At 41.8% G+C, this 72,089-nt stretch overlaps 2 protein-coding genes and 2 pseudogenes across 2 annotated transcripts in view; 2 read left to right on the top strand and 2 right to left on the bottom strand.

Moving 5' to 3' along the window:
• Positions 1 to 4,201: 4,201 nt before the first annotated feature.
• Positions 4,202 to 12,457, bottom strand: LOC121444468 (annotated as a pseudogene).
• Positions 12,458 to 14,777: 2,320 nt separating this feature from the next.
• On the bottom strand, positions 14,778 to 55,301 carry LOC121444467 (annotated as a pseudogene).
• Positions 55,302 to 55,562: 261 nt separating this feature from the next.
• LOC121444466 (spindlin-2-like) lies at positions 55,563 to 56,375 on the top strand. The gene has a single exon (XM_041646276.1). The coding sequence runs from the start codon at positions 55,563 to 55,565 to the stop codon at positions 56,373 to 56,375; it is 813 nt and encodes a 270-aa protein (XP_041502210.1).
• A 13,557-nt stretch (positions 56,376 to 69,932) lies between these two features.
• The window catches only part of LOC121444465 (spindlin-2-like), a 12,544-nt gene continuing 10,387 nt past the window's right edge, over positions 69,933 to 72,089 (top strand). Inside the window, exon 1 of the mRNA XM_041646275.1 lies at positions 69,933 to 70,134. Coding sequence (XP_041502209.1) covers positions 69,933 to 70,134 — 202 coding nt within the window. The remainder of the gene's footprint in view (positions 70,135 to 72,089) is intronic.

Raw genomic sequence — 72,089 nt, 5'->3', positions numbered from 1 at the left:
TCTCCAGGCTGATGTTAAGGAAAAATTCATTACTATGGAAGAGGGAACAGCTGATTTGGATCGTAAGCTTCAGTCCCTTTCTGTAGGAACTGAAACATTAGTGGCTGATATTAAGGAGAAATTCATTACTATGGAAGAGGGAACAGCTGATTTGGATCGTAAGCTTCAGTCCCTTTCTGTAGGAACTGAAACATTAGTGGCTGATATTAAGGAGAAATTCATTACTATGGAAGAGGGAACAGCTGATTTGGATCGTAAGCTTCAGTCCCTTTCTGTAGGAAATGAAACATTAACTGAGAGAATCAAAACTGCTGAATGTGACAATCGGATTTTGTCTAAAGCTTATGACAGATTGGTGGAAAGATTGTCAATAAAAGAAGGCACGGTTTATGCCATAAATATTATGTCCAAAGATGAGATGTTATCTCTAATGGACAAACTTCATACTTTAGAATCCTCAATGAAGGCTTTGGAATATAATTCTGGACAGGAGATTCAGACATTGCAGAAGGCAATGGTGAATAGAATTGAAAAGATTGAGGAATTTCTAAATTCTGATGAAGAAGAGCAAAGGGTAGAAAGGCAAATTTTAACTACATCTGTGGGTAAATCTCTCTTGGACAATTTCCACAAAGCTCTACCTGCCTTTCCAGTAATAACAACAGAGACGGTGATTGGTTCCAGAAACCCTAGGGTCATCAAGGAGGATACATGGGAGCCTGTCCGTATGAATGACTTCAAGGAAATTAAACAGGCTGTCATGACTTTTGGGATGCAAGGCTCTTTTGTTAAAGACATGCTAAGATCTTGGGCCACGACAAGCAGAACAACCCCTCAGACTGGCTCCAGCTGAGCTCTGCGGTACTTGAGACTGGACCGCAATTGAAATGGAAATGCTTATTCAGGCAAGAGGCTAGACTTTTAAAACAGCAGGAAAAAGCGAAGGGAATTGACATTCCCCTAGATAAAATTCTAGGTAAAGGGCTCTTTTCCGACCCTCAGGAACAAGCTAATTTGGATGAAAACACAGTCTCCATGTGTAATACAGCAGCCTTAAGGGCTTGGGACAGGGTACAAGACCCAGGACAGAGAATGGAATCATTTGTCAGAGTTAAACAGGGTCAGAGAGAACCCTTTAGTGACTTTTTACAAAGATTAACTAAGGCTGTACAAATAGGGATATCTGACCCAGAAACAAGACATATAATGATTGAGTCTTTGGCTTATGAAAATGCAAATGTGGAATGCAAAAGGATTTTGGGTCCTTTAAAGCTCAGATCAGCGCCCTTGGACGAATGGGTGTTGCATACACTCAATGTTGATACATTTGATTATGGCACTGAAGCATGGGTAGAAGAAGCAATTTCCAATGGTAAAATGAGACACCAGAATACCAAATGTTTTAATTATGGCAAAATGGGTCATATGAAAAGGAATTGTAGACAACGGATTTTCAGAAATAATAATAATAATAATAATAATAATAATAATAATGCATCTTTCAGAAATAATAATAATAATAATACATCTTCTAGAAATAACAGAAATAGGAGGACTCAGCCTTCAGGTTTATGTAGAAGATGCGGAAAAGGCAGACATTGGACTAATGAAGGCAGGTCTACAAGAGATAGTCAAGGCAACCTGATACAGTCGGGAAAAGTGAGAGGGGGGGGCCTCACAGGCCCCCATGGCAAACATGGTTCAGTCATTTCCAGTTTCTGCAGAGAATGTGCCTCGTCAGGACAATTAGGAAGCCCCATGCCTACTGTTACAAGCAATAATGATCAGAAAGATAAGTTACGTGTGTTTTGGCAAACTTCTATAAATGATCAAAGACCTAAACTGAGAGTGTGTGTAAATGGCATTTTTATTACTGGCCTGTGGGACACAGGTGCTGATGTAAGTATCATTACCCCAGAATCTTGGCATCCATATTGGCCTCTTCAGAATGTAAATGTTCAGCTCCTGGGAATTGGAACCTTATCTCGAGTAAGGCAGAGCACGAGATGGGTTGAATGTATAGGGCCAGAGGGACAAATAGGAAAATTAAGGCCATATGTAGCCAATATCGCAATGAATTTATGGGGTTGTGACCTATTACAACAATGGAATACCGAAATTAACATTCCTGCTACTTCTAGAGCCTATATTTCTGAGAATAATATTAAGAGATATTGCAAATGGAGAAAACCGGCCATTCGGGCTGTACAAGAACAAGCAATTGATGTCCCTTCAGAGATACCAACAGCCTTGCCTCTAAAATAGTTGACTGAGAAACCAATATGGACAAAGCAATGGCCTTTAGCTGAGGAAAAGTTACAGGCTTTAGAACAGCTGGTACAAGAACAATTAGATGCTGGACATATAGAAGAATCTACCAGCTCTTGAAATTCTCCTGTATTTGTGGTTAAGAAAAAATCAGGTAAATGGAGAATGGTGACAGATCTCAGGGCCATCAATACGGTTATTCCACCTATGGGCCCTCTGCAATCTGGAATTCCTTTGCCCTCTTTATTACCAATAGGATGGCCTCTCATAGTTATTGATTTAAAAGATTGTTTTTTCACTATACCTTTGCAAAAAGAAGATAGAGAAAAATTTGCCTTCACAGTGCCTACTTATAACAATTCTCAACCTTTGAGGAGGTACCACTGGGCCGTCCTCCCCCAGGGTATGTTAAATAGCCCCTCCCTTTGCCAATAATTTGTGAACCAACCATTGCAAATAATATGCAAGAAATTTCCCAAATCTATAGTATACCATTACATGGATGACATTTTGTTATCAGATTCAAACATGGATACCTTAAACAGGCTGTTTGAAGAAATAAAGATACTTTTACCTAAATGGGAATTGCAAATCGCTCCTGAAAAGATTCAGAAGGGAGATTCTGTTAATTATTTAGATTATAAAATAGGTTTGCAAAAAATAAGGCACAAAAAGCACAAATTAGGAGAAGTCACCTACGGACTCTTAATTAGTTTCAAAGACTGTTAGGAGACATTTCCAGTCTACGACCAGCTATTGGAATAACACCTGATCTAATAATTCATTTGAACAAAACCTTGGATGGTGATAAAGATTTAAACAGTCCCAGAGAATTAACAGCTGAAGCAGAAAAGGAACTGACAATGATTGAGGAAAAATTACAACAGGCACATGTGGACAGGGTGAATCCAGAGCTCGATTGTATTCTCGTCATACTACCATCAAAAATTTCTCCTACAGGAATTATAATGCAGAGAGATGATATTATTCTGGAATGGATCTTTTTACCACATAAACCAAGTAAGAAACTGAAAACTTATGTGGAAAAAGTCTCTGAGTTAATTATAAAAGGCAAGCTGAGACTTCGTCAACTAGCAGGCATAGACCCAGCAGAAATTATAGTGCCTTTCACTGCTGATGAACTAAAGAAATTATGGGAAGATAATGAACCATGGCAAAGAGCTTGTGCTAATTTTTGGGAGACATTAATAACAACTATCCAAAAAGCAAGAGGCTTAACTTCATAAAGAGAACTTCTTGGATTCTTCCTTGAATCGTCCGTGATGCTCCAATAACTGGAGCCCGTACATTCTATACTGATGCCAATGAATCAGGGAAGGCAGGTTACAAATCAGAAGACTTGGGTAAGGTGGAACAAAGTCCTTATAATTCTGTTCAGAAGGCGGAATTATATGCCATTCTTATGGTGCTAAGGGATTTTAAAGAACCTATTAAGATAGTCACTGATTTACAATACACAGAAAGAGTTATTTTACATATTGAAACTGCTGAATTTATACCTGATGATACAGAACTAACCTCGTTGTTTCTCCAGGTTCAAGATTTGATCAGGAACAGGCTTTGCCCTATGTACATAACACACATCTGATCCCATACGGGTCTGCCAGGTCCTCTAGCACAAGGTAATGCAGAAATTGATCAATTATTGATTGGTAGTGTGCTACAAGCCTCTGAATTTCATAAAAAACATCATGTTAATAGCAAAGGTTTGAAGAAAGAGTTTTCAATTACATGGCAAGAAGCTAAGGAGATTGTTAAGAAATGCCCTACTTGCTCTTTCTATAACCAAACGCCACTGCCTGCAGGGGCTAATCCAAAGGGCACCCAAAGCAATGAAATTTGGCAGATGGATGTGTTCCACTTTGCAGAATTTGGCAAATTAAAATATGTTCATCACACCATTGACACTTATTCAGGCTTTCAGTTGGCAACTGGTTTAAGTTCAGAAAAAGCTGATTCAGTAATCACTCATTTATTAGAAGTCATGGCTATCATGGGTATACCTACACAAATAAAGACGGATAATGGTCCTGCTTATGTCTGTAGGAAAAATGAAACGGTTTTTTGATTATTATAATATAAAGCATGTTACAGGTATACCATACAATCCTACAGGTCAAGCAGTCATAGAAAGATCAAATCGAACTATAAAGGATATGTTGAACAAACAGAAAGGGGTGTTAAGTCCTTAAGTTAGATAGATATTGAGAATTATATAGATTAATAGTCATCTAAGTTTGTCATTTATAATTAGACTAATCAGGTTCCTTAGATATATAGAGATTATACTCAGTATAGATAGATAATCTTCAACCTCTTTAAAGAGCTGTAGAAAATGGCCTTTAATCTAACTCAGAGTTTTGTGGTAGTGAGACACAATTGCTCCTGGCAACACTGCTCTATTCCCGAGAGAATGTTGAGCACCAAAGACACTCCACCTGGAGCCTTTCTTTTTGGCAGAACTGGCCTTGGGGCAAAGAAATGCCCATACCTCAACCACTGACAGAGATACAGAGCGTGCATCAATGGATAAAACAGGACTGTCATATCCTGCCAAGACAGGGTAAGATAGTTTTGAAAAGTTGCTTGCCTTTGACAATGGTATGTCAGTTATGTTAGGCCTTAGCCAAAGTTGTTTGCTTCAACGCTGCTAACGTGACTTTGGGTGATTGCCCAGGTAGCTAGTTGTCTCTGTGATTGGTTGCATGTTTTGGAAGTTGTTTTACTGAACTTCCTAAATACCCAGGTAACATTATTTCCCTTCTCAGATCTTTGATGGGGTTGAAGACTATATAAATGTAGTTACTTTTCTCTCATGACTTGGCCAAGTTATTTATTATACAAGACCTAAGCTAGTTAGAATAGGATATTTGTACTTATTGTATATAATTTCGTAGTAGGTTTAGAACTCTCTTACTTAAATAAAAGTGGGAGGTGTTGCGGGAGGTCCTTCTGCTCCTCCAGCCTATAGCCACTGAGATACCAGCCCATTGGGGCGTGGTCTCTCTCCCTTTAAAAAAGAGGCCACTTCCCTCTCCTCTCTCTCTTCATTTCCTGCTCCGCTTCCGCCTACTAGACTCCCTTCCTGTTTTTGCAGAGGGCTGTTGCCTGGGACAGTGATCTGTAAGTTTTTTCCCCTTTAAATAAATACCACCCTATTAATCATAATTCCAAACTGGTGTGGCATTGTTTGTGACTTACGCCTTCACAGGTATGTTCCACCATGTCATATTAGTTATCTCTGGTTTCCCGTCAGGATGGTTGCAGTTTACTAAAAGCTGAGATGACTCCCATCACCTGACTTTGAACTGCCTCGAACCATCAGTGGGACACTGAGAAGTGGCTTCCCAGGACCTAACCTTCCTCCCTGCCTTCCCTGCCTCCTCACCGTGTACTTGTCCCATTTTTTCTCTGGGTCATAGGGCTCCCAGCGACTGGCAGGAAAGATGTGCTTGTTCTTCTCATACCAGCTCCTCAGCACCACTTTGCCTGCATGTGACTGGGGAATGAAGGCTGTGATTCAGGGCCATCCTACCTGACCTTGCCTTCCTGTGACTTCTCCCAAGGATAACCCCAATGTCAGGCTCAGGGTGTCTTTGCCTGCCCAGTACCCTGGCACTATCATACCTCATCCTTCTCCACAGTGGCATCACTGAGCAGTCGTACATCATCATGAACATCGAAGTTGAAGAGTGGCCCTGGAGGGGAGAAGCAGTAATCCCAAGGCCATACTACTGCCTTTCCCAACATATTAGAACAAGTTAAGCTAGAATCACTCACCACTCTTTCCTCGTGCTTTGATGATGATGAAATCGTAGAAGCTGCATTGCTAGGAGCAGAGGGTGGGAAAGGCAAGTTTGATGATCCTTCTAGGTCTCTATCACCTACTACTCCCCACACTCCTACTTGCAGGGTGGGAGCAGGCACCACTGTGCCTACTAGCCCTGGAAGAGTGCACAACAGTATAGTGACTCTCCTATGAAACAGTGTGCATGACTCAGGGTTGAAGGGACTCACGTGGGGGATGATTAGGTCCTCCTTGATATACATGAGCTGCTTCACCCCTGCTGACATGAGAGAGATCGGAGCAGATGAATACCTGAAAGTCAATGAGTTGGCACAATACTTTAAGCCTTAATGATTAAGGGAAGCTGTGTAGTTTAGTGAACATGGGATAGAAATCCCAGTGTCCTACACTTCTGGACCATATCACCAAAGCAGGGCTCTCTCACCTAAGCTTTCTACAGCAGGAAGTTAAGAAAAAAGAGCACAACTCTCCTCTTTGAGGAGCACAGTGCTCAGCACAACATCTTCCCAGCAGTGGAGCAGTCAGCATGGTTGTCTGATATGCTGGCTAGGGAAGCAGGCTCTTCAGGTGCATAACAAAGACACACACAATGCATAGCTTGCTCACCTGAGCTCACTCAAGTCTTTGCGCAAGATCTTGAGTGCTTTCTGCAGGAACTGCTGCATGGTGTTGCCCCTTTTCATCTGCAGAAGCAGGTATATCAGTGAGTTGAAAAGGAAAGACATTAGCCCAAAGAAATACCTCCAAGAAGACAAAGATCCACCCTGCTATCCACAGCGGTTTACTGTAGTAATAAAGGCGGCGGGGCTGCGTCCCCAGCACCCCGGCTGCCTGCTCGGCTAGCTTATGCCCTGAAATAACAACACACAAACTGTATTCATTTAATCACTGCTTGGCCCATTCTCTTCTAGGCTAATTTTCACATATCAATTTAGCCCATTTCTAATCATCTGTGTGTAGCACCCCAAGGTGCGCTTACTGGGAAGATTCTAGCCTATGTCCATCCTGGGTCGGAGCTTCATCCCGGGAGCAGGGCATGGCATCTCTCTCAGGCGTCTGCTCCCGAGAGAAGAGCTGCTGAGTCTCTGAGCTCACTTCCTCTTCTTCCCGGCATTCTGTTCTGTTTACTCCACCTACCTACGTCCTAACCAATAAAATGGGCCAAGGCAGTTCCTTTATTAGCCAATGACCTTCCTCCATCAGTTTCCCAAGCCAAGACTGTCAGCTGCTTTCTATTGAACTCAAGACAAAGGAACCCTTCCATTGCCTACCTTAACTGTGCGCCAGTGTACAGAGCCATTCCAGTAACTAAAGGTGATTTCAATCTCTTCACCTACAAAGAAGAGTTGCCTCTTGGTCTAGAGAGAGACCCAAGTGCCCAGAGTTCCCTTGTTCTACATACCCAAGGTTAATATTTGCAAGAGAACTTCTTGGATCTTAGCCCTGCTTTTTCACTGCCCCAACTCTGGATCACACATGTTCAGCTCTACTAGAACTTATTGTTTTTGTGTCTGTTTTGTTTTTGACTTTTTGAGATTGGGTCTCATGTAGCCAAGGCTGGCTTCAAACTAGCTATGTAGCTAAAGATGACCTTAAACTTCAGATCCTCTTGCCTTAAGCTCTTGAGTGTTAAGATAACAGGCCTAAGAAACTGTATCATCCAGCTATATAGTACTCACTCTTGATTTTCTTCTGCTTGGCTTCCGATTCGTGACGCAGCTCTTCTCGAAGCCGATTTTCCTCCTCCTGAGAGGAAATAGACAAAGAATGAGGTTCAGGTCTGCTTCCTGGGAAATAGTCTCCACCAAGGTCAACTTCATGATCAATAAATACCAAAGTCAACACCAGATCCAGGCAGTTTTTACCTCCCTGTCCCGGTCAGGCAAGAAGCTCGTGTCTACATCAGGGTTCTTCCCCAATTTCCTTTGCTTTGTGGTGATCTCTAGAGCAATGAGACAAACAATATCTCACCATTTTTCAGAAAACGATTCTGTGGTTTTTTTTTTAGACAGTCACATTTATGTAACCCTGAGTGACCTGGAACTCTCTTATGTAGACCAGACTGGGCTCAAACTCAGAGATCTACCTACTTCTGTCTCCTGAGTGCTGGGATTAAAGGCATGTGGCACTATGACTGTACTAAAAATGGTTTTGATCTCCATGGACCTGTCTGTATGGTCTCTCGGGCCACTGGAACATGTTTTAAGAACTACTGACTTAGCCAGCCTTGGTGGCACACACCTTTAATCCCAGCACTCTCAAGAGGAAAAGCACGTGGATCAGAGTTTAAGCCCAGCTTGGTGTGCACAGTGAGCGCCAGACATACCACAACTACAGTTAAACCTTGTCTTAAAAACAATCATTAATGTGATGGTGGCAAACACCTTTATTCCCAGCACTCGGGAGGCAAAGGCAGGCAGATATTTGGGAGTTTGACGCCAGCCTGGTCTACAAAGCAAGTTCTAGAGCTGCTAGGGCTATTACACAGAAAAACCTTGTTTCCAAAACCCCTAAAATAAATAAAATAAAAAATAAAGGGAAAAACAGAACTACTAACCAAAATACATAACAAACATAAACTAAAAAAAATAATCATCGATGCCAGGGAGCTGGGTGTCTAGTTCCTATTGCTAAGACCTCAAAATGATGGCAAGGGAAAACTCACCACCAGTGCTTTTCAAAAGTCCCAGTGAACTCGGAGTAGTGGCACACACCTGTATGTAATCCTAGCACTCAGAAGGCTGAGGCAACAGCACTGAAATTTAGAGCCCATCCTAGGATATACAGTAAGACTATCTGAAAGAAAAAGATCCCACTAATACACAGTGAGCTTGAGAACCTTTCCACTAGCCTGTGCAATCTAGAATTGCTCTTAAGGTAGAAGCAAGACGACTATCAAGGCCAGACTGAGCTATGTAAGACCCTGTCTCAAATCAACACTACTTGCCACCTAGAGCCCTGAGTACTACTGAATGTATATCTAGCTCAACAAGCTATTTAATGATATTATTTCAGATACAGTTGGGTTAAATGTACTGCTAAATTAAAGTGGAAGGGCCCAGTGTGGTAGTACACACTTATATTAATCTTAGCATTGAGGAAAATCAAAAGGATTGGAAGTTCAAGGCCAACCTTAGCTACATGAGACCCTGTCTCAATAAAAAAAAGAAAATTAAAAATTACAATGACAGGAAACAACCACAGGAAGGGGGGCCTACATGAATAAGATAACAGCTATTACCTAACTTATTCCAAGTCCTCAAATGCGTCCTTTGCCCTGTTATTTCTGTCCAACTGTTTCACTTCATTATCTAATCGTCCTGCCTCCTCCCATCTCTGCAACTAATGAAATACTCATCCTTCATTCCCGACACAACTATTCCCCATATGACTCTTTCTCTCACATGGATCTAGTAATTTCCCCTGGGCTCTAAGGAAAGCAGCATTCCTGAATATCCGGAGTCCATACTGACTGTGTAGCCTGGCCAGGCACAGAACAGATATGCATACATAGGGCTGTACATTAGAGGCACTGGATTTCAGAAGGTATAAGATCAAATTCACCAATCACTACCAGTGCCCAGTGGCCACCTGTGGTGAGCAGTTACAATATCTGGCAGTGGCCAGGCATGGCACACACTTTAATGCCAGTACTCCAGGAGGCAGAGGCAGGTGGATTGCTGTGAGTTCAAGGCCAGTCTTCTCTAGAAAGTCAGTTCCAGACAGCCAGGACTATTACACAGATAAAATCTATTTTGGCAAAACCAAAACCATACCAAACCAACCAAACAAAAAGAAACCTCAAAATACCTGACAGAGTAGTCACAAACATTCCCATTATTTCAGAAATTTTTAGCAGGCTATCCACTCCCCTCAGTTTATCCTGTGTGCCCCAAAGGACAGCTTCTGGATCCCTTTAGACCAGGCACTAGTCCTCTGGTAACTTCCCACACTGGTGGCTCCTGTACAGGACCTCTGGCCTAGCTCTGACTCAGTCTCCTGTTGCCAGTACCTCTGTACTTTAGCTTTAAAACAACGGTGCTGCCTCTGTTCCATTTTTCCTTAAACTGTGTGAAACTGGGGACCAAAAGCCCAGTAGGTAACCAGGGCTAAAGAATGAGTGTGCTTCTTCCTTTGCCGGCCCAAATGTTAGCCCAAATGCCAGGACAGAGCTCTGGCTGGCAGTGCCCTAACATTCCCTCTCCAGTTCCTCCTCATACATGGCCACCTCTTCCTCCTCTTCACCTCCCTCCTCTTCTTCCTCCAAGGTGAAGGACAGGCAAGAGATCTTCCGCTTGGCCTCCTTCTTGAGCTCCTTCTCTCACAGCTTCTCTAGCTTCTTACCAAGGCATGGACCAGTGAAGGAGTAGCTCCTGGGTCTGGAAGAAGGTGGTACAAGTGTCTTGTTTACTCACAGAACTGGACTTGAGCTCTGCTTCCACAGCGTCATCTTGGGTAGAAAACTTATCCATGTTGGATTTCATTATATTCTCCTGAAGGGGAGGGGCATATCAGTGCAGGCCATCCACTACTCACTCCATTGTGGCAGTGAAAGACTGGCTGTGGGTCCTAGATTGGTACCCAGACACACTATGATATAATCTTAGAAAACACACACACACACACACACACACACACACACACACACACACACACACACACACCATGTTCCTGCCCTGAAGTCCCTTCTCTTACCTAGAGCCACTGTGTTCCTAACAAGGGGTCCACATTGCACAGGCTGGATTTCCCCAGCACCCAAGAGGGATTCTATTTGCCCTAGTTTACTTCAAGTTCAAGGACATGGCTCTGATTATGACACACCAGACATAAAGGACACAGGGATCATGGGACAGAGAGGAATGGGGACAATGCAGGCTGTTCAGGCACCCAGTAAAAAGAAAGGGCTCAGAAAGGACTCACCATCTTTACAAAGGAACAGAACGAAAGATAAACCTGGAAAGTGAGAACCAGTTTGGAGCTCAATAGATACCACATCTGCTTCCAAAGCAGAAAATGGGGTCTCCCTGTGGAATGGGGATGGGGACAGCCTTACCCATCCCAGGAATTCCTAAGCACTAGCTGTACTATATAGGGAGGACGGCTTAGAGAGGATGGGGGACCCACATCTCTAACTCCTTTAACTGTTCCTTTTTTGCTAGCTGCTTCTCTCTCTCCTTCACCAGTGCCTCCTGTTTGGCCTTCATGTCATTCAGGGTCACGAGACCTGTGAGGCAAGGAGATAGGGGAGGAAAGGCTGGTCATCCAGGGCCAGTGAAGGAGTAGCTCCTGGCTCTGGAAGAAGGTGGTACAAGTGTCTTGTTTACCCACGGTGCTGGACTTGAGCTCTGCTTCCACAGCGTCATAGTGGGTGGAAAACTTCTTATCAATGTTGGGTTTCATTATATTCTCCTGAAGGGGAGGGACATATCAGTGAAGGCCATCCACCACTCCACTGTGGAAGTGAAAGACTGGCTGTAGATCCCAGATCGGTACCCAGACACACTGTGATATAATCTTAGAAAACACAGACACACACCCTTCCTTTTCTGGGTGGAAGGGTCCATGAAGCTAGGAAGGCTAAAGTAGCCAAAGGTCAGAACTAGAGAACTATGTGTCAATTCAAGCATGACTGAGGGCTGATGATACCTCCATCTGATGGCTGGTTCTTGGGTTTGGCTTCTCACTTCCCTAGATATGGCCTGTTCTCACCTGGAGAGCTGAGGCCCTGCTCTTGTCAGGAGTCTTGCCCAAAGAATTAAGCCAAGGTCTGCTCAATATCATGTCCCTAAATCCAGCAGCCACTCACTGAAGAAGCCCTGAGGGACGCACTAGTACTCTGGGATGCTAAAGGCTCTGGAGTGAGCTTCAGGGGCATACTTCTGTGCCTCTCCACAGGAAATGAGCTCTTCCCTGTATGTATTGGAAGGCTGGGAACATGAATTAGGAAACTCTGTGCTCAAGACTCACCCAACAACAATGCCACCACTGTGGATCCCTCCTGCTGAAGTTTTCACAAGCTAGTGGTCTCAGTCTCTGACAGGGCCCAACACTGAGCCCACTTTACCGATTACACTGTCTCAGCTGGCTTCCAATACCAGTCAGAGATGCACAAGCAAGTCCCGCCCTAGGTGTGGGGCCCGCCCTCTGGGCTCTCCTAGCCCACCTAAGGGTTTCCCAGAGCCAAGCGGCATGAAACTGCCAGGACCCACACGAAGCATATGCTCTGAGGCGCCCCGGCCTGGTCCACACCTCTGCGATCCTATGCTTCATGTGCTCCATGTGCTCACGCTGTTTCTCCCTTTTCTTCATGAGGTGCATGGCGCGGCCTGCCTCGCTTGTGGCGCCCTTATACTGAGCCATAGTGGCTATGGCTATGGCGGCAGTAGCTGTGGCGATGAGCATTGACGACGACCGTGGTGGTGGAGACTTCTGCTTCAAGGAGTCCTGGCAACGGGGGTTTAGTCAGCTGACTATGATGCCACACACCAGGGAACGTATGGACACTGGCCCTGCCTTATGCCCCAGTGACTCTGGCACGTGATCACACCTTGCCCTGCCCCACAGTAGGCTGAGCTCCTTCACTCACTGTGTTTTGATAAACTACAAGTTCTGTTGGCTCTTTTGTGACAGAGCTGTGTCCCCTAGTTTCTTGCACATTCTCAAAGTTAACTGCTGTCTTAAGCTAGACCTACAGTCCCCTTACAGTCTCCTGTTGGCCCCAAGACTGAGTGCAATCCTCCTCTGAGTTGTTTCTTAAGAACTCTTTGAGTTATGTCTCATGGTCAGGTGTCCTCATAACTCTGAGACTATTTCCCCTACTTATTTGGCTGCTTAGATTTTTTTTTCCTGAAACAAAATTTCTCTGTGTAACCTTAGCTGTCCTGGAACTTACTCTATAGACCAGGCTGGCCTCAGATTCACAGAGCTCTGCCTGCAAATGCTGGCAATAAAGGCGTGAACCACCACATCTTGATGGCTTGGATTTTTTGTTATCATCCAAGACTAAGTATAGGTCCCTTTGCTTCCCTAGGACTGAAGCTGGCTCCTAATTCCCTCTTGAAAATTTGTGTGTGAGACTGAAGAGATGGCTCAGGCAGTAATGGCTACTAGAGGAGAGGTACCTCCAGAGGACCCAGGTTCAATTCCCAGCAACCACATAGTAGCTCACAACAGATTGTAACTCCAGTTCTTGGATATCCAACTCCCTCTACTGGCCTTTGTAGACAGCAGACATGCAAGTGGTGCACATTTGTCTAAGTAAAACACCAATACACATAAAATGTTAAATTTGTATATGTGTGTGTGTGTGTGTGTGTGCATGTGTGTGTGTGTGTGTGTGTGTAAGTCATGGAACGTGTGCAGAGGTCATATTATGGAGCTGGGCTCCAAAGATCAAGTTCAAGGTTGCCTGGAAAGGGCCTTTATCCATTGAGTCATCTCACCTGTGCTTCCCTGCCTCAGAGAGCCCAAAGTCTTCACACCTAGATGCCTTCTCTATGACTTAAAAACCACTACTGCAGCTGGGCAGTGGTGGCGCACACCTTTAATCCGGGTACTCAGAAGGCAGAGGTAGGCAGAGTTCAAGGCCAACCTGGTTTACATAGTGAGTTCCAGGACAGCCAGAGCTCTTATACAGAGAAAACCTGTCTCAAAATATCAAAAAGATAAAAATGAAGCCACAAGTGCAAAGATGACACAACACTAGTTGCTGATTGACCTACTTCACCCTTGAGGATACAGTTCTAATTCCAGAAGCTAAACTGCTGCATTCCTGCAAAACAACCCAACAAACTTTGAGCAAAGAACCTAAAGATCCAGATTCAGGTTTCAACAGTTTTATTGGGAGGTTTTTGTTTTCTGTGAAGTACACTAGTGATTGAGGAAGGGGACGCATTCACTTTGCAAGATAAGGGTTTCCCACCACTAAGGGAAAAGACATGGGGCAGGGCATACTGGGGTTTGGATCCACTTTCCCACCTCCTTCTGCTTTGTTCACATATGCTTTTTATCAGAGAACACAACACAAAGACAAGAAATTAAAAATAGATCAACCCCAAGAGGAGCCACACCTAAACTTTCACCCAGCCCAGACTTTGCCAGAACTGGGAGAGGCCAGGGAAGCTCACTCTGCAGCCCCAGGCTGCACAGAAAGGCTGAGGGACAGAGGGGTAGGCTATAGTTAATAAATTAGAATAAATTATAAGGGGGAGAAGGAATAAAATTTTGTGCTGGGAGGGGTCCCTTCTCTCCAACACATAAGAGTTGGGGGAGGAGACAAAGGCCACTACATTGGGAGTAAGAACATTTGGGGAAGAGTCAGTTTTTCCTCTACTCCTTCCCAATCAGCAGAATGAGGGTGTACACGTACACATACACACACACACACACACACACACACACACACACACACACACACACACACACACAGAGGAATCCTCTTTTCCTAGAACAAGGATAGGCCAAGAAAGAGGATACTATCCAACCCCCATCTCCCAAACTATCACTAAGTTAAGGATTTGGTTGGTGAATCAAATCAATGAGGTGGGTAATCGGAATGTGGTGGGGGAAGCAGAAGATGCTGGAAACAGGGATGTGCCCAGCCATACCATCTTCCCTGCCCCAGAGAAGGACATAGAGGTTAGGGAGAGGGTAGTATGGGCTGGAGGAGGGGAGTAAGAAATCACTGATCAGCCTCTCCAAAGACATCATTCTGTTTGTGCTTCATGCTCTCAAAATCAAAGGCAGACCCAGCCTTGCATTTGTAGATATCTTTGATGTCATTTCAGGTGGTCTCAAAGTGTGTGGTGGTATCATAGGAGCAGGAACAAAACACCTGTAAATAGGCAAATACCCAGGGCTCAGAGAAGTCAGACAGAGGATCTTGCGTGAGCATCAAGAGGCAGGGCTGACTGAGACAGGTTTCTTACCTGACTCTCGGAACCATCATCAATGGGTTCTTACGAATCACTTATAGCCACAAACCTTAAATGCAAATAGAAGACAGAGGTAGATTAAAGTTTCACAATAGGCCTTGTCCATTCCTGGTCTTCAACCCAGCCTTCCCAGTTTGGCTCAGCCCCTCACTTCTGGTCAGTGTGTTCCAAGAGCTCCAATGCAGGCTCAACCTCCTTTTCCGGTTCTGCAGTCTCCATGGTGGTGTTGGCAATGCCAATGTACTTGCCCTGTGCTGCCACGTTGTGGGCATAGGAGATCATGCACACATATATGTCTGACCACAGGAAGCACACAGTTAACATATGCCGGGGGAAATGACCACACAAAAAGGTAGTTCTTAGGAAATGGACAGGAATCTGGCCCAACTGGCCCTCCCCAGCCCAACATACAGACAGCATTCAAACTGTTGCTCTCATAAAGAAGGGAAGGCCTTTCAAACCCAGGTATATTGCATAACAAAATGTCACACAAATCCCCAAGACTTCTGGTGAGAATAGAGGCATAGCAACAGAAGGTAGTCCCTCATGGCTTGGCCTACATGACTTCCTGTTGACCTGGGTCTGAGGGATGATAATTTGACAGGAATTGGAATCACTGATGTTCTTGATGGGGTGGCTGAGGATAACGATGATGCGAATAAGGTGGCCAGCCTTCTGTACATGGTCTGGGATGTTGCTAGGATCACAGATCAGCTGCTTGCAGTGGGTCACCTGTGAAGGCACCAGAAGACTTTATGCCTGTCAGATTACACCTTGCCTTGTGTAGTAGTAAGCCAAGTCAAAAGTCAAGCCAGGCAGCTGAGTTGTCATCACCACCCCTCCTATGCATATAACCCCTTTCTTGAAGCTCATAGAGGTGAGCCCTCACATACAGGGCTAGGTGGTGACCCTACTACTGAAACACAATGATCACAAATACCTTTTTTTGCTGTTAATGGGGTTTTATTTGAGTCTATCTGGCCTATACTCGTCTCAAACTCAGGATCTTCCTCCCTTACCCATCTCAGTGCTCATGCACTACCGTATCAGGCTGAAGGATGCTTTTTTGGACAGGGGCATATGTCTCAGTTGGTAGAATGCTTGCCTATCATGCATAATGTCTAGGTTAGATTTCTAGCACTGCATAAACCAGGAATGTTGAAACACACCTGTTATCCCAGAATGAAGAAGGTGGAAGTGCAAGGATTAAGAGTTCATCCTCAGCTATATAGACTATTTGAAGTCAGCCTGGGATACATGATACCTTTTCCAAAAGAATACCTTCAGGACAACAGACACAGCATGTGGCTTCTGAAGATTACGTCTTGATTTAAATCCATCTGACTCTGCCTCCCTAGTACTGGAATTACAGGCATGTACCACCTTACCTAGCAATTTGAAGGATACTTTCTGCCAACAGGAATAGCTTTGAAGACTTTTATTGATCTCCCAGTTCCTAGCTATAAGTCTCTCAGGGTTAACCAACAGCAAACTTATCAGCAATAAGGCTCCCTATGAACATAGCCCTAAAAAAGACTAAACCTTAACTGAGCCACAGTAACAAATGCACATGGCATAATTACCTCTCCCTCAGATTTCACACCCACCACCTTGCCATTTTCCATGATGATGTTATCCACAGGTTTGTTCAGCATATATGTTCCCCCATAGATGGCACTCAATCTGTAGTAAGGAAAATGATGGGGAAGTCTTCTCAGAAGAATTGGGACCAAATCTACTATACTATTCCAACCCTACCAGTGAGATAGAGAAAACTGCCCAGGTAGGCAATAGTTAACTCCAACGACTTCAGGTGTCCTTCCTATGAACTTGGGGCCCATCTTGGCATACTCCTTCCTCTCCGGAGTTTCCATCCAGAATATTCTATTTTGCAAAGGGCCAGTTAGCATAACTTAAAGGAGTAGCTCCACAAAGAAAGGGCCCAGAAATTCAGAATATAGAACTCTCCAGAAAAGAGGCAGCTTGCAAGAATGCAGAACCTCAAGGTTCTGGGGTCCTAGAATTAGTACTCGTGCTACCAGAAACTGGGGCAACTATGTTAATGGTGATCGTCTCCTGTACTTTGTATTTCATTTACTTTTTAAATATTTTTATATTCACTATTTTATGTGTATGTAATTTATTTGCTCATGTCTGTATACCACATGAATTCTTGTTACCTGTAGAATTCAGATGAGGGTGTTGGATTCTCTAAAACTGTAGCTATGGACAGTTGTGAGCTACCATGTGGGTGTCGGAATTGAACCTGGGCCCTCTGTAAAAATAAGTGCTTTTGCCAAGTGGTGGTGGCCCACGCCTTTAATCCCAGCACTTGGGAGGAGAGACAGGCGGACCTCTGTGAGTTTGAGGTCAGCCTGTTCTACAGAGTGAGTTCCAGGACAAGCTCTAAAGCTACAGAGAAGCCCAGTCTTGAAAAATCAAAAACAAAATAAGTGCTCTTATCTGCTGAGCCAAGTCTCCATACTTTTGAAAGCATTATTCATAAAATCCAAAAAGTGGCAACACCTCTAATATTCACCAATGAATAAATAGTGCATAAAATATGTCCTATATATAAAGTGGGTTATTTAGCCACAAAATCTGAATGACATATTGATACATACTAAAAGATATATTCACCTGCCCATTGAAGGCTAGGTGTAAGATCACAATGAAGAAAGCATGTAGAATTGCACTGATACGACATATTCAAAACCCGACATGTACAAAGAATCAGAAGAGACAAGTACTTGCTAAGGGCTAGTAGGAGAGAAATAAGGATTAACTTCTTGATAGGTTAGAGTCTCTTTTTGAGATGATGAGAAAGTTCTAGGATTAGACAGTACTGATGGCCACACAATACTGTGAACGTGCCTCATAATACTAAATTATATGCTCTAAAATGATTCATGTTTAAACTTATGCTTTGTAATATTACCTCAATTAGAAAAACTATAGAAAACTAGGGAAATTGTAAGTATGCAGTGGAGGTGAATTGGAAGAAGGCTATTACTGAGAAATTTGCTACCTGAGCTGAGCCTGCAAGATATGTCCTCCAAAGACATGTTCTCCTTTCAAACACCCTACCCTTTGAATGGAGACTTGTTCAGCAGCTTCAGAAGAAAATAAGGAGGCAGTGTGCATGGAAATGAGTGAAGATAGGGCTATGGGAAGATATGGCAGCCTTTGTCTACCTCATCTGTTAATTTGGTGGTTGTTTTCTATAGTTGATTCAAATGATTGACCTACCTACCAAGACTGACAGTGGTGACGCACAGGCTGTGGTGAGGAAAATAAATGCAGATGTTTCCTATACTCCTGAAGCCCAATAATTGGTTCATAGGTTACCCTTTTCTCTTTTGCTTAGAGGATTCCTTTAAATGATGTGGCCCTTCGGGACTCAATGAAATGGGATATATTTTCTATTTATTTTAGTGAAATAATATTTTAATAAGTTTCTACAGTATAATAAAATTTAGGAACAAGCATACTGATAAAAGTGTATTTTGAGAAAGATCATAACCAACTTTCTGATTCATTTTTCTAAAGAAACATTTATATGGCAACAATGATAGATTTTTGAAGCATGATTCTGATTCTTTTCAATGAAGGAATTCTGAGTAGCCATCTACTGGTGTCTTCGTAGGTAAATTCTTAAACATGAAATGGACTTAGGGTCATTGTTCTCCATACAGAAGTGAAAATGAAATGAAGCAGTTGGTAGAAAGGGAAGAAAGGTGGTGCTAGAACAGAAGCATGGATTTAAGACCACAGATGCACTTGCCATATGGGTAAGTTTGGCCAAGGTACTTCCCCCTCAGAGCTGCAGGTTGTTGACATTACCTCACCTCCTAGTTCACAGGCCCCCATCACTCAGCAATGTGACTATACTTTTAAAAGTACAATTTGCTTATATAAAAAACAAGTATTACTATTATTCTTCAATGATAACAACTGTTGTTAAATCTAAAACCCACTCTCCTTTCTCAATATGAAACCAATGTGATTTTGTTCATATTTATACAATTTTCCTGTTTTCTTAGGCATTGTGTCTTTGTCACTGAGTGAAACTCTGCAAACCAGAAAAGTCTGGCCAGACGTGGTAGAATGTATGTGTAAATAATGCAAGTAAGGTTGTTTTTGTTGCTGTTGTTTGTTTTCTTTTATTTTGGTTTGCAGTTGTGGACATATGGTCTCACTATGTACCTTAGGCTGGCCTGGAACTCACTGTTTTTTCTGCCTTAACCACATGGGTACTTGCTAATAGGCATGTAAAACCATACCTGGTACTACCTGTACTGTCAAGAACTTTTATCCGTTAATCATTTGCAGTGCCTAGGATTGCTTTTAGATAGTAGAAGATTAAGACTTTGAATGCTTATGTGTTTGAAAATTGTGGAGGAAGCTAATAAAATCATGTGGAAGTTAAGGTGATATCATATGTTGCTTCTTTAATAGACACTGCAAGGAAGCATACAGTAAGACTACAGCAGATCTAAGAAGCCACAAGTATTGGCATCTTGGGCATGAGAGTGCACTCTAATTGTAGGGATAGAGAGGAAAGTTTCAGCAGTCTAATATCTGTTTTTTCTTGCCATCATTTTTGTTGATGAAGTTTTGAATATTCCTCTAAGTATACTAGTCATTTTCATGGACATGTAAGCAAGCTACAGGAGGTCACCAATTAGCCAGAGCCCTGAAAACAGCTTTTTTGTCTTACATTGAAAGTAATGATTAAATGGTCCTAGCGTTTATTTCATTAAAGATATCTTAACCGCTGCTCTAAATTCAGTTCCAGATATATAAAATTGGTGAACTATTTCTTCTCTAATCAAAGAACATGATTTAAAAAAACAGTTAAAATTTCAATATGCTATCTCTTTATACTACTATGACAAATACCTTAAAAACTGTCAACCTAAAGATTTATATTGGCTTGCTGTTTCAGAAGTCTCATTCTTTGGTCCACTGGTTCTAATACTTCTGGGACTCAAGTGAAATAGAGCTTCATGGCAGAAGGGCATAGTGAAACAAAGTTTCTTTATTATTTTTAATGCTGTAGTTAGAAGTGTAAAGGTAATGGGAAGGTTCCAAGGACACAAAGTATCTTTTCAGGACTTGCCCCCAGTGATGTGATTCTTGCTGAGCCGTTACTATGTTCTAGAAATCCTGCTAAGCTCTTGCATATGTTGGGCTTAGTTGCCACCAACAGTACTGTTTGTACAGTATCAAATACAGGTGAAAATAGGAAAGCTATGTATCACATTAAACCCAGCCCAATGCAGCTGGCTCACTCAACTTATAAGCCCAAGAATAGTTAAATAGTAGATACGTGGGTATGTCCTGATGGTAGTGCTTTCATTTGTTTGCTTGCTTGGGAATTTTTAATTTTGCTTTGACCCCAAAAAACACTCAGTTAGATAAGGCTTATTATCAATATTTAGCTTACTGAGACATGAGAAATATAGATCAGCCACAATAAGCGATGATTGCCTACAAGTATTCAGGAGACTATATATATGGACACAAGACAAGGCAAATACAGTAAACACTCTTAGCTGCAGTGGCTGCTGAATTCTCCTTTGAAAGAATTTCATTTTCCAATTTTGAATGGGAGGAGGTTGTTACTCAAAAAATTAGGAAAGTATAGCACTGGTTTCTAGGGAGTGTTTAAGCACCCTCCCCCACATACACAGGCTTTTTCCCCTTTAGCTTCTCTGCTCTCGTTCCCTTTCTCCTATTTTCTTCTCTTTCCCCCTCCACTTCTTTCTCTCTTTATTTCTCATTATCTTTTACTTTCTGTATCCCTTTCCTCTGTTCCTTAACTATCTACCAATCTATAACCACATACATGTATTTGATCTTCTTTCTGTAAACCTTGTCAGATATTTCTTGATTTTTACCCTTTTGATTATACATATTAGTAGTATTAGGTGCGGTGGGGCTGCGTCCCCAGCACCCCGGCTGCCCACATGGCTAGCTTATGCCCTGAAATAACAACACACAAACTGTATTCATTTAAACACTGCTTGGCCCTTTAGCTCTAGCCCTTACTGGCTAATTCTGATATCTGGATCAACCCATCTCTAATAATCTGTGAGCACCGGTCTTACCTGGAAAGATTCAGCATGTCTAACCTGGCCGCTTGCTTCATCGCATGCATCTTCCCAGGAGCCGGGAGCATGGCGTCTCCCTGAGGCGTCTGCCCCCGAGAGGAGAGCTGTCGAGTCTGAGCTCACTTCCTCTTCCTCCCAGTATTCTGTTCTGTTACTCCACCTACCTATGTTCTAACCAATAAAATGGGCCAAGGCAGTTCCTTTATTAGCCAATGACCTTCCTCCATCATTTATGGTTATTATTTTTGAATGTTTTATGAGTACCAATGATATCGGTAGTAGATAAAGCTGCTTATTTATTTTCCCCATGATTTTTATCTCGTGTATAAAATTAAATATTAATATTGTCATCAATTACTCCCTAAAAGATGTTGGAAACTATTTGTTAGTAACATATTGATAAAAACTATGTAAATAGATATTTTCCTGCTATTCTGACTCCCACATCTTCATTCACAAAAGAACATTTTATTTGTATCATCAAGTAAGAGGGTAAAAATTTAAGTGAGACATATTATTTATTACTTGCTTTGCTTTCCAAAGCAAATCCTAGGAGCTTCATTTTTGACTGTGTCTAGTATCAATTTTAAATTTATGTTTTCAAATATGCTGAAAAAGAAAGAGGTATCTATTACTTATCTACTTACAATAAATTGTTCATTTCATTCTGTATTAACCTGAAATGACCCTATCCGAGAGCAATACTGACGAATATCTTGCATATCATCATAGAACCTTCATCTGGTGATGGATGGAGACAGAGACAGAGACCCACACTGGAGCACTGGACTGAGCTCCCAAGGTCCCAATGAGGAGCAGAAGGAGGGAGAACATGAGCAAAGAAGTCGGGACCACGAGGCGTGCACCCACCCACTGAGACAGTGGAGCTGATCTACTGGGAGCTCACCAAGGCCATCTGGACTGTGACTGAAAAAGCATGGGATAAAGCCAGACTCTCTGAACATGACGAACAATGAGGGCTGATGAGACACCAAGGACAATGGCACGGGGTTTTGATCCTACTTAATGTGCTGGCTTTGTGGAAGCCTAGCCAGTTTGGATGTTCACCTTCCTAGATATGGACGGAGGGGGGAGGACCTAGGACTTGCCACAGGGCAGGGAACCTGGACTGCTCTGTGGACTGGAGAGGGAGGGGGAGAGGAGTGGGGGGAGGGGTAGAAGGTGGGAGGAGGGGGAGAAGGGTGGGAGGAGGGGGAGGGAGATGGGAGGCTGGGAGGAGGTGGAAACTTGTTTTTTGTTTATGTTTTTTTTCTTCTTTTCTTAATAAAAAAATTATTAAAAAAAAAAAAAAAAAAAATTAACTGGATATTCAACTATGTCACCATGACAAATAAAATGAAGAAATAAATAAATAATAAATAAGTAAATTAAAAAAAAAAAAAAAAAAAAAAAAAAAAAGAAATTCTTTCTTTGCTTTCAGAAGCTGAAATGATTTCAACCCGATAGAGCATATGCATGTCTGACCTCTTAACATTGCAACTTAAAATATATGCATATGAATTTTTTATGCATATGAATTTTATCTGACCATTTAGAAGACAATTTCCTTCTGGGAGTATATTTCTCAATGAGATCAACAAATTTCAGATTCTGAACCAAACTATACAAAAGAGGTCACATAAATCTGAACAAAATTGGACAACTGTCAAGAAAAAAATAGTGTAAACATGCTGTCGGACAATGATCATTTATCCTGTCACTTGTATTATTTTAATAAAATGCTGATTAGCGAGTAGCCAGGCAGGAAGTATAGGCAGTGTGACCAGGCAGGAAGTAGAGGTAGGTCAAGAGAATAGGAGAATACTGGGAAGAGGAAAGCTCAGTCTGCAGTTGTCATCCAGATACAGGGAAAGCAAGATGAGAATGCCTCAGTGATAAAGGTACCAAGCCACGTGGCTAACACAGACAAGAATTATGGGCTAATATAAGCTATAAGAGTTAATAAGGAGCCTGGGCCAATAGACCAACCAGTTTATAGTTAATGTAGATCTCTATGTATTTCTTTGGGACTGAATGGCTACAGGACCCAGTGGGACAGAAACCCCTGGCAAGATAACAAATAGAATCTTGACCATAGTCATGAAGAGCGCATGTTTTGGAGTTGGAAACACTGACTTTAATATTTATTTGCATGTGGTATTAGGAAAAAACTCTTGTCTGGGATTCAGCTTCCTCATCTATAAAGTAGAGATAATACTAAGCACTGATTTGCTGTCATTTTTGAGTGCCAAATAAAACAAATATATTTAAAATCATTTGTGAGTGTCCAAAATAATATCTTCATACTGTTTAGGAGATTAAATCTCTTGATAATTGGCAGTGGTTATTAGTATTGCCCTATTAGTCATAACCATCCATGTAAGAACACCAATTGAGGGTAATAAAAGATTATGGTATAGTGCTTGATTTATGACTTGTCAAGATTAATACTCTGAGACTTAAAGAAACTAATGAAGCTTCAAAAAGGATGTAGGTTTATTTTTAGGTCTTAATTTATGTTTTAGTCCTAAAATATAAAAACACCATAAAAATACCTTAATGAACAGAAAATTATCACATCACAGTTTTCAAGGACTGAGCTCAAAATTTTGTGTGATGAAAGAGCCATAGTCTCCGTGAAAGCCTTAGAAGAATGCTTTTCCTTCCTGCAGATATTTGTAGCCCAAGGTCTTCCTTAGCTTGCAGTTAAGGCATGCCAGTCCCAATTTCCTTCATCACCTCTGCATAGTTGGATCCAGATTCTGCTCTTCTTAATCATATTGAATTCAGAGGCCATCCTACCCCAGTATGCCTTTCTCCATGTTTCTTCTTATTAGTTAATTCTTGATACTATAGAAAGTCTTTATATGTCAACTTAGCATCACTTTTTATGACATTTCCACATAAGGTCATGTCTATAAGTACTACAGATTAGAACATCATCATGCCCTTGGAGGACAAAGTTAATCCTGGCCCAAAATTATCTTTTAATGTCCTCCAAAAAGTGATATGCTCATCTTGATCTAGAATTAATATGAAAAGAGTAAACAGGTCTATTAAGGCAGTAAGATCATGGAAATTGAGATTTAGTTGGGAAAATAACGTATGCAGTGAATAAGAAAATATTGCTTAAAAGTGTTGGGTTGTCCTGATGAGCATGGTAGTAGAAGTTACTGGAAATGTTAACTATGTAATATGTATGCAGTCCTCCTGTTTGCTTTGATTTTTTCCTTATTTTTCTAATACGCTGACTATTCCCACCATTCACCCTATTAAGAACCCGAGACTTTATAGAATCCCTACCTCTATTCAACTTCAAGATGGCCTCTTTAGGGTGCCTGAACTGATCTTCTCCTGTAATCAGATTTGTGAATACCCTAACATTCATCACAGAGCCTTCAGCCAATAATTGATGGAAAAGGGTACACAGACTGGCAACCAGACTGCAGGGCGAGATCTGGGAATCCAGTTGAAGAAAGGGATGAGGGAATGTATGAGCAAGGGAGATCAATATCACGAAGGAAAAATCTACAGAGACAGCTGAACCAAGCTCATGGGAACTCATGAACCCTAGGCAGGCAGCTATAGAGCTTCCATGGGACCCAACGAGGCCCTCTGCATGTGAAGGACAGTTGTTTGGTTTGATCTATCTGAGGGGCCCCTAGCAGTGGGACCAGAAAAACCCCTAGTGCATGAATAAGCTTGTTGGGGCCCATTCCCTATGGTGGGATGCCATGCTCAGCCTTAATCTGGGGAGGCAGGTAGCTTGGTAATGCTTTAACTTGATATGCCATGCTTTGTTGACTTCCCATGGGAGGCCTTACCCTTTGGGAGGAGTGGATGCATGAGCAGGCAAGGAGGAGCAGGAGAAGGGGTGGGAGAAGAACTGTGGCTGAAATGTAAACTGAAATTTAAAAATGTAAATACATTAAAAATAAAAAAATAAGATGTCCTCTTTATTTAACAACTGACTAGTTACTTTGATCAAATAATGTGAATTGTCAAACCATAGTCTCCCTGAATGTTTGCTGTCTAGAACATGGCACAGATTCTAAGTGGTATTTTTAATCCTCTATACTGCTACAAATCTGGACTTGGTAATCCTCTATCAACATTCATCAAAAAGTACCTATTAGTGACAAAATAATATTTAAGGTCCTTTCTGTTAGTGCAGAGACCAATATACTTCCAGTTTTCATGCTGTCTCTACTGGGCAGTCTTTCACTATGGGCTAGTGTCTGTACCATCCTGCATAATGAGCACCTGTGGCACTTTAACCACCTTGTACTGTATCATGTCTCAGTGATATCACATGCCCTTGTTCTCAACTTGATATCACCTCCTCCTCTCACCTTTTAACCTTCTTATTGGCTACTTTTATAAATTCACCTCCTTCATGAAGGCTTTCCTGATGCACCTTCTTTCCTGATACAAAGACTCATACTTTATTTCATCATGAGAATAAAGTATCAATTAATCATTTGCTCTGTTACATATCATAGAAGAGCATTATCATCAATTAAATTGATTTTCCACCCATGACATCATGAACACTTGAGAAAGACAGTGGTTAGTGCCTGCCTCTACCTCTTATACTAAGCACTGAGTCTGGTCCAGGATGAGAAACTTAAGAAATGGTTCTGGAACCCCTCCCTTGCACTTAACTGGTTTTGGTAATCTCTTCCCCTTGCTAGATTAGCTGGTCCTCCCTCTTTTTAAGGAGAGGAGCTTGATCCTGCCTCAACTTGATGTGTCATGATTTGGCAATCCCATGGGAGGCCAATCCCTTTCTGAGTGGAGATAGAGGAGGAGTAGGTAGGGAAGGGGTAAAGGGAAAGAGTAGAGGATGGGAAGAGAGGTAGGGAGAAGAAACTGGTTGGTATGTAAAATAAGTAAAAAAATATTTTTTAAATAAAAAATAAATGTTTCTTGGTTGAAAAGTAGAAAATGTCTTATGTGCACCAACCTCTTACCATAGAATTTTCTTAAAGATGGCAGACTTTCATTATAATATTTTTGACAACTTTTAAGGTAAGAATTTTGCTTCTACTTCCTAAAAATCCTTTATCAAGGGAGGCATTTAGTCTAATTTGGGGATATAATGAGAATGTTTTTGATGGCACCACCCAAGTTGGTATCAACTGAGATCTCCAGAGTTCATATAGAATATTTTCTTTGAGTGTTTTAATTCATCATTTTCAAAAGTCTAATGAGTGAGAATACATTGAGTAGGATTGAGATAATATTTAGTATACAATCCTCCTTGTAAACATCGTGAATGAAAATGACTGTTAAACAGGCATGCTCAGTACCAACTTAAGCTCAGGCAAGCTTAGCCATGCAAATCAATGCAAGTTCATCTTTCAGTGTCATCTGTCTGAGTTTCTGACTGGTGGTGAATACCTTGACTAGAAAGATGAAATACTGGAATGCCAGCCAGTGCTCTGACATCTCCAGATGGTGCCAATTACTGCCAGTGGAGCCTGTCCTGCTGTGAGCCCAAGATGTCTGATTTGTGGACACAGGAAAATGAAAAAGAGGCCTTCCAGCTGGGCTTGTCAACTGTCCTTTATTGTTCTTTAACCAAAATTGTAATGAAGTGTGAATGGCTCTTCCCTTTTACTTTTTTGATGATGATAGCTAGGGACATTGAACATGAGAATGAAGCAATGTTACTCATGTTAATTTGCAGAGTCATGTTAATTGCCAAGCATATTCTAGAGAATTTGGAGTATGTCACTAGCCAGTTATTTTTCTCACCCCACTTCTAGTGTACAAACTGGAATATGAATAAAAGATAATGAAAATATTGCAAGTTTGTGATTTTTGGTGAGCTATGTACATAAAAATATCTTATAGCACATCACTTGAAGAAAGTACTTCTGTTAGAATTGTACTACTGTTACGTGAAAGACTTCGGATATTGAATCTTCCTGTGTTTATGCTCCAGAATCAGATAATCCCAGGACACATATTTGAAGTATAATAGTCAAATAAACTTTATTCTTCTCTTCCTCTCTGTGTGTATGTTGCATTCCTACGTTTGAAGGATCATCCCACAATAATACTTGGGTATAAACTGAATCCTCATTCTAAGACTAACAAAGTAAAATTTCAATTCTTTTTTTTTCTTTTTTTTTATTGCGAAAAGAAGAAAAAAAACATAAACAAAAAACAAGTTTCCACCTCCTCCCAGCCTCCCATTTCCCTTCCCCTCCTCCCACCCTTCTCCCCCTCCTCCCACCCTTCTCCCCCTCCTCCCACCCTTCTCCCCCTCCCCCCACTCCTCTCCCCCTCCCTCTCCAGTCCACAGAGCAGTCCGGGTTCCCTGCCCTGTGTTAAGTCCTAGGTCCTCTCCGTCCATATCTAGGAAGGTGAACATCCAAACTGGCTAGGCTCCCACAAAGCCAGAACATTAAGTAGGATCAAAACCCCCTGCCATTGTCCTTGGTGTCTCATCAGCCCTCATTGTTCGCCATGTTCAGAGAGTCCGGTTTTATCCCATGCTTTTTCGGTCACAGTCCAGCTGGCCTTGGTGAGCTCCCCGTAGATCAGCTCCTCTGTCTCAGTGGGTGGATGCACGCCTCGTGGTCCCGAATTCTTTGCTCATGTTCTCCCTCCTTCTGCTCCTCCTTGGGACCTTGGGAGCTCAGTCCAGTGCTCCTGTGTGGGTCACTGTCTCGATCTCTATCCATCACCAGATGAAGATTCTATGATGATATGCAAGATATTCGTCAGTATTGCTCTAGGATAGGGTCATTTCAGGTTCCCAATCCTCAGCTGCCCAAGGAACTAACTGGGAACTTCATCTTGGGCACTAGGGAGCCCCTCTAGGGTCAAGTCGCTTGCCCACCCTAAAGTGGCTCCCTTAACTAAGAATTGTGGTTCCGTGCTCCCCTATCCACCTTTCCTTTATCCCAATTCTCCCATTTCCCAGGTCCCCCCTCCTTCCCTTCTACCTTTTCTCTCCCCATCTCCCCTTACCCCCATCCCACCCCACCCCCAAGATCCCATTTTCTCCCCGGAAATTTGGTCTACTTCCCTTAGCGAAGAGGACAACTATATGTTTTTCCTTCGGTTCACCTTCTTCCTTAGCTTCTTTAGGTTCACCTATTGTAGACTCCGTGGTCCTTATTTATGGCTAGAAACCAATTATGAGTGAGTACATCCCATATTCATCTTTTTGGGTCTGGGCCACCTCACTCAGGATAGTGTTTTCTATTTCCATCCATTTGCATGCAAAATTCGAGAAGTCATTGTTTTTTACCGCAGCGTAGTACTCTAGCGTGTATATATTCCATACTTTCTTCATCCATTCTTCCATTGAAGGGCATCTAGGTTGTTTCCAGGTTCTGGCTATTACAAATAATACTGCTATGAACATAGTTGAACAAATGCTTTTGTCATTTGATAGAGCATCTCTTGGGTATATTCCCAAGAGTGGTATTGCTGGGTCCAGGGGTAAGTTGATCCCGATTTTCCTGAGAAACCGAAACACTGACTTCCACAGTGGTTGCAAAAGATTGCATTCCCACCAGCAATGGATGAGGGTACCCGTTCTTCCACAGCCTCTCCAGCAAAGGTTATCCTTGGTGTTTTTGAGTTTAGCCATTCTGACAGGTGTAAGATGATATCTCAAAGTTGTTTTGATTTGCATTTCCCTGATTGCTAAGGAAGTTGAGCACGACCTTAAGTGTCTTTTGGCCATTTGAACTTCTTCTGTTGAGAATTCTCTGTTCAGTTCAGTGCCCCATTTTTTAATTGGGTTAATTAGCATTTTAAAGTATAGTTTCTTGAGTTCTCTATATATTTTGGAGATCAGACCTTTGTCTGTTGCGGGGTTGGTGAAGATCTTCTCCCAGTCAGTAGGTTGCCTTTGTGTCTTAGTGACAGTGTCCTTTGCTTTACAGAAGCTTCTCAGTTTAAGTAGGTCCCATTTATTCAATGTTGCCCTTAATGTCTGTGCTTCTGGGGTTATACATAGGAAGCGATCTCCTGTGCCCATCTGTTGTAGGGTATTTCCCACTTTCTCTTCTATCAGGTTCAGTGTGTTCGGGCTGATATTGAGGTCTTTAATCCATTTGGACTTGAGTTTTGTGCACGGTGAGAGATATGGGTCTATTTTCATTCTTCTACAGGTTGACATCCAGTTGTGCCAGCACCATTTGTTGAAGATGCTTTCTTTCTTCCATTGCATACTTTTAGCTCCTTTATCGAAAATGAGGTGTTCATAGGTTTGTGGGATAAAATCCGGGTCTTCTATACGATTCCATTGGTCGACTTCTCTGTTTTTATGCCAGTACCACACTGTTTTCATTACTGTAGCTCTGTAATAGAGTTTGAAGTCAGGGATGGTAATGCCTCCAGAAGATCCTTTATTGTATAGGATTGTTTTGGCTATCCTGGGTTTTTTGTTTTTCCATATAAAGTTGATTATTGTCTTCTCCAGATCTGTGAAGAATTTTGATGGGATCTTGATGGGGATTGCATTGAATCTATAAATTGCCTTTGGTAGAATTGCCATTTTTACTATGTTGATCCTCCCAATCCAAGAGCAAGGGAGGTCCATCCATTTTTTGGTATCCTCTTCAATTTCTTTCTTCAATGCCTTAAAGTTCTTGTCAAATAGATCTTTCACTTCCTTGGTTAGATTTACCCCCAGATATTTTATGCTGTTTGTGGCTATCGTGAATGGTGAAGCTTCTCTGATTTCCCTCTCTGCTTCCATATCCTTTGTGTATAAGAGGGCCACTGATTTTTTGGAGTTGATCTTGTATCCTGTCACATTACTAAAGCTGTTTATCAGCTGTATAAGTTCTTTGGTGGAGTTTTTGGGGTCGCTTATGTACACTATCATATCATCTGCAAATAACGAAAGTTTAACTTCTTCCTTTCCAATTCGAATCCCCTTGATCCCATTATGTTGTCTTATTGCTATTGCTAGAACTTCAAGCACTATATTGAAGAGGTATGGTGAGAGTGGACAGCCTTGCCGTGTTCCTGAGTTAAGCGGGATGGCTTTGAGTTTCTCTCCGTTTAATTTGATGTTAGCTGTCGGCTTGCTGTATATAGCTTTTATTATATTTAGGTATGACCCTTGTATCCCTAATCTCTCCAAGACTTTTAACATAAATGGATGTTGAATTTTGTCAAATGCTTTTTCAGCATCTAATGAAATGATCATATGGTTTTTTTCTTTCAGTTTATTTATATGCTGGATTACATTGATAGATTTTCGTATGTTGAACCAGCCCTGCATCTGATGAATGAAGCCTACTTGATCATAATGGATAATTTTTCGGATGTGTTCTTGGATTCGATTTGCCAGTATTTTGTTGAGGATTTTTGCGTCGATATTCATGAGTGAGATTGGCCTGTAGTTCTCTTTCCTGGTTGAGTCTTTGAGTGGTTTTGGTATCAGAGTAATTGTGGCTTCATAAAAGGAATTTGGTAATGACCCTTCTGATTCTATATTGTGGAATACATTAAGGAGTATAGGTATTAGGTCTTCTTGGAAGTTCTGGTAGAATTCTGCATTGAAACCATCTGGTCCTGGGCTTTTTTTGGTAGGGAGGTTTTTGATAACAGCTTCTAATTCTTCGCGACTTACAGGTCTGTTTAGATTGTTCACCTGGTCCTGGTTTAGTTTTGGTAAATGGTATTTATCTAAAAAAGCGTCCATTTCTTTTACATTTTCCAGTTTTGTGGCATATAGGCTTTTGTAGTAAGATCTAATGACTCTCTGAATTTCCTCTGTGTCTGTGGTTATGTCCCCCTTTTCATTTCTGATCTTATTAATTTGCGTGTTCTCTCTCTTTCGTTTGATTAGTTTGGATAGGGGTTTATCTATCTTGTTGATTTTCTCCAGGAACCAGCTTTTTGTTTCACTGATTCTTTGTATTGTTTTCTGTGTTTCTATTTTGTTGATTTCAGCCCTCAATTTGATTATTTCCAGTCTTCTACTCCTCCTAGGTGAGTCTGCTTCTTTTTTTCTAGAGCTTTCAAGTGGGCTGTTAAGTCTCCAATATGTGCTTTCTCTGTTTTCTTTAGGTGGGCACTTAGTGCTATGAACTTTCCTCTCAGGACTGCTTTCATAGTGTCCCATAAGTTCGAGTATGTTGTTTCTTTATTTTCATTGAATTCAAGGAAGACTTTAATTTCTTTCTTTATTTCTTCCTTAATCCAGGTATGGTTCAGTAGATGACTGTTCAGTTTCCATGAGTTTGTAGGCTTTCTGGGGGTAGCATTGTTGTTGAATTCTAACTTTAATCCATGGTGATCTGATAAGACACAGGTGGTTACTAATATTTTTTTGTAACTGTGTAAGTTCGCTTTGTTACCAAGTATGTGGTCAATTTTCGAGAAGGTTCCATGAGCTGCAGAGAAGAAGGTATATTCTTTCCTCTTTGGGTGGAATAATCTATAGATGTCTGTTAAGTCCATTTGCTTCATTACCTCCATTAATTCTCTAATTTCTCTGTTAGGTTTCTGTCTGATTGACCTGTCCATTGGTGAGAGAGGAGTGTTGAAGTCTCCTACTATTAGTGTGTGCGGTTTGATGGCTGCCTTGAGTTTTAGTAATGTTTCTTTTACGTACGTGGGTGCTTTTATATTAGAGGCATTGATATTCAGGATTGAGACTTCTTCCTGATGAATTGTTCCTGTTATGAGTATAAAATGTCCCTCTCCATCTCTTCTGATTGATTTAAGTTTGAAGTCAACTTTGTTAGAAATTAGTATGGCCACACCTGCTTGTTTCTTAGGTCCATTTGCTTGATAAGCCTTTTCCCAGCCCTTTACTCTGAGTAGGTGCCTGTCTTTGTGGTTGAGGTGTGTTTCTTGTAGACAGCAGAATGTTGGATCCTGTTTTCTTATCCAATCTCTTAGCCTGTGCCTTTTTATAGGTGAGTTGAGCCCATTGATATTAAGTGATATTAATGACCAGTGGTTGTTAACTCCGGTCACTTTTTAAGTAGTAGGGTTTGTGTGTTTTCCTTCTTTGATTTGCGCTGGTGAAGAGTCTCTAGATGTCTGAGTTATTGTGGTCATTGTTGGACTCCTTGGTTAGTGATTTTCCTTCTATTATTTTCTGTAAGGCTGGATTTGTGGCTACGTATTGTTTAAATTTGTTTTTATCCTGGAAAATTTTGTTTTCTCCATTTATAGTGAATGAAAGTTTGGCTGGATATAGTAGTCTGGGCTTGCATCCGTGGTCTCTTAGTTTTTGGAGAACATCTATCCAGGACCTTCTGGCTTTCATGGTTTCCATAGAGAAGTCAGGTGTAAGGCTGATAGGTTTACCTTTATAAGTAACTTGGCCTTTTTCCTTTGCGGCTCTTAATATTCTTTCTTTATTCTGTATATTTTGTGTTTTGATTATTATATGGCGAGGGGATGTTTTCTTTTGATCCAGCCTATTTGGTGTTCTGAATGCTTCTTGAACCTTCATAGGTACATCTGTCTTCAGGTTGGGAAAGTTTTCTTCTATAATTTTATTAAGTGTATTTTCTGTACCGTTGAGCTGCACTTCTTCTCCTTCTTCTACTCCAATTATTCTTAGGTTTGGTCTTTTTATTGTGTCCCATATTTCCTGAATGTTTTGTGATGAGAGTTTGTTGACTTGCTGTTTTCTTTGATCAGAGTGTTTATTTTCTCTATGTTATCCTCAGAATCTGAGATTCTTTCTTCTATCTCTTGTATTCTGCTGGTTATACTTGATTCTGTAGTCTCTATTCGTTTACCTAGATTTTCCATGTCCAGTCGGCCCTCTGTTTGTGTTTTCTTCTTTGCCTCCATTTCAGTTTTCAAGTTATGAACTGTTTCCTTTATCTGCTTGATTGTTTTTCCTTGGTTTCCTAGGGTATCATTCACTGATTTACTCAATTCCTCAAACTTTCTATTATACTTCTCATCCATTTCTATAAGGGCGTTTTTTATATGCTGTTTAAGGGTGTCAATCACTTTCATGAAGTCAGTTTTTTCTACTTCTTCTTGATTAAGGTGTTCATGTCCTCCTGTTGTGGGGTCACTGGCTTCTCGGGGTTTCGTGTTGTTTTTCAGATTGTTGGGAGAATTCCTGCATTGGCGTCTGCCCATCTCTTCCACCCAATACTCCCCTTTGGATCTTCTTTTATAGGATCAGGTCTTCTTGCCCACTGATGTACCTTCCCAGTGATGTCACTCCCCAGAGATGTTTCTCCACAATGATGTTTCACTCGGTGCCCAGATCGAAACTCTGCGCTGCTTGGTTAGCTCGCGAACAAAGGGCCCACCCTGCTCGCTGCGGGCAGGCTATGGGAACAAAGGAGCTACCGGCTACCCCTTTGTCTTCCCGGTTCAGATTCAGTCCCAGCGCCCTAGCAGGCTGGGCAGGGAGGCACTATGCCCCAAAAGAGGGAGGGAGACAGGGGGTGTGGGGATCTGGATGTAAGCTGAGTGGGATAAGAAGAGAGAGGGGGTTTGGGCAGTATAGCCCCTGTAGGATGGCCAGGAAGTGTGGGCGGGCTGAGGTATGATCCCAGCTGCCGCAGCACTCACTCACCACAATGATGTTTCACTCGGTGCCCAGATTGAAACTCTGTGCTGCTTGGTTAGCTCGCGAACAAAGGGCCCACCCCGCTCGCTGCGGGCAGGCTATGGGAACAAAGGAGCTACCGGCCACCCCTATGTCCTCCCGGTTCAGATTCGGTCCCAGCGCCCTAGCAGGCTGGGCAGGGAGGCGCTATGCCCCAAAGGAGGGAGGGAGACAGTGGGTGTGGGGATCTGGATGTAAGCTGAGTGGGATAGGAAGAGAGAGGGGGTTTGGGCAGTATAGCCCCTGTAGGATGGCCAGGAAGTGTGGGCGGGCTGAGGTATGATCCCAGCTGCCGCAGCACTCACTCACCACAATGATGTTTCACTCGGTGCCCAGATCGAAACTCTGCGCTGCTTGGTTAGCTCGCGAACAAAGGGCCCACCCCGCTCGCTGCGGGCAGGCTATGGGAACAAAGGAGCTACCGGCCACCCCTATGTCCTCCCGGTTCTAGATATACAATTTATAATGATATATAATTGACGCATCGAAATTGAAGCTTTCAGAAAGTTTCAATAAACATAGCTAAGCACCTTAATCCAACAATTGCCTAGAATAAATGGTATTTTGATTGAGGAGATACAACTGAACAGTTGTATATTATATGGCCTATAGTGTGACAGGAAGAGACTAACATCTACCCAAGCTATTTATATTGGTGATCTGAATTCCAACAAAAGAACTTTTCTCAGCATAATTTCTGAATGACTTTGCATGGCATGCTATTGGACCAGAATCTAGGAACATAAAATGCACTATGGCCTCTGCCCACCATTTGGGAACCTCCTAGGTGAGTTTAGATGGATGTGGGAAGGCAGTAAGCTGTTTGTTTTGTGCTTCTTTTGCTTTCAATGTTGTCTATCCAATCCATTCATGCAGCAGATACTGCTTTGGCTCTTACACTTGAGTTGTTATATGATAGCAGCCTAAAAATTTGTCCAAATTTGGGGGACTATAATAAAAAGGACATTATTAGGAGACTAGTTATTAAAAGAGAATAACGAAGGAAACTTACTAGGCATTCATATACACAGTACTTGATACTTTATTATGGCTTCATTCCACTTGTACTTACAAAAAACTTCATGAAATAAGAGCTAACATTGTATTCCACTGAAACAGTAATCAGCCTTGCTTCTAAAATCATGCAGTAATGCATAAAGAAAAGATTCCATGGCAAATCCATGTTAATTCCACAGTCTTGTATCTTAGAAAAATTCTAACACACTAAAACCTATTCCAACATGTGGTAGTACTTTCTCATTAGGATTGCCATTAAATACTATTCCAACATGTAGTAGTACTTTCTTTCTAATTAGGAATGCCAGCCTGCAAATATTGACAGGGAGAATTATGAAAGCTTAGCATTATCTTAGACTTCTTCCTAGCTAGTTCTTATAACTTAAATTAATCCATATTTTTAATCTATGTTCTTCCATGTGGCTCATTACCTCATCTCAGTACTGCCCATCCTTCCTCCTCTCCATCTGACTGGCCACCCTGCCTTTCTTCTTTTCAGAGTTCTTTCTCTGCCTAGAAGTCCAGCCTATACTCTCTTGCCTAGCTGTTGGCTCCTCAGCTGTTTATTACACCAATAACAGAAATATATCTTCACTCAGTGTATAAAATCCCACAACCTTTCTGCTTTTTTGTCTAAATAAAAAGAAATGGTTTAAACTCTAACATAGTAGACTATATAAAATGAGAACAATTATCAGGTAAGAATTACATTCCATAGGTCTTTTTTTTTATTGAAAAAATGGGGGAAAAAGTTTCCACCCCCTCCCAGACTCCCATTTCCCTCCCCCTCCTCCCACCCTTCTCCCCCTCCCCACAATCCTCTCCCCTTCCCTCTCCAGTAAAGTCAGGGTTCCCCACCCTGATGGAGGAAGGTCATTGGTTAAATAAAAAGAAACTGCTTGGCCCTCATTGGTTAGAAGACAGGTGGGAGGAGTAAACAGAACAGAACGCTGGGAGGAAGAGGAAGTAGGCTCAGATTCCACAGCTCTCCTCTCGGGAGCAGACGCCTCAGAGAGACGCCATGCTCCCCGCTCCAGGGAAGATGCACGTAATGAAGCTCCGACCCAGGATGGACTTAGGCTAGAATCTTCCTGGTAAGCGCACCTAGCTGTGCTACATAGAATATTAGAAATGGGCTAGTCCAGGTGTGAGAGTTAGCCGAGAAGAGGCTAGATAGAAATGGGCCAAGCAGTGATTAAAAGAATACAGTGTCCGTGTAATTATTTCGGGGCATAACCTAGCTGAGCAGGAGGCCAGGGTGCTGGGAACGCAGCCCCACCGCTCTTATTACTATACCGCCCTGTCGAAAGTCCAAGGTCCCCCCCCCCAACAACCATATCTAGGAAGGTAAACAGCGAAACTGGCTAGGCTCCCACAAAACCAGAACATGAAGTAGGATCAAAACCCTGTGCCATTTTCCTTGGCTTCTCATCAGCCCTCATTGTTCGCCATGCTCAGAGAGTCTGGCTTGATCCCATGCCCTTTCAGTCACAGTCCAGCTGGCCTTGGTGAGCTCCCAACAGATCAGCCCCACTGTCTCAGTGGGTGGGTGCACCCCTCGCGGTCCTGACTTCCTTGCTCATGCTCTCCCTCCTTCTGCTCCTCATTGGGACCTTGGGAGCTCAGTCCAGTGCTCCAGTGTGGGTCTCTGTCTCTATCTCCATCCATCACCAGATGAAGGTTCTTTGGTGATATGCAAGATATTCTTCAGTATTGCAATAGGATAGGGTCATTTCAGGTTCCCTATCCTCAGCTGCCCAAGGAACTAACTGGGGACATCGCCTTGGGCTCCTGGGAGCCACTCTCGGTTCAAGTCTCTTGCCAACAATATGGGGGCTCCCTTAACTAAAAATTGTGCTTCCGTGCTCCCCTATCCAACCTTCCTTTATCCCAATCATCCCGTTTCCCCAAGTTCCACCCATCCTCCCTTTCTCCCTTTTCTCTCCCCATCTTCACTTATCCCCATCCCACCCCACCCCCAAGATCCCAATTTTCTCCCCGACAATTTGGTCTACTTCCCATAGCCAAGAGGATAACTATATGTTTTTCCTTGGGTTCACCTTCTTCCTTAGCTTCTTTAGGCTCACCAGTTGTAGACTCTGTGACCCTTATTTATGGCTAGAAACCAATTAAGAGTGAGTACATCCCATGTTAATCTTTTTGGGTCTGGGTTACCTCACTCAGTATAGTGTTTTCTATTTCCATCCATTTGCATGCAAAATTTGAGAAGTCATTGTTTTTTACTGCAGCACAGTACACTAATGTGTATATATTCCACACTTTCTTCATCCATTCTTCCATTGAAGGGCATCTAGGTTTTTTCCAGGTTCTGGCTATTACAAATAATACTGCTATGAACATAGTTGAACAAATGCTCTTGTCATATGATAGGGCATCTCTTTGGTATATTTCCAAGAGTGGTATTGCTGGGTCCAGGGGTAGGTTGATCCCGAATTTCCTGAGAAACCACCACACTGCTTTCCAAAGTGGTTGCACAAGATTGCATTCCCACCAGCAATGGATGAGGGTACCCCTTCCTCCACAGCCTCTCCAGCAAAGGCTATCATTGGCAGTTTTTGATTTTAGCCATTCTGACAGGTGTAAGATGATATCTCAAAGTTGTTTTGATTTCATTTCCCTGATCGCTAAGGAGGTTGAGCATGACCTTAAGTGTCTTTTGGCCATTTGAACTTCTTCTGTTGAGAATTCTCTGTTCAGTTTAGTGCCCCATTTTTTTAAATTGGGTTAATTAGCCTTTTAAGGTCTAGTTTCTTGAGTTTTCAATATATTTTGGAGACCAGAACTTTGTCTGTTGCGGGGCTGGTGAAGATCTTCTCCCAGTCAGTAGGTTGCCTTTTTGTCTTAGTGACAGTGTCCTTTGCTTTACAGAATCTTCTCAGTTTAAGTAGGTCCCATTTATTCAATGTTACCCTTAATGTCTATGCTGCTGGGGTTATACATAGGAAGCGATCTCCTGTGCCCATCTTTTGTAGGGTACTTCCCACTTTCTCTTCTGTCAGGTTCAGTGTCTTCGGACTGATATTGAGGTCTTTAATCCATTTGGACTTGAGTTTTGTGCATGGTGATAGATATGGGTCTATTTTAATTCTTCTACAGGTTGACATCCAGTTGTGCCAGCACCATTTGTTGAAGATGCTTTCTTTCTTCCATTGAATACTTTTAGCTCCTTTATCAAAAATGAGGTGATCATAGGTTTGTGGTTTTAAATTCGGGTCTTCTATACGTTTCCATTGGTCGACTTCTCTGTTTTTATGCCAGTACCACACTGTTTTTATCACTGCAGCTCTGTAATAGAGTTCGAAGTCAGGGATGGTAATGCCTCCAGAAGATCCTTTATTGTATAGGATTATTAACCACCTGTGTCTTACCAGATCACCATGGATTAAAGTTAGAATTCAACATCAATGCTACCCCCAGAAAGCCTCCAAATTCATGGAAACTGAACAGTCAACTACTGAACCATTCCTGGATTAAGGAAGAAATAAAGAAAGCAATTAACGTCTTCCTGGAATTCAATGAAAATAAAGAAACAACATACTAAAACTTATGGGACTCTATGAAAGCAGTCCTATGAGGAAAGTTCATAGCACTAAGTGCCCACTTAAAGAAAACAGAGAAAACACACATTGTAGACTTAACAGCCCACCTGAAAGCTCTAGAAAAAAAGAAGCAGACTCACCTAGGAGGAGTAGAAGACTGGAAATAACCAAACTGAGGGCTGAAATCAACAAAATAGAAACACAGAAAACAATACAAAGATTCAATGAAACAAAAAGCTGGTTCCTGGAGAAAATCAACAAGATTGACAAACCCCTATCCAAACTAATCAAACGGCAGAGAGAATTTTCAAATTAATAAGATCAGAAATGAAAAGGGGGACATAACCACAGACACAGAAGAAATTCAGAGAATCATTAGATCTTACTACAAAAGCCTGTATGCCACAAAATTGGAAAATGTAAAATAAATGGACACTTTTTTTAGATAAATACCATATACCAAAGTTAAACCAGGACCAGGTGAACAATCTAAATAGACCTGTTGGTCTCGAACAATTAGAAGTGGTTATCAAAAACTTCCCTACCAAAAAAAGCCAGGGACCAGATGGTTTCAATGCGGAATTCTACCAGAACTTCCAAGAAGACCTAATACCTATACTCCTTAATGTATTTCACAGTATCGAAACAGAAGAGGCACTGCCAAATTCCTTTTATGAAGCTACAGTTACTCTGATACCAAAACCGCACAAAGACTCAACCAAGAAAGAGAATTACAGGCCAATCTCACTCATGAACATCGACGCAAAAATCCTCAACAAAATACTGGCAAACCGAATCTAAGAACACATTAGAAAATTATCCATTATAATCAAGTAGGCTTCATCCCAGAGATGCCGGGCTGGTTCTACATACAAAAATCCATAGTCTTTTGAATTTCAATCTTTGCATAATTTCAGTTAGTTTGAAGTTATAAAGATAAATAGAAAATTGGATAACTTTGAAAGATCATCTAACCTGCTTGAAAGATGAATAAGTTTAAGTCAATGAAGGAGGTGATTACTCTTTGCAAAGTCATGTAGCAAGCAAGTGTTAAAACTAGAACTGAACTCCAAGGAAAATGTTGTACGGCTGCATCTGTAAATAAGTTTCACATTGCTCATTAGACCATAGTTCAGATAAGAATAATCTCTTGAGTTTTCCAGAGGCTAAACAGATATGTGCACATTGGTTGTATAGGTATTATATACATAATAGACATTAAGCAAGAAATGGTATGCTGTATTTGAGGTCAGGTGAAGGGGAAGCCAAGCCAATGACCTTGTTGGTAGGGCGTGTTCCCCTTGGGCTAATATTTACTTATAAAATCTTGTGGGTGTGCTTCCCGCTTCCTCTTTGTTTTTCCTGTGCTTCGCGGAAACTCTGGCTTTGTAAGTCCCCATTTTCTTACCCTTATTAAAGCTGAATATTTTATACTAAAGCTAGTCTGGTTAATTCTATAGACCACCCGCCAACAGGTTGGCTCTGATCATGAGGCTTTTTGGCTCTTTGGTTGATGCACAGCCTGCTGGAGTCAGCGACCTCTCTTGGAGGGGCCTCCCCCCCCTCGCTGGAGGCCTCTCCCCTCCATGCACATTGTACCCTCTTAGCACAGCTCCCTCCCCTGCTGGTCTTCTGCTCCACTCTGCCCTACTACAGCGGCAGAAGCAGCAGCAAGGTGTTCCCAGGGTCACTGAGCACCTGCAGTGATTCTTTTTTTAAAAAAAATTTATTTATTTATTTATTAAAGATTTCTGCCTCCTCCCCGCCACCGCCTCCCATTTCCCTCCTCCTTCCCCGATCGAGTCCCCCTCCCTCATCAGCTGGAAGAGCAATCAGGGATCCCTGACCTGTGGGAAGTCCAAGGACCACCCACCTCCATCCAGGTCTAGTAAGGTAAGCCTCCTAACTGCCTAGGCTCCCCCAAAGCCAGTACGTGCAGTAGGATCAAAAACCCATTGCCATTGTTTTTGAGTTCTCAGTAGTCCTCATTGTCCGCTATGTTCAGCATGTCCGGTTTCATCCCATGCTTTTTCAGACCCGGGGCAGCTGGCCTTAGTGGGTTCCCGAAAGAACATCCCCATTGTCTCAGTGTGTCGGTGCACCCCTCACGGTCCTGAGTTCCTTGCTCATGCTCTCTCTTCTTCTTCTCCTGATTTGGACCTTGAGATTGCAGCGATTCTTGATCTTTCCCGGCAGTCAGCAAAAGGAGCTCAGGAAGCAGGACTTGGCCCCCAATGACCAAATGCGCACCATACTCGCCAGGCCTAGCCCACTAGCCCACTGCAGCTTTTACAGCATGCACCCGGCTCAATTCCCCCTCCTGTCCCACTGCAACCACAGGCGCCAGACTCAATCCGAGCACACCCTGCGGCAACTCTATCCCCTCAGGCAGGGTGCAAACTGTGAGCTTATATTTTTCAGAATTCTTTTCTGGCTCTGACTTCCTAGCCACGTGAATTCAGGTGCACCCCACCACCTACTGGCAGCATCGGTCATTACAGGTAAAATTTCTTTTAATCAATCAATCAATCAATCAATCAATCAATCAATCAATCAATAAGGATAAATAGTTGATTGAAAATGTCTGACAATATCACCATTGAAGGCTTCTACAGCCTATTTAATTACACCATGGCTGAGATGTTGCAGGATACAAATGAGGTTTACCTTGGTTGGATATTTATAGGGCTTGGAATTTTTCTTATTTTTGTTTTTTGCTTTATAATATGGTTAGACAATAGAAAAATGATAAAGTCCTTACAAGACAAATCCAGGATTCTTAGGGCAGAGGTTGAAAGCTTAAAAACAGTTCAGACTGACAACAACCTTCTCAAAAAAGAGTTTGAAGTTCTCAAGGAAGAGAATAGATCTTTGTCTAACATGACTCTGTCAACTGCACAAAATTTAGAAAAGGTACAGTCTGATATTAAGGAGAGATTCACTACTGTGGAGGAGGGAACAACTGATTTGGATTGTAAACTTTAGTCCCTGTCTGTAGGAACTGAAACATTATCTGAGAGAATTAAAACTGCTGAAAGTGACAATTGGATTTTGTCTAAAGGATGTGACAAATTGGCTGACAGATTGTCAGTTCAAGAAGGCATAATTCATGCCACGAATATTCTATCCAAGGATGAGATATCATCTCTAATGAACAAACTTCATACCTTACAATCCTCATTGAAGGCTTTGGAGCATAATTCTGGACAGGACATTCAGGCCTTACAGAAGACAATGTTAAACAGATTTAAAAAGATTGAGGAAATTCTAAATTCTGATGAACAGGAGCAAATGGTAGAAAGGCAAATTTTGACTCCTTCAGTGAGTAAACCTCTACGGGATAATTTCCATAAAGCTCTACCTGCCTTTCCAGTAATAACATCAGAGAAGGTGACTGGTTCCAGAAACCCTAGGGTCATCAAGGAACATACATGGGAGCCCGTTCGTATGAATGATCTGAAAGAAATTAAACAAGTTGTTATGAATTTTGGGCTACATTCCTCCTTTGTTACAGAGATGTTAAAAACCTGGTCTATCAGTAACAAGGCTGAAGGCGTAAGTCACAAACAATCCCACACCAGTTTGGAACTAGATTATCAGAGAGGTTATTTATTTTAATGGGGAAAAACTTACAGATTACCGTCCCAGACAACGGCCCTCTGCACAATTAAGAATGGAGCCTACTCGCTGGAAGCAGAGCCGGAAGCCAGAGCAAGTGCAGAGGGAAGTAGCTGCTTTTTTAAAGGGAGAGAGACTACACCCCAGTGGGCTGGTATCTCAGCGGCTATTGGCTGAAGGAGCGGAAGGAGCTCCCGCAACACCTCCCACTTTTGTTTAAGTAAGAGAGTTCTAAACATACTATGAAATTATATGCAATAAGTACAAATATCCTATTCTAACTAGCTTAAGTCTTATATAATAAATAGCTTGGCCAAGTCATGAATGGAAAGTAACTACATTTATATAGTCTTCAACCCCATCGAATATCTGAGAAAGCAAATAATGTTACCTGAGTAATTAGGAAGTGCAATGAAACAACTTCCAAAACATGCAAAAAATCACAGAGAAAACTGGCTACCTGGGCAATCACCCAAGGTCATGTTTGCAGCGTTGAAGCAACCAACTTTTACTAAGGCCTAACATAACTAACATAACTAACATAACTATTTTCAAAGGCAAGAAACTTTTCAAAACTATCTTACCCTGTCTTGGCAGGATATGACAGTCCTGCTTTATCCATGTATGGATACTCTGTATTCTGTCAGTGGTTGAGGCATGGGCATTTTTTGCTCAAAGGCCAGTTCTGCCAAAATGAAAGGCTCCAGGTGGAGTGTCTTTGGTGCTCAACATTCTCTCGGGAATAGATCAGTGTTGCCAGAATTTGATCTATAAATGAACAAAGACCAAAGCTAAGAGTCTGTGTAAATGGAATTTTTATTACTGGCTTACTGGACACAGGTGCAGATGTAAGTATCATTACCCCAGCATCTTGGCATCCGAATTGGCCTCTTCAGGAGGTAGATGTTCAGTTCCTGGGAATTGGAACCCTCTCTCGAGTAAGAAAAAGCACGAGATGGGTTGAATGCATAGGGCTAGAAGGGCAAATAGGAAAACTAAGGCCATATGGAGCAAACATGTGCAGTTAAAATAAAAACATTACAGACTAAAGAATGCTTATTATTGATGAAAGCATATAATTGTAATAAGAAGCTATTACAATCACCTAAGATCAGAAAAGAAACATGGATCAAAAAGTCACAGAGAGACAATAAACAATTCAAAATACTAATTGGAGATTTCAGTATCAACTTTCAGTAGCAGTTAGGACACTTGGTGTAGATAACAGTGAGATAAAAGACTTGAACCACACTAAGAAGCAAATAGTCTTAGACATACATCTTCACTACATTCCAAACAAGAGTAGTAGAACAGTCATTCTTCTCAGGTCAATGTAGAATGTTTTCCATGTTAGATCATACCCTGGAAAGAAGAAAAAGAAAAGTTTAGAATTATGTACATATTTTAACCACAATGGAATGAAGCTACACATTGATAACAAGGAAATATATAAAAATAAGAATCCGTCGTAACTAAATACTATGACAATGTGTTAAAGAACAAATTAAAAAGAGAAATTATAATATATATTGAATACACAACAATTGTGGTGAAGGCCTACTATCCAATCTACTTGAACTGCTGAGCAGGAGAATTGAAAGGTCTACTAGAGAGAGATGTTGGAAATGAAAAATGCAAATGAAGACAAACTATATGAATATCTATGCCATTACTGAATTAGTGCTTAGGGATGATTTTAAAATATGAGTGCCTGTTGAAAAAAAAAGAATGGAGCTGGAGAGATGGTGCAGCAGTTACAAGCCCTTGCTGTTCTCTTGAGGGATCCAGTTTGGGTCATGCAAGCCAAATTCAGGAGTCACAACCATATCTACCACAAGCTTCAAGGAATGTGATCACTTCATTGCTCTTCAAACTTCCAAATACACATGCTCACACAAAGAAAGAAACACACACACAAACACATACACACATCCAACCCACACACAGAAAGAGACATTTTTAAGAAAGATATCAGCTCAGTAACCTGGCCTTTTGTCTTAATACATTGGAATTAAGGAATAAGTAAACATAAAACAAACAAAAGTTATAAAATAATGGAGATTGTGTGGAAATTAATAAAATGTAGAATATACAAACAGTCTATAAAATCTACTTATCTTTTTTCCATAATGGTCGGAAACAATTTTTGAGAACAGCAGGTGTAGTATGTCCTCCTTCAACCAAGTTTTGCCTTTCAACTGAGCGACCCTCCACTGCTGGGCAGCTTTTATTCCTAGGCTGATCTCTCACTGTTGGGTAATCTTTCCCAGGAAAGGGTTCTCTGTTTGTTGAGATACCCCTCTCGAATGAGTAACCCTTCTCGGCAGGGTACCTTTTCCTGAGGTACCGCCTCTTTGTGTGGTGATTTAGCCCAGAAGAAGCATGCCCTTCTCTGAGGTATGCCTTTCAGATGAATGAGCCTTTTCTGCAGGGTAAGTTTGGATGAGGTGACCTCTCCCTGCAGGTGATCTTCACTTGCACAGAGTCTTCTCCCTGCCATGTTACCCCTCTCAAATGAGTTGCCCTCCTCTGGAGTGTACCTTGTTCTGAAGCAAAACCTCGTTGTATGGTGACATTTCACAGGTGATGATCCTCTCTTTCTAGAGTTACCCTTTTCCGATAAATGATCCTTTTAGGGATGGCAGCTTTTGATGTTTGAATGTCCCTCCTCTGCAGGGCGTCATTTCCTCCCAGATGGACCTCTACGTATGGAGTGAACTTTCCCAGGTGAGGATACTCTCTTTGCCCAGTTACACTTCTTAGATGAATGGTCTTCCTCTTCTGAGTGGCCTTTGATTGGACAACCTCTCCCTGAAGGGCAATCTTCACTTGCAGAGGGCCTTCCCCCATCCAGGTTATCCCTCTTAATTGAGTAACCCTCTTCTGCAGGGTATCTTTTCAGAGGTAAATCCTCGCAGTATGGTGACATTTCACAGAAGAGCATCCTCTCTTTGCAGAGTTACCCTACTCAGATAAATGACCCTCCTCTGCAGCGTGACTTTTGATAGGGTGACAACTCCTTGCAGGGTGATCTTCACCTCCAGAAGTTCGTCTTTCCTCAGAATTACTACACTTGATTGTATAGCACTCCTCTGCAGCATACCTATTTCTGAGATGAAGCCTTGCTGTATGGTGACATTTCACAAGAGAGGATCCTCTTCAGATGAATGACACTTTTAGCAGCATGGCTTTTATAGGATGGTCAGTTCTTGCAGAACCATCTTCACCAGCAGATGTTCTCTCCTCAGAGTTACCCCACTCGAATGAGTAACCCTCCTCTGCAATGCCTGAAGTCATCTCCTTCACTAAAATGTTGGTCATGAACATGATGTCCTTTCTTTCAGAAACTCATTTAATTAAACTAATGAATAGCATGTTTTCTAGTATTAACTAGGAAAACAAACTGGGAACACAACCCAGAAGTCTGTTGTCTGAATTAGTTCTACAACCAGGATCATATCTCCTGATTGTTCACAAAATTAGTTCTTTTTTAAGGACTTTAGAGGAGTTCCACTCTGCATGTCCCACCACCAGCACTAAGTGAGGTTTCTCTGGAAACCATCTGTACATAAACATCATCTTGGGGGCAGGCTTATGCCCTCTGGCCAATCGGTAGTCCTATGCAAATTATCCTGCACTCCATAGCCAAATGATTGGACCACTAATCTGATGTAATAGTGGTTGCATGTGCAGTGTGGGAGGGGGCGTATTTTAAAGACCAGGTTCTCCTTAGGCACACACAGATCCCCAAGGTAATGCTTCTCTAGTGCTAGCCCTAAAGCTGGCATGCCCTGAACATCTCTCTTGATTAATATGTTCTCCTTTCTCTGACTCTTTCTATGCTAAATCACTTGGTACCTACTCTTCAATCCTGAGTGCAAGGGTGTGGAGGAGCCCTCACCTTAAGGGTGCTGCAGCTCAGAGGGTGAAAAAGAAAAGGGTATCATCTCCAGTCTGTTATCACAGAGGAAGAATAGGTTTCTTTTCAGTCTCTATTTTTATATTTCCTCCATATTTGGTACAACTCTGAACATGGCAATGAGTTCATTTCCATTCACCCTGAGAATGTAAGGATGATAAATTAATCTATTAATCTGTGTATCACAAAAAATAAACACATAGACTAATTCTTTAAAAAAAATTGGGAAAAGATACAGGATATAAATTGTAAGCCTAACAGGAATGAGAGCAGTGAAAAATGTAGAGATCAATAAAAATCCTTAAAAAATTACTGATACCATACAATGTTAACTAGAGTGTTCCAACTTACTACACATTATTGGTGGAATATAAATACATTTAATCATTTTCTTGGATAATTTGGACCATTATATATAATTTTAAAATGCAAATGTACTTGGATACTGTATTTTGAGATGCTAAAATGCCTGCACATCTGTACAAGGATGTTTATAGTTTAGAAGATTATAAGTAACCTTATGGTCCATCTGTAGTAGAAAGATAATAGGTACTATTATCTTTTGGCTGTGAAATACTACTGTATCACTGAAAATAAAATGTGTTTCCATAGAAAAAAAATTGCAAGCCTAAGAAATGTAGTGTGTGAATTTAAGTATTTCATAAAATAATAAATAATACCTTACAGGCTAAAGTACGCTTACTATTGGTCAAAGGGTTGACTGTATTAGGATGCTATTACAATTTCCTAAGATCAGAAAAAAAATACATGAAGAAAAAAGTCACAGAGATACAATATGTAATTCAAAATACTAATTAGAAATTTCAATATCTATATTTACTAGCATTTAGGACACTAGAGAGAATTTAACAGTGAGATAAAAAATTTGAACAACACTAAGAAGCAAAAATCTGAGAAATACATCCACACTACGTTCCACTGAAGAGTAGCAGCACAGACATTCTTCTCAGGACAATGTAGAACACTGTCCATGTTAGATCATACACTGGACAAAGAAAAAGAAATGTGTAGAATTAAGTCCATACATTAACTACATTAAATGATGGTAGAAATCAATAACAAGGAAATTTATGTAATTTAGAAAATTAGAATCTGCTGAAACTAAATAGTATGACAATGTGTAAAAGAAGAAATCATTTCTAGGCTCTTCAAACATCCATATAAACATGCTCATACATAGAAATACAAACTCACAAACACATACACACATTTTTAAAGAAATATATCAGCTAAGTAACCTGAGTTTTTGTCTCAAGACACAGGTATAAAGGAATAAATAAACATAAAACAAACAAAAATTATAATATAATGGAGATTTGAGTGAAAATCAATAAAATATGGAATAGCAGAACAGAGCATAAAATTGATTTATCCCAATTCTTGAGAAACATTATTTCTTTTTTTTTGTTGAGAAAAAAAGAAAAAAAAATAAACAAAAAAAACAAGTTTCCACCTCCTCCCAGCCTCCCATTTCCCTCCCCCTCCTCCCACCCCTCTCCCCCTCCTCCCACCCTTCTCCCCCTCCCCCCACTCCTCTCCCCCTCCCTCTCCAGTCCACAGAGCAGTCCGGGTTCCCTGCCCTGTGGTAAGTCCTAGGTCCTCCCCCCTCCGTCCATATCTAGGAAGGTGAACATCCAAACTCCACGAGGCGTGCACCCACCCAATGAGACAGTGGAGCTGATCTACTGGGAGCTCACCAAGGCCAGCTGGACTGTGACCGAAAAAGCATGGGATAAAACCGGACTCTCTGAACATGGCGAACAAGGGGGGCTGATAAGACGCCAAGGACAATGGCACGGGGTTTTGAAACATTATTTCTTAAAACAACAACGCGTGTAGTGTATCTTCCTGCAGCCAAGTTTTGCCTTTCAACTGAGTGACCCTCCTCTACTGGGTAGCTTTTCTTCCTAGGCTGACGTCTCTCTGTGGGGTGATCTTTCCTCTGTTTTCAGAGTTACCCCTCTTGAATGAGTAACCCTCCTCTGCAGGGTAACTTTTCCTGAGGTGTCACCTCCTTATGTGGCAATTGTTCCCAGGAGAGAGCCTTCTCTTTTCAGAGTTATGCTTTTCAGATGAATGACCCTCCTCTGCAGGGCGGGTTTGGATGGGGTGACCTCTCCCTGCAGCGTGATCTTCACTTGCAGAGGGTCTTTTCCCTGCCAAGTTAGCCCTCTCAAATGAGTAGCCCTCCTCTGCAGTGTACCTTTTCCTGAAGGGAAACCTTGCTCTAAGGTCACATTTCACAGGATCCTCTATTTGCAGAGTTACCCTTTTCAGATAAATGACACTTTTCAGTATTGCAGCTTTTGATGGGGCCACCTTCACCAACAGAGTGTACAATAACTGCTGAGTACCTTTGCAGAGTACCTTATTTAGTAACGGCATAGATTTTCATATATTTTGTCTTCATTTGTGTTGTGATCCAGCTGCCCTCAGTCCCCCTGACTGACAGCTTCCTTGTGGTCTGTAATTTACAAGGATGTTTGTGTTCTTTCTGGTCGCTGGGTCTCCACAGAAGGAATAGAGGTATAAAAGGTTGCTGAACAAAATAAAGGTTGCTGTTCTTCCACCTGAAAAGAAGCCTCCATGTCTCAAACCCGGCACACCCCCAGCAGTCTTGGCTATCCAGGTGGAAATTACCAAGCCCAAATGGAATAAATAATGGCCCTATAGCTAACCAACAAGGGGGCAGATGGAGCACAGGAACAAACAGGTTGTTTAGCCAGAAATTGCAACAAGATATCTGGCCAGAAACTGTCCTCAAGATGAATACCAAGAAGAAGAGTAGAGCTGTCGGTCCTATACTCCCCAACAGGCTCATAGATTTGAGTGCTTAGGGAGTGGCACTATTTGAGCACATTAGGGGATGTAGTCTTGTTAGAGTCGGTGTGGTATTATTGGGTAGGTGTGGTCCTTTTTTGTAGGAAATGTGTCGCTGGAAGTGGCATTTGGGGTTTCAGAAACACGAGCCAGGTCCAGTGTCTCTTTCTCTTCCTGATTCCTTCACATCCAGATGTAGAACTCTCAGCTACCATATATGCCTGCACGCCAAAATGATCCCTATCATGAGGATAATGGACTGAATCTGAAACTGTAACCGAGACCCAATTAAATACTTTCTTTTATAAGAGATGTCATGGTCCAAGATCTCCTGAGTAAATTGGGAGCTTGGGGACCGTGGGAGAGGAGAGGAGAGATGGGGAGGGGAGGGAAGGGGAGGGGAGAAAAATATAGAGGTCAATGAAAACAATTTTTAAAAAAGACATACAAATCCATGCATGCAAATATGACATGTTTCGTGATTTTGCCCCTTCTAATAAAAAATATATAATTCAATTATTTTAAAGTTAGCCTTGGATTCTTTGACCCATGTCATCACCCTTCAACAGCATAATCTTGGAAGAAGTGTGTCGCTGGAGTGGACGTTGAGGTTTCCAAAACCCAAGCCAAGCGCAGTGTCTCTCTTTTCCTGCTGTCTGCAAATCCTGATGTAGAACTCTCAGCTCTTTCTCCAGCACCGTGTCTGCTTGCATGCTGCCATGCTTCCAGCCATGATGATAATGGAATATCCTCTGAAACTGCAAGCAAGCCCCAATTAAATGCTTTCTTTTGTAAGAAAAATAAAAGTTGTCATGGTCATCATGTCTCTTCTCAGCAATAGAACATTGACTAATACAGACTGTCACATCACTTCATGGAAAGAAGTAACCTTGTATGGAGCTTTACACACCAGTAAGAGCTTCCACGATATGAGTTGTAGTAGTACACTCCTTTAATCCCAGTACTAAGGAGGCAGAGGCAGGTGGGTCTCTGTGAGTTCAAGGTCAGTCTGGTCACCAGAGTGAGTTCCAGGACAGGCTCAAAAGCTGCAAAGAAACCTAGTCTTCAAAAACCATACAAACACAAAACTAGAACTAACAGAAGTTCCACAAACACATTACCAGTTTATCAGTTAGCTACAATTTCTGTCATTGGGCTTCTGGGCTGGCTGTATCTAGGCCAGTGATGACAGCACAAATCATTCTTGAGGCAGATCACCAGGAACCAAGGATGGTGATCATGGGCCCTTTTTTAAAGTACAATAAACGAACTAATGCAACCGGCTTAGTATGATGTAATGGGGCAATGCCAGCGATTCTTACAGTAATATTCCCTTTCCCTCATTCTTCAAACAGCTTAAATGTGTCTCCTAATAATGTGCTTTAGAATGGAAAGGCTAGACAAGTAACCAAAAACCACAGATGGATTTTGGTTCAGATTAAGTTTATACTGTTACACCCAAAGCCCAGAACTTCAAAATACCACCATGAGACCAAATTCAATGCAAAAGCAAAGGATCATTATCGTGAGTTAACTCAGGGCCCTCTGTTCGTCTGAAGTGTTAGCAGCAGCAGTAATAGCAGCAACAGTAGCAGAGCAGGAGAGACCCCGAGTGGCATGGGGTAGCGGTTTTATTATAGAGGGGAAAGCTTGGGGAATTCCAAGTCTACAGGCTTGGAATTGGCTGCCTCCACCCATGGGGTGAGGGGAATTTCTAAGTCTACAGGTTTCGGTGGGCTGCCCCCTCTGGGCTAAGGTTAAAAAGGTCATGGTACATCTCTAGGTTAAGGGCTACTACTTACCTAGGCTAACGTCAATGGGGAGTCATGCCTCTATACTAGAAGTTACTACTTCCCTACTCAGAGATTGGTCTTTTTTCCTGACCAGGGATTGGTTGGTTTCTTGTCAGGGGCAGAGATGGCTCTGATTTCAGGACCAAACTGTGCTTCCTTTTCTGATGTGTTTAAGCTTTTAGGCTCCAATTTTAGGGTCAGAGCAGATTTCTTTAACTGGCCCTGAATCTAGGGGCAAATGTGTTTCTTTGGCTTTGGTTTCAGGTACGGGGTCTTCTTCTGTGACTCTGGGTTCAGGGCTCAGGTTCCAGATCCTGGGTGTATTCCTTTCACTGGCTCTGGGCTCTGAGTCAGGGTGCTCAGCAATTGTGCTAGGGCTATGGATCACAGAACTGTAGGAGCCTGGGTCCTCAATATTACACTTTCTGTTCTTATTTCCAAATAAGTTTGGATTACAGATCCACACAATTCCATCATATATGCTTGGTCTGTAGACTGTACCTAAAAATCTATCAACAGATATATGACCAATTTAAAAAATGTAAATGAGGGAACTATTATAGAATTCTGAGGATTCTGGCCTGGCAGAAGTACAATAACTGTTTCAAAGAAAGACAAGAAGCATATAATTATGGACAGTGAGAACCAAAGAACAGTGATGGCAAGATAATGCCAGTTAGTTTGAGAAAGGGATAAAAAGGGCAAGAAAAGTGAATGTAAGGATAATCTGAGTGACCTTAAAAACATATATGGTTTGGTGAAAGTAAAAGGTGGGATAAAATAAAAGAATTTGGGAAATTGGACCTTTTGTGGTTAGTTTCTAAGAGACCATCATTGGGAAAACAATAGTTTTCTAGCTGGGATGGTAATAGAAGAAATACTTTATAACTTAAAATCAAAGGTTTTATGTAATTGGCAAAAACGGCATATAAGCTACTACTCATCAGTTATTCCAGAATACCTTTGTACTAATAACCCTCAACAAGAATTCAGAAGCTTTTTCCCACACAGGATATCGGAGTGAGCTTCTAAAGCCAATGTGAATCTTGATGCCCTGAACATTTAGTATGTTAGTCTCTGTCTAGTAGTTACCTTCATGAGGTTTCACAACTCAAAACTATGAATGTATAAGAATAATCATAAATGGAGTGGATCCAATTCTTTGAAGACTTTCAGAAGTGAACTCCCTAAAGGACACATCACCATAAATGTTATAAGTACAATAATAGCTTGAAAATGAGGCATTAATAGGTTTCAAATAGGTAAATTGGTGGGAAAGGTGCCAGAAAAACAAATTTTGCAAGAAAAATTGGAATTTTTTCAATTATCTTTCAAAATAATTATTCAGATGCTATGAATATTGTCGGTGAACTTAATAGCTTCTGAATGAATGTATCAATCCTTCTTTATTGTATAATACCCCGACAATTTGTGTGGGGTGACATTATGATAAACATATTAGCTAAATGAATCTACATTATTAGCTAAATGTACTTAGTTCTGAAATTAGAATATAAAATGGATATAAAATAACTGGGAACCACATTTGAGGGGACTATATTACAAAGGGAGGCAAATGACCTTTGATAACACAAAATAATTTGGAAAGAAAATTTTCGATATGATTTTACAATGAAATAACTCTTTGTCTATAGTAAGATGAGTGGTGGGCTGGGTCCTGCTGCCCAACAATCTTATCCCCTAAATAATTACACAGAAACTGTATTCATTGAAATACTGGCAGGCCCATTAACTCTATACTTTTATTGGCTAACCCTCACATATTGATTAACCCATTTCTATTAAAGCTGTGTATCACCATGTGACTGTGGCTTACCTGGAGATATTCACCATGTCTGACCTGGTGGCTTTATGGCGGGTGGCTCTCTCTGCCTGCCTTCTTCCTCCCAGAACTATGTTCTGTCTAGTCTACCCACCAAAGGGCTGCCCTATCCAAAGGCCAAAGCAGCTCTCCTTTCAACCAATGAAAGCAACACAAATAGAGAAGCACCTCCTACACCACATTTGTCCCAGTGTTTGTGAATGAGAAAGCATTTTTTTGCTAGACTTGAGAACAGTTCTAAGACTTTAGGGTGACAGTGAGAACATAAAATAGAAGACAGAGGAAAATTTGGCTGTTGGTGGCATAACAGGGTATTTGCATGCAGGGCACTTTTGACAAAGTAGCACAGACTCAGTGGCTTAAACAACAATACTTATTTTCTCAAAATTGTGAACTTCCTAAGTTTAAATAAAGGGTTTATCTGTATTCAGGGCATTTCTCTCAGCTTCTGAATGTTGGTCTCCCCTTCCAACTTCAGATGACCTTATTTATCTGAGTGTCTCTGTATTCTAATTTCTTATAAGAACTATAATTATATTGGATTAGAACGGATATACATGATTGAATTTGCCTTCATTATCTCTACAAAGGCCCGATCTCCATAAAAGTCACATTCTTAGGTGATAAGTTCTGAGATATCAAAATATAAGTTGATGGAGACATAATTCAGTCCTTAACACTGAGTTCCTAGATTAATATTCACCCCATTTGCCAGGTGGTCCAAAAAATACTCCATTTATTGAAAAAGAAAACCTACTTTATTTGATTTTACTTAAATCCTCATACAACATCTAATATTATTTCCAGATTACAGGCTGTGTACCAGAAAATATACATAAACTGAAAGTACAGATAAATGAATCATACCCATAGCACCTATGAGCACCTAACCCAAGTTGTTTATCAGTTGAAATCACAATGACAATAATGTGCATGTAAAACAAGCCTGTATTTCTTTAAAAAACGGTTTTTGGATCTAATGTACACATATATACTATTTTAAAGAAACACAAGTAGCCTGGTGGTTGTGGCAAGTGCCTTAAATACCTGCACTGGGGAGGCAGACACAGGCAGATCTCTCTGAGTTCGAGGCCAGCCTGGTCTATAGAGCAAGTTCCAGGACAGCTAGGACTGTTACACAGAGAAACCCTGTATTGAAAATCAAAAACAAAAGAAAGGAAGGAAGGAAAAAGAAAAAAAAAACTAAACACACAACAGGTGTGTTTGTCAGTATGTTATACTAAGAAATTAACCCTGTGCCTAATGTAATTGAACTGAGTCGCACACTGGGTTTATGTGGCACTGGATATCCACATCATCATAAGCAAAACTCATTTGTATATAATATGATGTATTATTTATGACCAAACTTAGTGAGTTTTGTGTTTGCATGTGAATTTGACATTGTCAGTGAGGGGCACAATTAAGAAACTACTGAGTTGCCTGCTCCTTTGTAGGAGGGAAATTTTCGATGGTGGGTAAGAGAGCATCCAGAGGCATCTAAAGAATCCAGAGCAGTGCAAAAAGGAAAGAGACCAGACATAGCCAAGGCTAGGAAAGCAGGGCATGGACCAGGAAGATGAGTAGCTGAGGGTAGGGAACCTGGGATCTGGTGAGGCCTGGCAGTTTAGGATAGATGTGGAAGTGAGGAAGGCCAGGAGCCAGGTGCTTCAACGTGTTTCACAAATCTCTGACTCTAGACTGGCATGGCTTGAAGGCCAGCAAGGACTGTGGGATGCAATCATAGGTGTCTGTCACTGTGGAGCCATTTGACCCTCCAGGCAGAGGCAAAGAAAATGACTCCTTTTAGCTGACAAGCCAGTTTCACTAGTTCCTGAAGAATGTTGACTTTTATCTATCTACCAGAAATCTTGAGTTCAGTTTGAACTTAATTTAGGCGCAATTTTGGACCAAAGCAGTGGCCCTGCCTTTTGGGGGAGAAAGGGGCATATTTTGGACCTTACTATATAACAAATAATTTAAAGAACTTCTAAAGTATCTGAAGCAAAAAAGTAGAAAGGTGGAGCTAAAGAGTATGAGAAAGTCAACAAAAATAAAAGGACTTTGAAGGAACCACAGTAACGAAAACTGGACAGAAAAGAAATGCAAGAGGAGATACAGATCAGAGAGAGAGAGAGAGAGAGAGAGAGAGAGAGAGAGAGAGAGAGAGAGAGAGAGATTGATTGAGAACAAAAAAGAAAAAAATCCCACCACCACCAACAAAAAGCCCTGCAAAAGAAAGCATAAAAAGGGTGAGACAAATTAATATACAGAATGAGAGAAGAGCAGCAGCTTCTGGAATTCCAAGGTGACAGGGCAGCTGCCTGCATGGGAGGAAAGCTGAAGATGCCAAGAGCCCACCAGCCTCAGGACACCACGGGTCCTCCAGTCATCTGTCCTGCCACCCTTTGAGGCAGCCCTGGAGGGCAGATGGATCATCCCTTTGGCCTTCTGGGAGCATCGCCAAGGCTGGTGCCTTTGCTGCGGGCTTTAAACAGAAGTAGCAGCAAGGTATCCAATATGGGCATACGGAGCCCTGGACCCCACAACAGGACGCCTATGGGTAGGCGAGCTTCTAGGTGGGTTCCAGGCCTGAGCGGGGGAGGGGGGCACACAGAGCGGGCAGGGGAAACAGAGTAGCAATCCTAGGGCACGCAGAGGGCACAGGGAGGACATCCGCAGCAGACAGCAGGAACTGGGCAATAAAAGACCAGTGCAGATTCGGAAACCAGTTCAGAGAAGCCCAGAGATGGGTACAGGGGAGCAGCCTTTGTAGTCTGCAAGAGCTGTGAGCCTCAGGCTGGATGCTCAGCAAACTGAGGTGAAGGGCAAGGTGGAGGAAGGAGAGGAGCTTTGCCCCTCTTCTCCGCTCTGCATCCAAAGGGCCACAAAAGGCACAGGGCGCGGTGAGCGGGGGGGCACGGGGCAAAGGGCACATGGCTCGGGGCATGGAGCGCGCGGCAGTGACGGTTGGGCTTAGGCGTCGCCATTTTCGGCATCTCGGAGGTCCAAATCCTGTTCCATATCCGCTGCCCCGCTGAAGGTCTCCAGCCCGTCACAACAGAACCAGGGAACCCAGGAGAGCACAGCACATCAACAGGCACCCAGCCAGGTGTCCAGCTTTGCCGTCAGGTTCCCGGGGGTGATGGTGGGAGACGGTTAGAGAACAGATCCCTGGAGTGGAGGCATCTAACGGGGCGGGGCCATGAGTAAGCTGACCCTTTATCTCTTCCTGTTTCCCCAACACAGCCATGGACCCAGGCACCAGCACCCAGTATTTCTGCACCACTGAGGCCCAAGGGGAACCCGCAGATGCAGGTGCTGGACATGAGTTCTGTGACAAGATCGCCAAGACCGAGACTGCAGATTTGACCAAGAAAACACCTGCACAGAAGAGGCAGAGGAACAGATCTTCATCCCTGGCCCAAAGGAACATCGTGGGCCACAGAATCTCTCACAAGTGGAAGGAAGGGGATGGGCCCATCACCCATTGGAGAGGAACGGTTCTCCATCAGGTTCCTCTTAATCCCCCTCTCTATCTTGTGAAATACGATGGAATTGGTTGCGTCTATGGGTTGGAACTTCACCAAGATGAAAGAGTGTTGTCCCTTAAGGTGCTCTCTGATACAGTCAATCCATCCCCACTCCCTGATCCTAACTTTGCAGATACCATAATTGGCAAAGCGGTGGAGCACTTGTTTGAGGGTGAGCAAGGTGTAAAAGATATTTGGAGGGGGATGGTTCTGGCCCAAGCTCCTATACTTAATGCCTGGTTTTACATTACCTATGCAAATGATCCCACCTTATACATGTACCAGCTTCTGGATGATTATAAAGAGGGCAACCTCCGTATCCTGCCAGAATACAATGAGATTCCTCGACCAGATTTAAGACTGAAATTTAAGGATGGGCTGATAGGCAAGATTGTGGAATATACCCAAGACGACGGTTCTAAAAGGACCGGCAAAGTGATTGGTGAAGTAGAAGCCAAACCATCGGTGTACTTGATGAAATTTGACGATGATGTTCATATCCATGTCTATGACTTAGTGAAATATGTCTAATTGGCAAAGTTGTGCCACAACTATTGAAATAAAGTTGTCATTTTTAGACGTTCAGTGCCTGTTGCTTTTAAGTGTGTTGGGAGCTCACCATGGGCATAAGTTTGTCCTGATGGATACACATTTCTGTGTGTATAGCATGCTGTCTGTAAGCACTTTGCCTTGTGGAAAACACTGGGTGTGCTTGCTGGGTGGAGCAGGGAAGGAGGGAAGAGCTGTCAATTCAGCCTGTGAGAGAAGGGAGCTAGTATCATCTAAAAATGGAATGGGACTTAGCAGATCTGAATCTGTGGGGAGGAGGAGAAGGAAATGGAGTTGGGCTGTGGAGGAGAGGACTGCCTAGGGAGAAGTGAAGGGGAGCCAAAGTGTGAGAGAGGCTCCCTGTGGGTGAGATAGAGTGAAGGAAGAAACGTGGATTGGGAAGGGTAAGAGGGGTAACAGAGTGAAGTCTTCTGGCACCTTCTGGCTTTCAGAAAACCAAAGGAACTCCTGTAGGAGAATACACATAGCAGTGTGAAGAGGGACACAGGAAGGGTAGGAAAGGTCTGCTGGGCAGGGAGGTCGCTGAGGAGAGCCTCTGAGACTTCAGAGGTCAGGGGGACCCACACATCCCACACATAGGTCATGGTACACTATAGGCTTAACTGGAAGGAGCTTTACAAGAAGAATCGCCTGATACATCTACCTTCTACTGTCTGGTTCTCCATAGTGGCAATGGTCAGCTGTCAAGCAAAGCACCCATGTTAGAGGATCACTAAATGTCCTTTCTAAGGGCCTACTGGGAAAACGAAAGGCAATGTCAAGATTTTATCTACATATCAGGATTGTCTGTTTTCAGAGAGTCTGACACAGTCTGGAGCCTAAGCAACTAACGAGAATTCATGGCTAGCTCTGGGCAAAGGGAAAGTACTTTCTTTGGGAAAATGGATCCATGGTGAATCCAGAAATAGCAGTCCTGATACTGTCCTTCTGCTTGCCGGAATCGTCCTTGCTTCCCTGGGAGGATGGGGCATGTGATGGCTATGCCTGATGTCTCCATGGTATAGAGAGAACGTGGCTGTCCATGCTGTCACAGATGGCTGGCTCCATTCAGTACCCAGGCAAAGGGAACCTGCCATTCTTTGGGCATCGCATTCTGGTTAGACTCCGTGAAAATCCTGTAGCAACTGATATTGTCTAGGTACGTCCTACCCAAACCAGGTTCCCCTTCCTTTTTATACTCACAGCTACCCCTGATGGAGATGTGTGCACCTCTCTTTTGCAAGAGGGTGGTATTACCTGGGGGTGGGGGTAGGGCTGGGGATTGTGGCTTTGCCTAACTAACTCCTTTTGCAGGAAACTGCCCTTTGGAAGGGCTGGGCTCTCTGAGAAGAGGAATCGGGAATGCCAGGAAAGTGTCTCACAACTGTGGAGTTCAGGACATGGGTCTCTGTCCTCCTCTTCTGCTCTCTGTTGTCATTTCCCAACCGTCCAAAGTCCCTCTGAGAACACTGTGTGTGCTCTGCCTCCTCCTTCACCTGTTGCCTCCCAAGAGAACTGTGTTTCTGGTTCATGCTGTGGGGGTCTTCCTAAAGGCACACTTGGAGCAAGCAAGGATCTGACAGACATTGAAAGAAAGTGCTAAACCTCATCGATGCTCACCACCGGGCAAGCGTTGACTTTATAGATTGATTGCCTCAAGAATGACACACGACAAGCACACCTCACAAGGGCAGCCTTAGTTGTCTTTCCTACATCATGTGGTTTTTCTCAGACAACACCAGCAGTTCCTCTGGGGAGCACTTCTGCCAGTTTCCATGTTTTGTGGTTTGGTTGTGGTTCTGCTGTGTTCTGCATCTGGTTAGACTTGTGGTAAGTTCATATCACATAAATGCCCTGGGATAAAAGCCATCTCCCAACAGGGATACAAGGAAGGAAGGGTTGACAACATTTTCACCTTGGAAAGGTCTTATTTTTATTTTTTTAATGTCTTCAGTTGATTTATTTGTGCATTGAAATTTAGGAAATATTCAATTCTCTGTTTTCCCACACAACACTATAGGGCATCTTTGAAATATCTCTTGTGTCAGGACAGCAGAAGTAAACATTAGCAGTCCATTTCTCAAATTCCTTTGTTTGCACTTTCCCTCTATTTTCATGACCTTTTTATTGTCTCAGAGAATTAATTTTATTACTTAATTTTTATATTTAAAATTATAACACAATTTCATCATTTTCATATTTCTTTTCCCCTCCACTAATCATTTCCATGCACCCTCCTTGCTGTCTCTCAAATTCTTTTTTTCCAGGTTTTTATTATTTTTTTATTGAAAATTTACACCTCCTCCCCTCTTCCCACTTCCCTTCCTTCCCCCCTTCCCCTCCCTCTCCAGTCCTAAGAGCAGTCAGGGTTCCCTACCCTATGGGAATTCCAAGGTCCTCCCTGCTCCCCCCATGTCCAGGAAGGTGAACATCCAAACAGACTAGGCTCCCCCAAAGCCCGTCCATGCAGTAAAATCAAAACCCAGTGTCATTGTCCTTGGCTTTTAGTCAGCCTCCACTGTCAGCCACATTCAGAGAGTCCAGTTGGATCACATGTTCCATCAGTTCCAGTCCAACCTGCCTTGGTGATCACCCATTAGATCTGTCCCACCGTCTCAGTGGGTGGACACACCCCTCACAGTCCTGACTTTCTTGCTCATGTTCTCCCTCCTTTTGCTTCTCATTTGGACCTTGGGAGCTCAGTCCAGTGCTCCAATGTGGGTCTCTGTCTCTATCTCCATCCATTGCTAGATGAAGGTTCTATGGTGATATGCAAGATACTCATCAGTGTGGCTATAGGATAAGACCAGTTCAGGCACCCTCTCCTCAGCTGCCCAAGGAACAAGCTGGGGACATCTCCTTGGACACCTGGGAACCCCTCCAGATTCAAGTCTCTCGCCAACCCTAAAATGGCTCCCTTAATTAAGATATCTACTTCCCTGCTCCCACATCCACCCCTCCTCCATCCCAACCATTCCATTTTCTCAAGCTCCCCCCATCTTACCCTTCTCTTTTCTCTCCCCATCTCCCCTTATCCCCATCCCACCTCTATGCTCCCAACTCCTGCTCGGCAATCTTGTCTACTTCCATTAAACAGGACGATAAATATTCTTCTTCTTTGGGTTCACCTTCTTATCTGGCTTCTCTAGGATCATGAATTAGGGGCCCAAATCCTTTGTTTATGGGTAGAATCCACTTATAAGTGATTACACACCATATTCCTTTTTGAAGGTCTGGGTTATCTCACCCAGTAAAGTGTTTTCTATTTCCATCTCTTTGCAGGCAAAATTGAAGATGCCATTGTTTTTTACCTCTGAGTAGAAATCCAAAGTGTATATGTGCCACATCTTCTTTATCCATTCTTCTATTGAATGGAACATAGGTTGTTTCCAGGTTCTGGCTATTACAAATAGGGCTGCTATGAATATAGTTGAACAAATGCTTTTGTAGTGTGATTGGGCATCTCTTGGGTATATTCTCAGTAGTGGAATTGCTGAATCTTGAGGTAGATTGACTCCCATTTTCCTGAGAAACCGCCACACTGATTTCCTAAGTGGTTTCACAAGTTAGCATTCCCACCAACAATGGATGAGTGTTCCCCTTACTCCACATCCTCTCCAGCATAGGTTATCATTGGGCTTTTGATTTTAGCTATTCTGACAGGTGTAAGATGGTATCTCAAAGTTGTTTTGATTTGCCTTTCCCTGATTGCTAAGGAAGCTGAGCATGGCCTTAGTTATCTTTTGGCTATTTGAATTTCTTCTGTTGAGAATTCTCTTTTCAGTTCAGTACCCCATTTTTTAACTTGGTTAATCAGAGTTTTAATGTCTAGTATCTTGAGTTCTTTATATATTTTGGAGATCCGGCTTTTGTCTGATGCAGGGTTAGTGAAGATCTTCTCCCATTCAGTAGGTTGCCGTTTTGTCTTAATGACAGTGCCCTTTGCATTACAGAAGCTTCTCAGTTTCAGGAGTTCCCATCTATTCATTGTTGCTCTCATTGTCTGTGCTACTGGGGTTCTATGTAGGAAGTGGTCTCCTGTGCCCATGTGTTACAGACTACTTCCCACTTTCTCTTCTATCAGTTTCACTGTGCTCAGATTTATATTGAGGTCTTTAATCCACTTGAGGACTTGAGTTTTGTGCATGGTGATAGATATGGATCTATTTTCATTCTTCTACATGTTGACATCCAGTTATGCCAGCACCATTTGTTAAAGATGATTTCTGTCTTCCAGTGTATAATCTTAACTCCTTTGTCAAAAATCAGGTGTTCATAGGTTTATGAATTAATATCCAGGTCTTCGATTCGATTCCATTTGTTTTATTTTTCCATATAGAGAATTGGAAGAATTGCCAGATACCAGAAAATGGAACGAACTCTCATGCTCTTAGATAGGGACCATCAACATAGTAAAAATGGAAATTCTACCGAAAACTTTAAGTCTTTGAAGAAAGAAATTGAAGAGGATATCAGAAAATGGAAGGATCTCCCATGATCCTGGATGGGTAGGATCAACTTAGTAAAAATCGCAATTCTATCAAAGGTAATCTATAGATTCAACACCATCCCCATCAAAATCCCCACAAAATTCTTCACAGACCTTGAGAGAACAATAATCAACTCTATATAAAAAAAAATAAAAAACCCAGGATAGCCAAAACAATCCCATACAATAAAATTACTTCTGGAGGCGTTACCATCCCTGACTTCAAACTCTATTACAGAGCTACAGTAATGACAACAGTTTGGTACTGGCACAAAAACAGAGATGACGACCAAGGGACTCAAATCAAAGACCCGTATATTAATCCACAAACCTATGAACACCTGATTTTTGACAACGGAGCTAAAATTATGCAATGGAAGAAAGAAAGCATCTTTAACAAATGGTGCTGGCATAACTAGATGTCAACATGTAGAAGGATGAAAATAGACCCATATCTATCACCATGCACAAAACTCACGTACAAATGGATTAAAGACCTCAATATAAATCAGTCCATGCTGAACCTAGTAGAAGAGAAATGGGAAGTAGTCTGTAAAACATGGGCATAGGAGATCACTTTCCACTTTTAACCTGAGTAGCACAGACATTAAGAGTAACAATGAATAAATGGGACCTCCTAAGACTGAGAAGCTTCTGTAAAGCAGAGGACACTGTCATTAAGACAAAAAGGCAGCCTACTGAATGGGAGAAGATCTTCACCAACCCTGCATCAGACAAAGGCCTGATCTCCGAAATATATAAAGAAGTCAAGATACTGGACATTAAAATTCTGAATAACCCAATTAGAATGGGGTCCTGAACTGAACAGAGAATTCTCAACAGAAGAAATTCAAATGGCCAAAAGATTCTTAAGGTCATGCTCAACTTCCTTAGCAATCAGGGAAATGCAAGTCAAAACAACTTTGAGATACCATCTTATACCTGTCAGAATGGCTAAAATCAAAAACACTTATTGCTACCTATGCTGGAGAGGATGTGGAGTAAGGGGAACACTTATCCATTGCTAGTGGGAATGCAAACTTTTGCAACCACTTTGGAAATCAGTATGGCGGTTTCTCAGGATTTCTCAGGGAGTCAATCTACTTCAGGATCCACTAATGGCACTCTTGGGAATATATCCAAGTGATGCCCAATCATAGTATAAAAGCATTTGTTCAACTATATTCATAGCAGCCCTATTTGTAATAGCCAGAACCTGGAAACAACCTAGGTTCTCCTCAGTAGAAGAATGGATAAAGTGTGGCACATATGCACATTAGAGTTCTATTCAGAGGTAAAACACAATGACATCTTCAATTTTCATGCAAATGGATAGAAATAGAAAATACTGTACTGAGTGAGATAACCCAGTCTCAAAAAGAAGAATATTGTATGAACTCATTCATTAGTGGACTCTAGCCATAAACAAAGGACATTGAGTGTATAGTTCATGATCCTAGAGAAGCTAAATAATAAGGTGAACTTAAAGAAAAACATATATAGATCCTCCTGGAAATTGGAAGCAGACAAAATCACCTGGCAAAAGTTGGGAGCCAGGGAGCGTGGGGTGGGTGAAAGCAGAGATGGGGAGAGAGAAGGTAGAAGGGGACGACTGCCGAGAGCTTGGGGGAGTGGAATGGTTGAGATGGAAAAAAGGTGGATATGGAAGCAGGGAAGAAGATATCTTAATTAAGGGAGCCATTTTAGAGTTGGCTAGTCTTGGCTCTAGAGGGGTTCCCAGATGTTCAAAGGGATATCCCCAGCTAGGTCTTTGTGCAGTAGAAGAGAGGGTGCCAAAACTGGCCTTGTCCCAGAGCCACACTGATGAATATCTTGAATATAACCATACAACCTTAGTCTGGCGATGGATGGAGATAGAGACAGAGACCCACATCGGAGCACTGGACTGAGCTTCCAAGGTCCAGTCGAAGAGCAGGAAATGGAGACAAATAGAAAGGAAGTCAGAACCGTGAGGGGTTTGTCCACCCACTGAGATGGTGTGACTGATTTAAGGGGAGCTCACTGATGCCTGCTGGACTGGGACTAAACAAGCATGTGATCAAACTGGACTGTATGAATGTGGCTGACAATGGGGGCTGACTGAGAAAACAATGATGATGGCACTGGCATTTGATTTTATTTCATGTACTAGCTTTTTATGATTCTAGTCTGTTTGGATGCATACCTTCCTAGACCTGGATGGAGAGAAGAGGACTTGGACTTCCCATAGGGCAGAGTAACCTGCCATCTCTTAGGACTGGAAGGGGAGGAGAGAGGATGAGTGAGGAGTGGGAGGGAAATGGGAGGAGGTGGAAATTTTGAATCTATTTATAAAACAAAAAATAAAATGTTTGAATTTAAAAAATAAATAAATAAATAAAAAAAATCTTCCCTAGGCACTAATTTAGTAATGGCATAGATATTCATATATTTTCTCTTCATTTGCATTTTCCTTTCCAACATCTTCTCTCTGTAGTTGAACTCTCAATTCTCTTGCCTCACTAGTTAAAGTGGCTGGTATTGTAGGCCTTCATCACCATTTGTGGTGTTTTCAATATATATTCTAATTTCTCTTTTTAATTTCTTCTTTTACACATTGTCATAAAATTTAGTTTTGACAGATTCTAATTTTCTAAGTTACATAAATTTCCTTGTTATCGATTTCAAACTTTATTCCATTGTTGTTAAAGTGTGTACTTATTTCTATACTTTTCTTTTTCTTCTTCCAGTGGAAATTCTTCCCTTTCTAACATGGAGAATGTTGTACATTGACTTGAGAAGAATGTCTGTATTGCTACTCTTGGGTAAAATATAGTGTAGATGTATTTCTCAAACAATTTGCTTCTTAGTGTTGTTCAAGTCTTTTATCTCACTGTTAAATTCTCTCTAGTGTGCTAACTGCTACTGAACATAGTTATTGAAATCTCCAATTAGTATTTTGAATTGCTTATTGTATCTCTGTGACTTTTTGCTTCATGTAATTTTTTTCTGATATTAGGCGATTGAAATAGGTTTCTATTATAATCAGCCCTTTGATCAATAGTAAGCATATTTTAGCCTGTAAGGTTTTTGTTTTAAAGTGTATTTTCTGAGATATTAAATTGCCATTCTAGCTTTCTTGGGCTTGCAATTTGTTTTCTCTATGGAAACACATTTTATTTTCAGTGATATAGTAGTATTTCACAGCCAAAAGATTATAGTCTCTATCTTTCTACTATAGATGGGTCATAAAGTTATTTATAATCTTCTAAACTATAAACATACTTCTAAAGATGTGCATTTTAAAATTAGGTATACTGGTTCCAAATTCTCCAAGAGAATGATTATATGTACTTAAATCATTACCAATAATGTATAGTAAGTTTCCCACACTCTAGTTAACATAGCATGGTATCAGTAATTTTTTTATTTATTATTATTGAACTCTACATTTTTCTCTACTATCATCCCTGTTAGGCTTACAATTTATATCTTGTATTTTTTCCCAGGTTTTTTTTATTTAATTGTTTTATTTATTTATTTTTTGTTGAAAAAATTTCTGCCTCCTCCCTGCCTCCCATTTCCCTTCCCCTCCTCCCATTCCTCTCCCCCCCACTCCTCTCCCCCTCTCCCCACTCCATTCCCCCTCCTTTGTGTGTCACAAAAAATAAACACATAAATTGAAAGTTTAAAAAAAAAACCTGGGAGGGCAGGTTTTTTTTTAACTTTCAATTTATGTGTTTATTTTTTGTGACACACAAATTAATAGATTAATTTATCATCCTTACATTCTTGGGGTGAAAGGAAATGAACTCTATCAGTTTTTAACAGTGAACCATGAGCATGCCTTATAGGGATCTTTGAAGTCTCCAAAAGGAGGATGGGACTCACACTGATGATTCCTCCAGGACTATGTTAACACCACTAAGCTGAAAAACACCACCTAAAGATTGGCTTTGGACTACAAACGCTCAGAACAATTTCAGGGTGGCTAGTTGACATGATCCAGCCTAACAGCCTACTCTAGCTAGGACTTGAGACAAGCCCTGCACTTACCCATTTTGCAGACACGAGGAAACAAATGATACTGCTACCTCTCCCAGGACTTGCCAATTAACCCAAACTTTTCTTTTCAGGATGCCCTAAAGATTCTGTTGCCTCCAGACAGCAGGAATAAATTTAAGAAAGCAATGCTCACATTCCCAAGAGGTGGGGTGGGTAGTTTGTTTCTTTCATTGGGTTATGGATATTTGTCATTGTTTAGAGTAATTGGCTCTTTTCTTTATGACAATGAGACACATCTGCTCCTCACAGGAGCACTCTACTTTAGAGAAGATGATGAGCATCAAGGAAATTCCACATGAATTTACTTTCTTTGTGGCAAAAGTAAGACACTGGGAAATAAACTGTCCTTGTTTTTAGTGCTGACACTATGCTGCCCTAATTGAACAAGCAAGCAGGACATAACAAAAAAAGTGTCTACTAAACATTTTCAAGACAAAGTTGGACAGCCCTTTAGAATATCCTGCTTCCCAGAAATGTCTGTCAAATATTGTAGGTCTGTAGGCCAAAGATGGATGCCTCAACATTGCAGAAGAACATAGGGTGACTGTCCTGGCAGCCAGTCATTTCTGTCATTTCTCACATTTTTTAGTATATTTATCCCGTATTATCCTCTCTTATCCTCCTCTCATCCTCATCGAACCCTTTCTTCCTAACAACTGTATCTTCGTTTTTATATCTGTCATTAGTGCCCTATTGAGTTTAATTAGGGTTGCTTGCATAGTCGTGGGTGTGGGATTATTTACAGGAGTATGACCAACTTAACAGTGGTTACACTACTGAAGATAAACAGCTCCCTTTCCCCAGCAGCCATTAACTGCCAATATATCTTCAGAAGAGGGGCCTCATGATATTGCTATACATTTATTATACTGATAAAATTCTAATACCAAAAGTTTCCCAAAGTGGAGGCACTAGTGAGCATTGCATGAGAGCATGCATGTAGTGTTAATTTTCCTTTATTTCTGAAATTGTCTTCATCTACTTTCAGTGTTGGGATTGAATCAAGGACCGCATACTTTCGGTGAATACTCCTACCTCGTACTAACAAATACTTGAGAGCTGATATCATATTTTAAATATGTGTGTGTGTGTGTGTGTGTGTGTCTTGTGTCTGTCTCTGTGTGTGTGTGTGTTGTGTCTATCTCTGTGTGTGTGTGTTTGCCTTTCTATGTATGAGCATGTGCATATGGCTGTTTGAAGATCCCAGAAGGGACCACATTCCTTAAAGATAGAGTTGCAGATGGTTATGACCCTTGAATTTGGAATACAGGAACCAAATTGGGTCCTTTGCAAGAACAGCAAGGACTTGTAAGTGCTGCACCATCTCTCCAGCTCCTTTTCTAGTTTTTTTCTTTTTTTTTATTATTAAACTCTTTTTATTAAAAATTTCCGCCTCCTCCCCGCCTCCCTTTTCCGTCCCCCTCCCCCTACTCCCCACGTCCCACTTCCCTTCCCCTCCCTCTCCAGTCCAAAGTGCAGTCAGGGTTCCCCGCCCTGTGGGCAGTCCAAGATCCTCCCACCTCCATCCAGGTCTAGGAAGGTGAGCATCCAAACAGACTAGGCTCCCACAAAGCCAGTACATGCAGTAGGATCAAAACTCAGTGCCATTGTCCTTGGCCTCTCAGCAGCCCTCATTGTCCGCCATGTTCAGAGAGTCCAGTTTTATCCCATGCATTTTCAGTCCCAGTCCAGCTGGCCTTGGTGAGCTCCCAATAGATCAGCAAACCGTCTCAGTGGGTGGGTGCCCCCCTCACGCGGTCTTGACTTCCTTGCTCATGTTCTCCCTCCTTCTGTTCCTCATTTGGACCTTGGGAGCTCAGTCCATTGCTCCAGTGTGGGTCTCTGTCTCTATCTCCATACATCGCCAGATGAAGGTTCTATGGTGATATGCAAGATATTCATTAGTATGGCTATAGGGTCGGACCATTTCAGGCTCTCTCTCCTCAGCTGCCCAAGGACCTAGTTGGGTACATCTCTCTGGACCCCTGGGAACCCTTCTAGAGTCAAGGCTCTTGCCAACCCTAAAATGGTTCCCTTAATTAAGAAATATACTTCCCTGCTCCCGTATCCATCCTTCCATTATCCCAACCATCCCATTCTTTTCTTGGTTTTTAAACAGGCACTCTTAGTTTAAAATCTTCCCTAAGCACTAGTTTGGTAATGGCATAGATGTGCTCATATTTTGCCTTCATTTACATCTTTCATTTCCCTCATCTTCTCTCTGTATTTGAACTCTCAATTCTCCCGCCTCAGCAGTTAAAGTCCTGGGGTTTTAGGCCTTCATGATGATTTCTGGTGTTTTCAATATAAATTCTAATTTCTCTTTTTGGTTTCTTCTTTTACACATTGTCATAGTATTGAGTTTCAACATATTCTAATTTTCTAAATTACATAAATTTCCTTGTTATCGATTTCAAACTTCATTCCACTTTGGTCAAAGTGTGTACTTAATTCTAAACATTTCTTTTTTTCTTCTTCTTCCAGTGTATGATCTAACATGGAGAATGTTCTACATTGTCCTGAGAACAATGTCTGTGCTGTTACTCTTTAGTGGAATGTAGTTTAGATGTACTTCTAAGACTATTTGCTTCTTACTCTTGTTCAAGTCTTTTATCTCACTATTAAATTCTCTCTACTGTCCTAACTGCTACTGAACATAGTTATTGAAATCTCTAAGTAGTATTATGAACTGTCTATTGTATCTCTGTGGCTTTTTGCTTCATCTATTTTTTCTGATCTTAGGCAACTGTAATTGCTTCCTATTACAAATAACACTTTGATCAATAATAAGTGTAATATAGCCTTTAAGGTTTTTGGTTTAAAGTGTATTTTGTAAGATACTTAAATTGCCACTCTAGCTTTCTTAGGCTTGCAAATTATTTCTGTATGGAAATACATTTTATTTTCAGTGATACAGCATATTTCACAGCCAAAAGATATTAGTCTCTATTATCTTTCTACTACAGATGGACTATAATGTTATTTATAATCTTCTAAACTATAAACATCCATGTACAATTATGCAAGCATTTTAGCATCTCAAAATTTGGTATCAAAGTACATTTGCATTTTAAAATTAGATATAATGGTTCTAAATTATCCAAGAGAATGATTATTTGTATTTAAATTCCCACCAATAATATGTAGTAATTTCCCACACTCTAGTTAACATTGCATGGTATCAGTAATATTTTTATTGAGCTCCATGTTTTTCTCTGCTTTCCTCCCTGTTAGACATACAATTTATATCTTGTATCTTTTCCCAGTTTTTTTAAAACTTTCAGTCTAAGTGCTTATTTTTTGTGATACACGGATTAATAGCTTCATTTATTGTTCTTACATCCTCGGGGTGAATGGAAATGAACTCATTGCCATGTTCAGAGTTGTACCAAATTTGGAGACAATGAAAAAGGGGAGACTGAAAAGAAACCTATTCTTCCGCAGTGACAATAGGCTGGAGATGACACCCTTTTCTTTTTCAGCTTCTGAGCTGCAGCTCCCTTAGTTGAGAGCTCTTCCACACCCTTGAACTCAGGATTGAAGAGTAGGGACCAAGTGATTTAGGCATAGAAAGAGTAAGAGGAAGGAGAACATATTAATCAAGAGAGATGTTCAAGGCATGCAGGCTTTAATGCTAGCACTGGAGAAGCATTAGCTTGGGGATCTGTGTGTGCTTAAGGACTGCATGGTCTTTAAAAAAAATGCCCCCTCCCTCACCTCACATGACACCACAATGACATCATAGTAGTGGTCCAATCATTTGGCTATGGAACATAGGATAATTTGCATAGGACTACCGATTGGCAAAAGAGCATAAGCCCATCCCCAAGATGATGTTTGTGTACAAATAGTTTCCAGACAAACCGCACTTAGTGCTGGCTATTGGACATGCAATGAGCAGCTCCTATAAAGTCTTTATAAATGAACTAAATTTGTTAAAAAAAATCAAGAGATATGATCCTGGGAGTGGAACTAATTCAGACAACAGACTTCTGGGGTGTGTTCTCCGTTCATTTGCCCAGATAATACTAGAAAATATGCAATTCATTGGTTTTATTTAAGTGAGTTCCTGAAAGAAAGGTCCTCATGTTCGTGACCAACATTTTAGGGAAGGAGATGACTTTAAGGCATCGCCTCAGAAAAAGTTACCCTGCAGAGTAGGATTACTCATTTGAGTGGGGTAACTCAGAGGAGACAGGAATATCTGCTGGTGAATATCACCATGCAAGGACTGGTCATCCTATCAAAAGTCATGCTGCTAGAAGGGTCATTCTTGTGAGGAGGGTAATTCTGCAGAGAGAGGGTCCTCTCCTGTGAAATGTCACCATACAGCGAGGCTTTGCCTCAGAAAAAGGTACCCTGCAGAGGAGGGCTACACATTTGAATGCAGTAATTCTGGGTAGAAAGGAACTGCTGCAGGTGAAGATCGCCATGCAAGGAGTGGTCACCCTATCAAAAGTCATGCTGCAGAGGAGTGTCATTTATCTGAAGAGGGTAACTCTGCAAAAGAAGACCCTCTCTTGTAAAATGTCACCATGCAGAGACGCTTCTCCTCAGAAATAGGGACCCTGCAGAGAGGGGGTACTCATTTGAGAGGGGTAACTTGGCAGGGAGAAGACCTCTGCAGGTGAAGATCGCCCTGCAGGGAGAAGTTGTCCAATCAAAAGCCACTCTGCAGAGGAGGACCAATCATCTGAGAAGTGTAACTGGCAAAGAAAGGACCCTCTCCAGGAAAAGTTCACCCCACAGGGAGAGGTCAACCTCAGAGGATCAGATTCCCTGCTGAGGAGGGAAGCTCATTTGGAAAGGGTACCTCAGCAGTTTGAGTACCTTCTATTGGTGAAGGTCACTCCATCAAAAGCTGCCATGCCGAAAAGAGTCATTTGTCTAAAAAGGGTAATTCTGCAAATAGAGTATCCTCTCCTATGAAATGTCACCTTTCAATGAGGCTTTGCTTCATAAAAAGGTACACGGCAGAGGAGAGCTGCTCTTTTGAGAGGCGTACCATGGCAGGGTACCCTCTGCAAGGAAAGATCACACTGCATGGAGAGGTCACCCCATCCAAACCTGCACTGCAGAGGAGGGTCATTCATCTGAAAAACATAACTCTGAAAAGAGAAGGCCCTCTCCTGGGAAAAATCACCGCACAAGGAGGTGTCGCCTCAGCAAAGAGTTACCCTGCAGAGGAGGGTTACTCCTTTGAGAGGGGTAACTCTGAAAACAGAGGACCCTTTCTGGGAAAGATAACATAGGAAGAAAAGCAGCCCAGCAGAGGAGGGTAACTCAGTTGAAAGGCAAAACTTTGCTGCAGGAGGACACACTACACATGTTTTTGTTCTCAAAAAAATGTTTCCCACAATTGGAAACGGGATAAATCGATTTTATGTACTGTTTTGCTATTTTATCTTTTTATTAATTTTCACTCAAATCTCCAACATATTATAATTCTTGTTTGTTTTAGGTTTATTTATTCCTTTATCCCAGTGTCTTGAAACAAAAGGCCAGGTTGCTGAGCTGATATTTTTCTTTAAATATGTGTGTGTCTGTGTGTGTGTGTGTGTCTGTGTGTGTGTGTTGTGTTGTGTGTGTGTGTGTTTGTCTTTCTATGCATGAGCATGGGCATTTGGTTTTTGAAGATCCCAGAAGGGATCATATACCTTGAAGCTAGAGTTGCAGAAGGATGTGACTCCTGAATTTGGCTTGCAGGACCCAAACTGGGTCCTTCGCAAGACCAGCAAGGGCTTGCAACAGCTGAACTATCACTCCAGCCCCTTTTTCTTGGTTTTTAAACAGACAGTCATAGTTTAAAATCTTCCCTAAGCACTAATTTAGTAGTGGCATAGATATTCATGTATTTTTTTTATTTTTTTTATTAAAAAAAGGAAAAAAAAGTTTCCGCCTCCTCCCAGCCTCCCATTTCCCTCCCCCTCCTCCCACCCTTCTCCCCCTCCCCCCACTCCTCTCCCCCTCCCTCTCCAGTCCAAAGAGCAGTCAGGGTTCCCTGCCCTGTGGAAAGTCCAAGGTCCTCCCCCCTCCGTCCATATCTAGGAAGGTGAACATTCAAACTGGCTAGGCTCCCACAAAGCCAGAACATTAAGTAGGATCAAAACCCTGTGCCATCGTCCTTGGCTTCTCATCAGCGCTCATTGTTCGCCATGTTCAGAGATTCCGGTTTTATCCCATGCTTTTTCAGTCACAGTCCAGCTGGCCTTGGTGAGCTCCCAATAGATCAGCCCCACTGTCTCAGTGGGTTGGTGCACCCCTCATGATCCTGACTTCCTTGCTCATGTTCTCCCTCCTTCTGCTCCTCATTGGGACCTTGGGAGCTCAGTCCAGTGCTCCAGTGTGGGTCTCTGTCTCTATCTCCATCCATCACCAGATGAAGGTTCTTTGGTGATATGCAAGATATTCTTCAGTATTGCAATAGGATAGGGTCATTTCAGGTTCCCTATCCTCAGCTGCCCAAGGAACTAACTGGGGACATCGCCTTGGGCTCCTGGGAGCCACTCTAGGTTCAAGTCTCTTGCCAACCCTAAGGTGGCTCCCTTAACTAAAAATTGTGCTTTTGTGCTCCCCTATCCAACCTTCCTTTATCCCAATCATCCTTTTTCCCCAAGTTCCCCCTATCCTCCCCTTCTCCCTTTTCTCTCCCCCTCTCCCCTTACCCCCATCCCACCCCACCCCCAAGATCCCAATTTTCTGCCCGACAATTTGGTCTACTTCCCATAGCCAAGAGGATAACTACATGTTTTTCCTTGGGTTCATCTTCTTACTTAGCTTCTTTAGGTTCACCAATTGTAGACTCCGTGACCCTTACTTATGGCTAGAAACCAATTATGAGTGAGTACATGCCATGTTCATCTTTTTGGGTCTGGGTTACCTCACTCAGTATAGTGTTTTCTATTTCCATCCATTTGCATGCAAAATTAGAGAAGTCATTGTTTTTTTTCCACAGCGTAGTACTCTAATGTGTATATATTCCACACATTCTTCATCCATTCTTCCATTGAAGGGCATCTAGGTTTTTTCCAGGTTCTGGCTATTACAAATAATACTGCTATGAACATAGTTGAACAAATGCTCTTGTCATATGATAGGGCATCTCTTGGGTATATTTCCAAGAGTGGTATTGCTGGGTCCAGGGGTAGGTTGATCCCGAATTT

This window comes from Microtus oregoni, unplaced genomic scaffold (assembly GCF_018167655.1).
Source record: "Microtus oregoni isolate MIOR12 unplaced genomic scaffold, Mior012 000127F_ref0000509, whole genome shotgun sequence".
NCBI lineage: Eukaryota > Metazoa > Chordata > Mammalia > Rodentia > Cricetidae > Microtus > Microtus oregoni.
The sequence above is the reverse complement of the archived record's forward strand: the minus strand, read 5'-3'. Positions and strand labels throughout refer to the sequence as shown.

What these genes read in the sequence shown, in the direction of transcription:
- LOC121444466 (XM_041646276.1), top strand. Translation starts at nt 55,563, where the DNA reads ATGGACCCAGGCACCAGCACCCAGTATTTCTGCACCACTGAGGCCCAA.